The sequence below is a fragment of the Pinus tabuliformis genome, chromosome 8, assembly GCF_031772625.1.
Source record: "Pinus tabuliformis cultivar Carrire ecotype Pingquan chromosome 8, CPIR1, whole genome shotgun sequence".
NCBI lineage: Eukaryota > Viridiplantae > Streptophyta > Pinopsida > Pinales > Pinaceae > Pinus > Pinus tabuliformis.
Window position 1 is genome coordinate 1,553,232,917 of NC_142294.1, and position 72,089 is coordinate 1,553,305,005.

At 34.9% G+C, this 72,089-nt stretch overlaps 1 protein-coding gene across 1 annotated transcript; it reads left to right on the forward strand.

Moving 5' to 3' along the window:
- Positions 1–21,736: 21,736 nt before the first annotated feature.
- LOC149241871 (homeobox-leucine zipper protein HAT22-like) lies at positions 21,737–43,473 on the forward strand. Its single transcript, XM_089370691.1, has 4 exons — positions 21,737–21,881; positions 42,775–42,905; positions 42,987–43,066; positions 43,281–43,473. Exons 1-4 carry the CDS (start codon positions 21,737–21,739, stop codon positions 43,471–43,473), a joined length of 549 nt encoding a protein of 182 aa, XP_089226817.1.
- Positions 43,474–72,089: the final 28,616 nt, after the last annotated feature.

Consider the following 72,089-nt stretch of genomic DNA (forward strand, 5'->3'; position numbering starts at 1 on the left):
CTCCCTTCTTTGATCTTGGTCACCAGCTAGTGCTATCTTCTTAAGTTCCTTATTTTCCTTTTCAAATTGTTAATCTCTTCCATGGAAGCCATAAGTTGAGCGAGGAGATATTCTACAAAATATTTTTCATTCTCTTCATCTTCTAGGTCCGCTTTAGCCTTGATGTCATCATTCTCATTTGCAGCTTCTATGATGGATTTTGGATTTCATTCTTGATTTTCATCATCTTCTTGACTGATGGCCATAGTCAATGCTCCTTTTGAGTGAAGGTCATGAAGTTTCTCCCATATACCATTTGCTCATGAATATTTTCCTAGATTGTTCATTATAGAATCAGGTAGTCCATTCAAGATTGCCTTCATTGCTTTTGCATTGTTCTCCTTGGATTCTCCATCCATCCTACTATCACCAATCACTGATTTCCATATTTCAATGCCTTGAGTCTGTATGAAATTCCTCATTCTTGCTTCCCATATATTAAAGTTCCCATTGAGCCTTGGAGCCTCCTCAAATTGATTATCTTCTATTTTAGTAGTAGAGGGAGAGACATCCTTATCAGGATTGGAGACTTTCTTCCCTGAATTCGCCATTTGTGTTCTAAAGTTCAACCTTCAAGCTGTTAGGTTTTGAATGAAGGTATTGGCTCTGATACCAATTGTTGGAAATACTGAGAGGGGGGGTGAATCAATATTTATTTTTCCGACTATTGTTTTGCCAGTTAAAACATTTATATTCAGAACACAAGATGAACAACAAGAATAAATTATTTTATTAATATAATCTTTGGAGTAAAACATATACAATATATAAATGATTTCAATCAGTTTCCAAGCACCAACTTGGACTTTTGTGAGGCTCCAACCTCTAGAGCTCCAACTCTATTTCACCAAGGCAACAATCTTGGACTTAGTAGCACCAACCGCCAATGACTTCTATCCTTTCCAGTTCCTGAGACACTAGTCCTAAAGACACCTATCCTTCCTACTTCTAAGGCATCAACCCCAACGACTCCAATCCTTATTACTTCTGAGGCACCAGCCCCAAAGACTCCAATCCTTCTTACTTCTAAGTCACTAGCCCCAAGGGTTCTAACCCAATCTTGTCAAGGCACGTTTGATAGTAATGTTCTACTCTCAGAACTCTTCATTAATGAGTTCTGTCTGTTTACAACTTCATTGTAGCCTCCATGCTACAACATCAATGACAACTAGTCTTCTCATGAAGAAGTCTTTACAACTCTTCATACTACCCACACAGAGTCTCCAATAGCCTTCATGACCTCTGATACTGTCTCCACACAACTTTAGTGAGTCCACTATTAGCTGCACTAAGCTCTACATAAGAACTAGCTTTCTGTTCAAGCATATGTTCTTATTGCCACAGTGAATGCTTCAGCATGACTATTGCACTACTGGCTACTTCTGCAATTTGAATATCTCATATCTTGTTGGTTCTTTAACCCTTTTTGTGTTCTACTAGACCCTCTTGCTGCCTCTATTTCCTCCAACTGTATCAACAGTGTTCAACACCACTCTGTTCTCTATTTTTCTTGTTTTATACATTTCTCATGCCTCTGTCTTTCGGTTTCCTCTTTTCGCTGGCTCTTTGGCTTCCTTCTCGATCTTTATAGTTTCCTTTGCATCACTTGATCATTCGGCTTCCCTCCTTGGTCGTTGTGGCTTGCTCTGTCTCTTCGTGCTCACCAACACTTCTGAGACACATTGATTCAATGGAAAGGACCGAATAATACACAGAGAACACATATTCCAAGTTAAAACTATAACAACGCTCCTTTTTTCAATCATCATAGATATACATAGGACTTTACAGTTTAAGAGAGATGCCACATCCCAATCGCAATCATAATTGCCATGATTCAACCTACTAAACTAGTATTCAGGCCTCGCGAACTATCAGGGGCGTTTCTTAATGCAGTTTTTCCTTCAAACACCACACAAGGAAAATATTGAAATACACAGGAAATATGAGAAAAAACTGGTGAAAAAGTTAAAGGGTGGACTTCAAATTTATTGCACCCTCATATATACCTGCATCGGGTCCATAGTGTAATCGCAATCGGTAGTTTCAACATATTGTGCTATCCCTTTATAACTTGCAATGGTCACTTCTGACATGGAAGACGTGATATAGCATTAAGTTAATGGTAATGTTGCATCGGGTCCACAACATTCATCGCAATATGTGCTTGCCCTTGGGGGAGGTCCGATGCGATATCGCTAATTGCTAACGGCAATTGCAATGGGGCGATTAACACTTTATAACTCCTGCTCCCGAAGTGTCTATGCGATATATGTCGGCAATCAAAAATCGCAAAGGTTCAGGTCTAGACATTAACGTAGACCACTCACTTATAGTGATGCGATAATATGTGTCGAACCCAATAAGGCTCAACACTCCCATGCATAAAATTTCAAGTCTGCTTTCCTGAATGCGCTAAGTGTTTAGCGTGATTTCTCTGTGTAAATTGCATTCAGAAATAAACATGTAAATACACAGGGGTGATGCTATATGAGTTATACGGACCCAATAGCGTTAAAACTTCTGCCTATCATAATTTCCAATACACCTACGATTTCTGCCTTCAATAGTGTAAATGCAATATAACTAAGTTGTCCACCTCCGATAGTGTATTTGCAATACAACCAAGTCTTCCACCTCCGATAGTGTAAATGCATGCATATATGCTCTCTGAGAGCTCTGTTTTGCTCTTTGCTCCTCCCATAGATACCAATAGCTCTGTTTTGCTCTCTCTTTCCTCCAATAGCTCTGTTTTCTCCTTTGTTTGACATGTTTGCTCCTCTGATATGTTCTTATTTGGCATGCATATATGACATATATATATATATATATATATATATATATATATATGGCTCCTCCTGTAGCTCTAATGGCTTTGTTTTGCCTCCTCTAGCATGTTGACTACTCTTTTGATGACTTCTTCCTCTTGATTTGTCTTGGGCATGTATTACATGCAATTCTCCTCTGATATGGCTCCTCTTGTTACAATGTCTTCCTTTGGCTTTGCAATGTCTTTCAATGACTTCCTCTTGATTCCTTCATACGTTGATGGCTTCTACCTTTTCCAACATGCCTCTCTTGCTCTGATATTTTGCAATATGCTTTGATATGCCTCCTTTGTTAACTCCTATGTTAACAGACTCTTGCTTATGGCTTCGCTATCCTAATGGCCTTGCTCCTGTCTCTTCATGGATCTGCTCTACTTCCGCTTGGCTTCATATCATCATCTAGTATCTAGAATATTTCCATGTTGACATCAATGACAACCTATGTCAATAGAGCCACAGGACCAAGGCACAAATGTAGAAGGTGATTGATGATTCACAATCGGTGAATTGACATGTCATTCACCACGATTACACCTCCTATTGGAAATCACCAATAGAGAGGGATACGATTTGGAGTTTCACTGATTTCCTCCCCACATAGATTAGGCCACGTCACTTGTCAGAGATCACAAGTTTTGGGACTGCAACCAAATTCTACATTGTGAAATCACTCATTGCAATTCCACGATATTATAAAGTCCCATGTACGTGTGATGTGGTCCCATGATTTACACATTGCAACAATTTGTAGCACAATATTCTAAAGAATCGACCCCCTATCCCAAGCTAAAGGTCTTAGCCCTGGAAGGCACCTCTCACTGGCTTGATGGCATAACGTCCTTTCCACAGTCATGATGTAACACTCTGCCATGTGTCTAGCACATAGTTATTTAGAGTCAAAGAACCTCAGGTAGAGAAAATTGTAGACCGGAGGCCCACAAATAATCACATCATAAAAATGGTATATGTTTTGAAGGCCAACGAATCTGCTACCCTATTGTGAGGAGGAATATCACAATAAAAATCCTATTGACTTAAATATTCATATTAGAGAATGGTCAAACTAACATTATAATATTTCATTCAATTATGAAAAAACACAAATCATCATCGCATTTTGTCGTTCTATCATAACAATAATGGTTTAAACAATATATTGGCATATATATTGGCATCCATATTGGTATATAAGGAAGATATTTGAAATCTTTTGATAATGCCCTTTTGAGTACAATTTTACTGTATATCGACAGAAGTATTTTTTCTATCAGCAGAAGTAATTTTTTTTTATAGAATGCATTCAATCATATCCATGGTGGGAATAGTTCTCACTGGCAAGGAGAACTATCCTGAATGGTCCTGGATGATAAAAACATGCCCTCATTTTCAATGAGTTGTGGAAAGGAGTGCGTGTTAGAGAAGGAGACAATGAACCAGTACAGCCTACCTCAGACAAAGAGCTCGTCATTTGGGAAAACAAGAACAACAAAGCTTATGCATTAATTGCAGCATCTGTAAATGAAGAGGTGAGTTGCCTTATTTCGTCATATTCAACTGCCTTTGAAGCCTTACAAAAGCTGAAAGAACTCTATGACTCACATTCTGCACTTGAAGTTGTTCAACTCATGATTAAACTCTTCACTCTTGAACTGCAAAATAATGATCCTATTGCTCTTGCATCTGAAGTAAAGTCTATAATGCATGATATCAAATCCACTAAGGTTGAATTGGATATTCCTCTTATTGCTTTTCTCAAGGCACTTTATCCTACTTACTCCAATTATCTTGAGTCATTGCAAGAAAATGGAAATCTCAAATATATAACCTTTGAATCTCTTGTGAAAAAGTTTGCTGAAAGAGAGAAAGCTTTTGGAATGAAGACAACCCTTGAATCTTTTGAAGAGGCTGTGTGCCTTGCTCATAAAGAAAAGCATCCTGGTCAAGATTCTACAAGAGGAAGAGGTGGTCAAAGAGGAATAGGAAGGTATTTCAGAGGCAGGGGGCAAACATTCTCAAGGACAAAAGGCAGATTTGCACTACATACACTACAAAAGAAATGGATCACATGATGCATCTACATGCAAGCTACCATGGGACAAAATTGAGCAGAAAAGAAACCAACAAAAAGGTAAAACTGATGATACAGACAAAGGTAAAGCACCTGAATCCGCTCACTATGTTGTGGCAAAATGTAACACTGGAATAAATGAAGATTTATTTAATGCTTCACTTTCTTCTTGGAAAAATGATTGGTTGTTTGATTTAGGAGCAACCTGCCACATGACTCATAGAAAATATTTTTTTGAAGATTTCACTAACAATGTTGATGGAGGAATATACTTTGCAGATCAATAAAAAATAAAGCCATCAGGGCTTGGCACAATCAGGCTTAAACTACCTGGTCTTCCAGAATTTCTTATGCATCATGTTCCATATCTCCCACATCTTAAAAGAAACTTGCTATCCTTGGTCCACATCCACCAGCAAGGTCACTCCATTCATATGTTTGATGGCAAGCTTGAGGTAAGAAAAGCATCTGACCACTCTTGTCATGAGGGGAATCGAAGAAGAAAGGCTTATCAAGCTGCAAGGAACCTCTACTCATGCACAAAATTTCTCATACAATTCTAATCATGAAGAAGGTACACTTCCATCAAGCTTATTATGGCATGGTAGATTTGTACATTTGAACTATGACAGTCTCCACATGTTGAAGAAAAATGGTGTTGCTGGTTTGCCTACAATTCCTAGGAAACTTAAGCAATGTGATGTTTGCATTCTAGGAAAGCATAGCGAACAATCTTCTCATGATTCACATTCAAGAGCACATAGGAAGCTTGAACTCATTCATTTAGATTTATGTGGTCCAATGCCTGTTCCTTCTGCAAATCGAAATAAATATATCATGACATTTATTGATGACTACACCAGAATGTGTTGGGTTTATTCACAAATTCCCTCTCCTTATCAGTCAAGCCTGCTTACGCATCCTTTCAGACGATTTCTGAGGTCTACGCTGGTACCCCAGCTTGGGTGTGTAAAGTCGCCGTAAAACGCACGCAAATGGCCTTTCAGACTATAATCCACATTACGTCATTTTAGTGACTCGACTGGTAAGAATGTGCAAGCAGGCTCGACTGTTAAGGCCGCCATCAAAATCTCATAAATGGATTGAAAATGATGCACAATCTCATATTGGGTCTATTCGCACTGATAATGGAAAAGAATACACATCAAATGAATTTGAAAACTATCTTCGCCAACATGGGATCAAACATCAAACAACTGTGCCTTATAATCCCCAATAGAATGGTGTAGCTGAAAGAATGAATAGGACAATCTTAAATATGGTACGATCTATGCTCTTCTTCAAGAATGTAAAGATAAGTTTTTGGGCTGATGCTGTTCTATGTGCTGCATATATAAAGAATAGATGATCATCTAATGCTATAAGAAACAAGACTCCTTATGAAATGTGGTATGGACATGTTCCTTCGGTAAAGCATCTCAGGGTCTTTGGTTCCACTTATTATGCCTTGATACCAAAGGTACATAGAAACAAACTTGGTGCTAGAAGTCGTAGGTGTATCTTTCTGGGGCGTTCAAACACCTCCAAAGCATACCACCTCTATGATGAAGTAAATAAGAAATTTGTTGTATCTAGAGATGTAATTTTCCTTGAATCATCCAAAACTGACGATGTTGTTGAGCGGCAACTTGATCGCTTGGATAGATTCCTAAAAGCAAAATCATTTCAAGAATTTGATAATCAAATTTCACATCTTGAATGGGGGATTCCTATACTAGATCAACATGTGGAATCTTCTTCTGAAGAACACTCTTCCCCGCATGAAACTCCAACAACGGATGATGCTTTAAGTGATGTGATTGACAGAATTGGGAGACTCAATCTTGATTCAATCCCAACTCAATCAATAGAGCAACTTGGACCATATAAAAAAGGTCCCCCAAAGTGGGTGACAAAGACACTTGAAAGTGTTCATCCTGATGAAGTTGGAAAGACAGGGACTAGAAATTCAAACTGGCAAAATGGAGGTGATGTAGATGACTCTAATTCACCTGTTGATATGGATGTTTCTTATGATTGTGAATTGAACTCGTCTACAAATTTTGAACCAACTTCCTTCAAAGAAGCTGCTTCTCATGATGAATGGAAAGAAGCGATGCAAAAGGAGTATGATGCCCTCATAAAGAATGGCACAAGGAAGCTGGTTGATCCTCCATTAGGAACCAAACCAATTGGCTGCAAGTGGGTCTACAAGAACAAGTATAAAGCTGATGGCTCACTTGACAAGCACAAATCTAGGCTTGTGGAAAAAGGTTTTGCACAGAAGGAAGGGGTCGATTATGAAGAGAATTTTGCCCCCACAGCAAAATGGGCTACCATCTGGACACTCTTTGCACTAGCAGCTTAGAACGGTTGGAAAGTCCATCAAATGGATGTAAAAACTGATTTCTTGAATGGAGATCTAAAAGAGAATGTTTCTATGTCCTAGCTTGAAGGATTTGCTGTGAAAGGACATGAACATAAAGTATGCAAACTTGTGAAGTCCTTGTATGGCCTCAAACAAGCACCGTAAGCCTGGTATCAAAAACTAACTGAGCATCTTCTGAAACTTAATTTCAAACATTTTGATCTTGATGATGCAAATTTATTTGTCAAGAAAGTTGGCAAAATAGTTGTATATCTTGTGGTATATGTAGATGATCTTTTGATGACAGGGAACAATGAAAGCTACATTGCATCCATAAAGAAGGAATTGGGGAAAAGTTTTGAAATCAATGATTTGGGCTATGTTCATTACTATCTTGGCATTGAAGTAACCCAACATCCAAAGTCCATATTTCTTTCTCAAAAGAAATACATTGGAGATCTGTTGAACAGGTTTGGCATGACAGAGTGCAATCCCCTTACTACTCCAATGGAACAAAAATTAAAGCTCACATCTATTGAAGGAAAAGAATTTGAGGATGCAACAAAGTATAGACAACTTGTAGGAAGTCTCAACTACCTAACTACTACCAGACCAGACATTTCATTTGTTGTTGGAATCCTCTCCAGGTTTATGCAAAAGCCTTGTGAGGGACATTTGTCTGTGGCAAAAAGAGTTCTAAGGTACTTGAAGGGAACTCAAGACTTTGGAATCAAGTATACACAGGTGGAAGACTTCAGCTTGATTGGATACTCTGATTCAGACTTCGATGGAGACAAAGAAACTGGGGTATCTACTTCAGGATATGCTATGAGTCTTGGCTTAGGAGCTGTCTCCTGGAGATCACGCAAACAATCAGTTCCAACAGATTCCACAATAGAAGCAGAATATGTGGAAGCAGCTGAAGCAACAAAAGAAATTGTGTGGCTTAGGAAAATTCTTGAAGATTTGTAGCTAAAACAAGTACAATCAACTCCACTCATTATTGACAATACCTCTGCAATAAAGTTGGCCAAGAACCCAAAGTTCCATGATCAAACAAAGCACATCAATACTAAATATCATCTGATTCGACATCATGTTGAGGCCAAAACAATCCATCTTCGTCATTGTTCCACAAATGAGAAAATTGCAGACATCTTCACCAAAGTGCTTGGAAGAGAAAAGCTTGAACGATTCAGAACGATGCTTGGACTCACCAACATCCCTTCAGATTAAGGGGGGAATGTTGACACCTAATCGTCATGATTGGGTGAATTTATGTAAATAATTAAATTAGAAATGTGAACAATCATCGGGAGATGAACTGAACAGTCTCTCCTTGTTGTATATAACAAAGATCTACCTAATAGAATAATACACGAATCAGTTTTTTCTTTGTGGAGTTACTGCCTAGCATGACAATATTCATAGTAATATGCACAAATTAAAGGTTGAGATTTATTTTCAAAATAGTTAGGGTTTTTTCCCCTTTTAATTCAATTGATTGATAAAAATAATGTCATATGCACAAGTATCATTTGAAGTGACTTACAATTTTTTGGGCATGATGTGTTAATAAGACATGGTATTGGTGAGTGGTAGTGTAGGAAAGTCTATTTACAGATTAATAATGTCCATGCTAAAGTGAGGCTAAATCTCCATGTTTAAGAATCTTGTTCCATTTTTTTTAAATCTACATATTTCTAACTTATATTTTAATTTTTTAAATTAATAAAAATACTAATAATATAGTTAGTTTTAATGCATTTTTAATTTTAGCAATGTGAGATGTGTAATTTAGTTAGTATTTTTATGCTTATAGTGGATTAGTCCTGTGATACTTGACCAACAATTTAATTTATATGAACTTTATGCTTTAATTATCAATAAGTATTTGAATGATGACAAGGATTTAACCTCCATAGAATATTTCTAGATTTTTCTTAGTACTTAGTAATAATCAGGGACTAAAGGATGTCTTTGGGGGTAAACTCAAATGGTAGCGATCATGTAAATTAGGTATTATGTATGGGGAGGTGTCACGTTCTAATTACTCCATTCACCTATGCGTGTGGAATGGGCATACTTACACACTTGGAGGTTATACTAGTAAATGTTGGAATCAACCCACCCATGTGGTGATGATAGTAAGGAACTAGCCATCTGCTCACGCATTCAGTGATGACAGTATGGGACTAGCCCAGTGGTTGATTCCACTAGATAGAATCAATAAATAAACAAAAGAAAATATAGTTATATGGTTTTTTCAATTTTGATGAAATTGATTAATTAAAATGAAATATGTTGTATGAACATGTGCAAGTATGGCAATGACCTAGTTGTTGATTCTTGTAGGTAAAGGAAAAAAAATCAAAACTTGAGATTTATATAAAATGTAGTTATGTCTTTTCTTGCCTTTTAATTTAATTGATTAATTAAGAAAATGTTATGTTGACTTGTGCTCTATGAACATGAGTTATAGTATTTTGGGCATGTAGTATTAGTAAAGCATGTTATTGGTCCATGATATTCTAACAAAGTCCATTTACAAATTAACTCTCTATGTTAAAGTGGAGATAATTTCAATATCTCAATATCTTATTAAATATTTTTATCTATAATATATATACTAATTTAAAAAAAAAAATTGTGATTTTTAAAATCTCAATAATGTAAAATATATTACAAAATAAGTATCTTTTAATATTTATTAATCATTTACTTTATATAAATAATTTAGTTAAAATAATTATAATAAAAAAATAAAATTATAATATATCTATCATTTATATTATAAAGGAGCAAAAAACAATAAAAAAAAAAGAAGGAGGAGGTTAATTAGGCATAAATTTATGAATATTAAAAATTATTTTTATCTATGAGGATTAGTAAGTCATTAAGGGGTGATGGTATTACATTTAATTATGTTAACACGCGCGAATAACAAATTGTTAAGCTGGTCATAATTTTTTATCCTTATTTGTAAAGAAATTAACAAATCTTTGAAAGAGGAAATTCAATTCAAATTTATATATATATGTTTGCTTGTTTGTTTGACTATGGTTAAAAAAAAAATTGACGAAATGATGCTTTCCCATAAAACTTCGTGAACATTCGATTTACGTGTCAACCATTTTGAATAATTAAAAATTTGTATATTTTTGAATGAGTTATAATATCTCTTATATATAAAAAAATAATAAAAACTGAACTTAATTTTAATTTTTGATATTTTATAATACGTAAATTTTTCTATTTCACTTTTCAATTATAAATTGGTTAATATATTTTAAAATTAAATTGAATTTATAATTCATCACTTTATTTTAAGAAATTTAATATTAGAGAAAAAATAATGTAATAATAAAGATAATTTGTTTATTAAATTTGTAAAAGAAATTGATGTATTATTTATAATTACTTTTTGAAATAGAATAGGAAAATGTTATTTTTAAAGAATGGTAATAATAAGGTTATATGAAATTATTGTCTTAAGTTAAAAAATAAAAAGGATAGTTGAAAGACATTCACTCTAATGTTAGATTCAAGCCAAGATTTTCCTTATTTACTATGTTCTTTTAGTATATACATCTAGAAGTTAGAGGTTGTGTGAAAGATAATTTTATTCTTGCATAAATTTAACTAAGTAGTCATAATTCCTTTAGTTTCTTCACATAATATATTATATTGTTATTATTATGGGGAAGTGTGCCTATGATCATGACAAAAACTAAGAATTCTAATATGACCCTTTACTATAAGTATGGTTTTTGCATTGGTAATAAATGTTAAAATTAAAAAATCCATAAAGTTAATATTCACTTTTAAATGGACACTGAAGTTTGGAGGAAAACATAAGATTAATATGAACTTCAAAAAAATATGGATAAACTAATGGAAAAAGGTTTATTCGACATTGGAAAAAATTAAAATGATGTAAACTATTGACTCTGGGATAAAAGGAAAATTCTCTTTGTAACTCATTATTCTTACTATTTTATATATTTATGAAATTTGGGGATGCAACATCTCTAAATATTTTTTTGAGAAATATCAAGAAAATTGAAAAACTTTTAATAACTTATATAATTTTAAAATTAAAGTAAACACTACATTAAGAACATGACTAAGTATCTAATGTACAAAACCAACATGAAAGAGGCGGGGTTACCTCAAACTCAAATCAAAACACCTTGTGCCTCAAATTAGTTTGGCATAAAGATATCTTACCTTAACTAAATCATTGAAAAGTCACTCCTTAAAATATTAATAATATTTTTAATATTTTCAATATAAATTTAAAAATAAAATATAGTGCTATAAGAAATTAAAAAATAATATTACATTGAAATATTACAATAAAAAAGCTAATACTAATTTAAATAATTAAAATGTGTTTTTGAATTAAATTAAAATAAATTAGAAGAAATAACATTTAATCTTAATTTCAAATTCTATTAAAATAGTAACTTAATCTTAATAATTATTTATTTTAAAATTATTTAAAAAAAAATTAATAGAGGGTGGGAAAATCTATTATAACTCAGTTTTCCAACAAGCAATGAAGACAACTACCACTCATTCCGCCAATGAAGCCGGACTCATCACCCTTATTCAAAGAAAGTCGAATAACCCCTTAGTGGTGCGTAAGGGGGCATACTTTCACCCTTGTGGTCTTGGGCAGTTAACTTGTTTCCTTACCGCAAGTTGTCTATCGGTCTTAGGTTGTTAACTTGTTTCCTTACTCTCAGTCTTGAGTCGGTAACTTGTTTCCTTGGGTCCCATGAAAACCAGCCCTTTAGGAAAACAAAAATAATTTTAAAATTATAAATTAATAAAATATTAAGTTAATATATTAAATTTTATAATATTATTATATATTTTGAAGTTAAAATTTATTTTATTGAATAGATTTATCTGATCTTCCTCATTTTGAACAAGAAATTCCTTAACATCAAACATTTTCATCAAATAATAATGTGTGCTGTGTCTTCGTTGGCCAAACAGAAGGGTCAATGAGATATGATGTTAGGCGGTCAACACCCTGAATTGCGAAGGACCAACGACATTGTGTTTGTCCATGAACCTTTTATCGTTATAACCGTCAATAATTATAATTCTAATTATTGTTAAAGATTCAGGGGTCAGGCCGGACTCTGGATCTATTGGCATTCTCTAATTATTGTTAAAGATTGAGGGGTCAGGCCGGACTCTGGATCTATTGCCATTCTCTCCTCCTATATATCGCCTTTCTATTTTATACCTTCTTCAATCATTCGTACTCCATCGAAACCTTAGCCCAGAAAAGGGGTATACCAGGATTGCAGTGCAGGCTCTTCTTTAGGTTTCGGTATAGGTGATCGGACAATCACTGATGAGATGTACGTCTCGCAAAGAAATGTGAGTGGGTCTCCCGTGCAGTTACATCTGTTTCCGTCAGCCCCTGACTCGGGCCGAGGCACTTTGCCCTGGGAGAAGACCTCACCATCGATTGGTATGTTCTAGCCCTCTATAACACATGTTAAAAGTTAAAATACATTTAACAGAATGAATTTTATTTTAATGGCGTTTTGATTGATATGTCTGTTGTTTTAATGGGTTTTTTGAATAATAATAAGGATAATCGTAATGTGCAGGAAGCATTGGTGTTGGTGGCGAGGGATCCGGTAGCTGTGACATGGTTGATGGCCATCAATGTGTCGTCGTCCAACAGCAGCACGCTGCATTCCAACGCCACCAACACGGGGAACGGGTATACCGAGATCAAGCGGAAACGGTGCTATGGGGAGGAGAATGACCGTGGATTCCAACGCGAGTAACCCTTGGAACGGGTATGCCCAGATCAAGCGAAAACAGGGTGATGGCGAGGAGTTGGAGAATGACCGAGTTTGGTCGAGGGTACTCGGCGATGTAGAAGAAAAGGGCTCTTCCACGAAGAAGCTTAGACTGTCCAGAGAGCAGTGTGCTCTTCTGGATGAAAGCTTCAAAAAGAACAGGGCACCTGAACCTGTAAATCTCTATTCACAGTATCTATTTATCCGATGGATCCTATTGTGTTCGACAGTTTTATTGATCGATTTTGTTATGGATTTGTTATGGACGTGGACTGCGAGGTTATGAGGATATATAACGAGGCACTTGCAGACCCGAACAAAAAACTTCAAATAGAGCCACCTTTGAGGCCCTCGTCAACCCTTAGGATGTGCCCCTCCTCTGAAAGAGTTTCAGTAGCTAAAAATAGCAGCGACTTGGCTTTGGGGAAATCTCGGTCCATATATTTTTAGGAAGCGCTTTCTTACTGAATTAATGTACTCCATCGTTCACATTGTTAAACATTTTTGTGTCTTTATTTACTTTATATTTTGGTTTATTAATTGTATTTTGGTTAATGAAAGCTATTAATCCTTTATTAATTTATTCAATTATTAACTGTCTGTTAATTTATTTAATTAGATATGGCATAATGAAAAAATACATAACTCACCTCGCCATCTAAGTAACCCACCAGCTTAAGCCAGGAGCTAGCAACATTGCTTCTACCAATCCCAACATCATAGGTTAACCTGTAGGTGGTATAATTTGTAATACCTAAGGTAAGTTACGGGCATTGAGCATTTAGGAAAGCATTTTATTGAAATAATCGTTAATAAACTGTACATCTTCTTCTGTCAAATTAGTTGTAGGCATCATCATGCATCTGAACGTCCCTCAACCAGTGGCGACCCTGCATTACAAGAAAACAAACATACGCTTAATTATAACATATGCTCTCATTATATTAGAAGTGTTCTCTAGATTTTTCATGTGAAATAATTTGAAGGAATTACAGCAAGGCGAGTTCAGAGCACGGTGCAGCGTTGAGGTTCTTCTTTGGCAACGCATATTATTATTTTATTTTACGACATGTATTGATCAGTTTCCGATATGTTTTGTTCATTTTTGGCAAATTGTGATCCATTTTTTTCCTTTGTGATATCTGGGGCTGCTGTTGGCGTTTTCTCTCTTATTATATTTTCAAATGTCAATTTTTGCATTTTGATATAATTTTTTAGCATGCAAATCGTGAAAAATATCTAGATCGTTTACGCTTCTAAATGTTATCCAAGTTTGCTTAGGAATTTTGCGATTATGATGTATCCATTGACTTCCTTGAGTTTTCATGGCTTATGATACTTAGCTTTGCTGGAGTGCACTAGGCAGACTCTCATTTCATATTGTATTAATGTACCTTTTGAAGCCTCATTGGCCATTTCTGACCACCAGTGGACATCAATATAAAAAAAAAAAAAAAAAAAAAATCGAATTAAATTAAATTTGCATATGCTTCCATGAAATTAGGATTTTGTAGACCAATTCCTGGTTCTCCAGATCCCATCAGTTTGTCTGCGATGCTGGTTTCGGTTGTGTTGTTTTTGGTCGAGCTGCGGTGTCTACACGGGAAATTAATTATGTAGCCTTTGGTTCATAGACGCCGTTTACCTGCAATCTGGGGCTGTTGCTATAACTCTTAACACTACCTTATTTTGCCAAGGATGTCTTCATTAAGGAACACTAAAATTTATTGACTCAAATAATCAAATACCATAATAATCTCAACCAGATTGGACATATTCACCGATGACATTGATTTGCACGCTGTATTATTCCAAGAACAGGTTTTTAACCCATCTGGACCAAACTGCCTGTCACTCACTGGTGCAAAGTTAATGTCGATTTATTGTTTGGCACACCATTCAAGATTTCCTACAAGATTAGAATCTCCCTCTCGGCATAGCAAGTTCCCCTTTCTTACAGTTCAATTAGTGGTCGATGGATGACAATTTGTTGTTTTTAATGTATAAATCATTATAAAATTGCCATACTTTAAATAACAAACCTGTGTGTTCAGAAGCATGACATTACTTTGAAGCTACAAGCTCGGTTGAATCTCACACTGTTTAGGCAAGGCCTTGTAGATGCCGAGTTGTCTTTTTAAGGATCATGATATACCATATCATGCATTTGTAGAGGGAGTTAAGAAAGGTTATTGATATGAGTCATGTTAAAGGAAATAGTTTATGCATTCTTAAATATTTCAATATTTCGATATTTGAAATGGTTTAGTCTTTTATTTTGAATATTTTAAATTTGCAGTTTTTGTTTGCAAATTGTTTAGAGCCCATTTTGTAATTAATTTAAGAATTAGTCTTAAATAAATTATGGGACAGTTAGACTAAGGAATGTAAATTTGATTTTAATTTTATCATGTGACCAAAATAGCTTGTTTGCTGGTCAATTTTTGTTGTTTTATAAACTTAAGGACGGAGCCTGAAGTCAAGCCAGCTAGCCTTCGAACTGCATTTGCTATGCAAGTGCAAAGTAGATCAACGCTACTTCAGTCAATCTCCGGGTTAAGTTTATAAATTGAACAATCAAATTTGTAGTTATTTTCGGTAATGCTGACTGCTTTAACCTTGATTTTGATTTTGCTGGAAAATTATTACAGTTATATGGAGTTTATGTCATTTTGACTTACTCCTTTCAGTAAACATTATTTTTCTCTCTGGTTAAGTTTTGTTTATGCAGCAAAATAATGTCTAGTGATCCATATAATTTTAATTAATTAGAGAATAGCCACAACATCTTTAATTAAATAAAATTATATATTTTGTTTGATAAGATCACATAAAGTTTATTTAGACATTAAATTGTAATTAATTACACTGAATATAATGAATTTTATCCCACAGGAATCTTTATTATATTTATGTAATTAATTAGGATAAAATTTCATAACCTACCCACAGGAGTTATGAATTAATAAGTTTTATCATAAAGTTTTATTGAATCTGTTTGAATTAAAAATTTAGCCCACATGAAATTTTTATGTCATTTGATTCAATTCTTTTTTAGCATGATTTACACTGAATATAATGAATTTTATCCCACAGGAATCTTTATTATATTTATGTAATTAATTAGGATAAAATTTCATAACCTACCCACAGGAGTTATGAATTAATAATTTTTATCATAAAGTTTTATTAAATCTGTTTGAATTAAAAATTTAGCCCACAGGCAATTATTATGTCATTTGATTCAATTCTTTCTAGCATGATTTACATTGGTATAAGCCTCAATTTTAACATAAGCATGTGATTCTTTATTTTGATGCAGTAGTACAACCTGCAAATTTCTCTGAAATTCGTTGTGACATTCCCAAACTTAAGGGAGATAACTACAAGATTTGGAAGGAGAGGATTCTCCTTCATTTAGGGTTGATGGACATAGATTATGCTATCAAGAAAGATGAACCATCGGCACTCACTAATACCAGCACTGCAGCAGACATCGCGCTTTATGAACGATGGGAGCGATCCAATCGTCTAAGCATGATGTTCATTAAGACTAAAATTTCAGCTGGTATTCGAGGTTCCGTTGATCAGCATGACAAGGTCCGAGACTTGTTGAAGGCCATTGATGAACAATTCGTCTCTTCAGACAAGGCACTAGCAAGCACCCTAATCATGAAGTTCTCATCCCTAAGGCTCACCAGTGTGAAAGGTGTGCGCGAGCACATCATGCAGATGAGGGACACTGTGGCTCAATTGAAGAAACTCGAGGTTGAAATATCGGAGCCCTTCCTAGTGCACTACATCCTGAACACCCTTCCGCACCAATATGGACCTTTCAAAATCTCATACAACACACATAAGGATAAATGGTCAATTAATGAACTCATGACCATGTGTGTTCAAGAGGAAGAAAGACTGGTGATGGAACTGGGAGAGAGTGCAATGCTCGCAACGCGTGGAAAGGGAAAATCTCAAGCCAATCGGAAAGGAAAGGTAAAGTACCTCCCCAAGCCGATATCAAGAAGGTTTCCAATTGTTTTTTCTGTAAGAAGAAGGGACGCATGAAGAAGGAATGCGCCAAATTTCAGAAATGGCTTGCAGACAAAGGGTTTGTGAAACCTAAGGAAGCCTATGGGAAGTGAGCAAAGCATCTTATCAGGAAACAAGATGGGCTCGCATGTGGAAGCTATAAGAACATGTTATTTAACCTTAAGTAGTGGCTTTGTTTTGGAGTTAGAAAAGACCTTTTATGTTTCAAGTTTTTCTAGAAACTTGATCTCAGTTTCAAGGCTTGTACCTTTTTTGGATATTCCTTAAACTTTTCAGAAAAATCTTTCAGTCTATTCTATAAATCTGATTATGTTGGGAATGGTATTTTGTCTAATGGTCTTTACTGCATTAATTTACAAAACAATGTCACATATGATTCAATGCATGTTCACATTGGCACTAAAAGATGATGGTTATTAACACTTCTTCATTAATAACACTTCTTCATTAATGATTAATAACACATCTTCATTGATTCCCCTCTAGTGATGGTGAGCAATTGGTTTGCAAGCTCAAGAAGTCATTATATGGTTTAAAACAAGCATCCCGCCAATGGTATTTGGAATTCCATAATGTAATTTCTTCTTTTGGTTTTGTAGAAAACATTATGGGTCAATGTATATACCTGAAGGTTAGTGGGAGTAATTTTTTTTTTCTTGTTTTATATGTGGATGATCTTTTGCTAGCAACCAATGATAAGTGTTTTCTACATGAGGTGAAACAATTCCTCTCTAAAATTTTTGATATGAAGGATATGGGTGAGGCATCTTATGTCATTGGCATTAAGATCCATAGAGACATATTTCGAGGCATCTTGGGTCTGTCCCAGGAAACCTATATTAATAAAATTTTAGAGAGATTTTGGATGAAGGATTGTTCACCAAGTGTAGCTCCCATTGTGAAGGGTGATAGGTTAAATTTGAACCAATGCCCGAAGAACAACCTTGAAAGGGAACAAATGAAGAACATTCCATATGCTTTTGCTGTCGGAAGCCTAATGTATGCTCAAGTCTGCACAAGACCTGAGATTGCATTTGTGTAGGAATGTTGGGACGATATCCGAGTGATCCAGGTTTAGACCACTGGAGAGCTGCAAACAAAGTTATGAGGTACCTTCAAGGAACCAAAGACTACATGCTTATGTATAGACGGACGGACAACTTGGAAGTGATTGGCTACTCAGATTCTGACTTCGCTGGATGTGTTGATTCACGCAAATCAACATCATGATACATTTTTATGATGGCCGGTGGAGCTGTATCATGGAGGAGTGCGAAGCAGACCTTGATTGCGACTTCCACTATGGAAACCGAGTTCGTCTCCTGTTTTGAGGCTACTTTACATGGTGTATGGGTTAGGAATTTCATTTCTGGGCTTAGAATTATGGATTCTATATCTAAGCCATTGAGAATATATTGTGATAATTCAGCTGTTGTTTTTATGGCTAAAAAAGTGGGAGTCGAAATAAACACATCGACATTAAGTATTTAGCTATAAGGGAACGTGTTAAAGAAAAGAAAGTGGTCATTGAGCACGTTAGCACTGAGTTAATGATCGTTGATCCCTTGACTAAGGGCATGCCACCGTTTAAATTCAAGGATCATGTATTGAATATGGGACTTGGTTCCATTATGAAGTTTTTCATTGTATGGACAATGTTATTTTGATGAAATTCTTAATTATTGTGATGTTTTTTCTCATATTTATGTGCACCTTAAGTTGATTTGAGAAAATTCATTTAAGAAGGACCAAGAATAAACATAAGGTTTATTCATTAAGAAATTGTTGCCACATAAATTATAATAAGAATAAATACATAGTAATACATGGAAGATAATACTCGTCATTAGAGGACTTATCGCCATGATTCATGTATCTATTACTTAATAAAGATTATCAATGGTTTTTGAGACATTAAGTTTGGAAGTATGGACCAAGTGGGAGAATGTTAGCTCCATTAAGTTTTGCACAAATTGCTGCCTACAATTATGGAGTTGCAGTCTTTCCTTAACTTATGGAAACCAACTGCAGTAGTTTCCTTAAGTTAAGAAAAGGCAACTGCAATTACTAAATTTATTATTAGGAGCTACTATAGTGGTCCATCTCTTTGATTCGAGTTCTCTGCCTTGATTTGTGGGACATCTAACACATAGCTATTAGAAGCTTGATGGAAGCTTAGCTATATGTACATCTATTTGGTCCCCAAGCTCATCTCTCAACCCCCTTCAGTTTTACACCATCTAGCTGAGATAACAGAGCTTGGAAGTGCCTTCAGAATTATTTTGTTCTTTTTCTTTTGCTTGGATTGTAGCTGGAGTGCTGAAGAAGAAGCAAGTAAGTGGACTGTGGCCTTCATCAAAACATCACAAATGGCTGGAGGTAACTCGTATCCCTGGGCATTAAGATTTAATGATTCTTTGAGTTTATTCCGCATGAAGAATCGTTGTTGAAACTGTAGAACATCTAACAGCTTATGCTCGTAACGCAACTTCTATGGTCAGAGAAAAGGTAAGCTTAAGAAAGGTTTGGAGACTATGTTCGTAAACCAACTTCTATGGTCATAAGAAAGGTGACCATAAGAAGGTTTGAAAATTTCATTGAATGACTTACACGCAAAAGCAATGAATAGTTCTTGTTTTTGGTGGGAAAATAAATAATAGGAAAGAAATTGTAATTTTATTTATTTTATATATGGTAAGAGAAATATTTATGATGTATGTAGTTACTTATTATTCTATCGTCATAAGAAGGGCGAGCATAAGAAGGTTTAGAGGTGTAAGCTGAAAATCTCATTGAATGACTTGCATGTAGAAGCAATGAATAGTTTTTGTTTTTGTTTTTGTTGGGAAAATAAATAATATGAAGGAAATTGTAATTTTATTTATTTTATATATGGTAACAGAAATATTTATGTTGTATGTAATTACTTATTATTTATATTATTAGTGAATAATAAATTTAAAAAATATATATAGTTTATGTATAATATTAGAATGATATAATTACTAGTATAAATTTATCTTAATCATGGAATTAAAAAGGTAAACTTTTTTTAGAGTGGAAAAATTGAAAAAAAATTGAACCATAAAACATTTGATGCATTTAGGTTTTTAATAGATTAATGCTTAACATGGATATGTCCTAATCTTATATATTGCACTCTTTAATACATAAATATTAGACTCAAAATCTTAAAAACATCAAGGTTATTTGGATTGTGTAGATTAGATAGCTTATACTTGTAATTCTAATTCTAAGAAATCTTTGTTGGATTTCCAAACAAAATTGATAAAACGACATGGTCATAGTGTAGAATAGTAAAACTACATGAAATGTATTAACAATAAGATCCTTGGCCTTAACTCTGGGGTTATTGTCATGTTGAGATATGAATGGACATGGCATATTTCCTTTCAATTGCTTTATATAGCTGAGGCCAAGGATCTTATTGCTAATGCATTTCATGTAGTTTATATATATATATATATATATATATATATATATAGATATATATATATATATATATATATTCATCACATGAGATATATACATGATTTTTATTTTGATCATATATAATGTATACATAATTGACATTGGAATATTCACTTAGCATAGGAATTGAGATATTTTATTTATGAGCCTCACTTTTATGGATATTTGTTGTAGTTGGCTAAGGAATGCTAGGATGATCACAATACAATCATTGGATTTATTAATGAACTCCTGTGTAATCATTGGCATATGATGGATTTGTTTGTCTCCCTTGAGAGGTCACAAGGGGCTTAAAGAGTGTTTGACAACCTTGAAGAGAGAATGGCACATATTGAGGAACATGTACATGAAACCTTACTCAAGCTATGTGGAATTTGCCCGAATGACCCGACTCCAGGTAATATGGATGTTAAGTGTTGTGTGTGGGTTGTGTTTTGATACTTGAGCGGTTTTGGTCATTTTGGGCAAGTCGTATATGGTCCTCAAGCATTCTCTTTTTATTGTTAGTGTATTTTCACCATTACCTGATCTGAATTGGATCCATGAAGGATAATCAAAAGAACTATGGTTGTAATAGGTCAGGACAAACTTCAAAGAATTCAAAACAGCGATAAAAAAAAACCTCTGAACTAGTGGAAGTGGCAGCCAGCGTGGAACGACCAGGACCTCAGTCAAAGCGCGCTGACTGAGGCCCAAGGAGACTGTGTGGGAGGTGAAATTAGCCCTTGGGAGGCGTAGATCGAGAAACAGAGGAGGTTTTTCATGCGCGATTAGCACTCATCGCTGGGCGAAAGCCCTCAAAATGGGGAAACCTTGAGTGCTTGGTTGCATTGAGAGTTGGAGAACTGACAGACAAAAGGCGAAAAGGCTAAAAGCTAAAAGGCGGGACCCGCTCCGAAACTAGCAGTATTGATCAGGGGCTCCTTGGGCAGTAAGTAGTTTTGGTGAAATCAGAGCGATTCCACTCAACGATCGATGCGTGGCAAGCAGAGGAGAGAGAAAACCACCACTCATCACGCGCTAACGCTCAAGCAAGTCAACCGTGTGAAATGAGCGGATGGCGTTGGATTTGGGGGATCCAAATCGGATGATTGATATTGCGCCCGCTGACCAGGCCAGATTTAACAAGGGAATAAGTCGCGATCTAGAAGAATTTGAGGTCCTCTTTGACCACCATGGTGGAGGAAGACTCATTCCACAACGTAACCGAATAATTGAACCGACGAAGCAGGCTGGCATAGTCTACAGGAGGACATGTGGCCGCTCCCTGTGAGCCTGATGATGAAGCCGAATAGGGAACTCCAAGCATAGCTATAGAATGGAATCCGACGGAGGTGGAAGAGGAACTGAACCGCTATGAGCTCGAATGGCTTTAAAGCCATGAACAGAGAACATAAGACACATAGAAGAAAAACACAGGAGATAGAGAAGCAAAGAAGACAGTGAAGCAAAGAAAGAAAGAAGACAAAGGGCCGAAGCTGACCAGAGGCAGCATCGAGCACCAGAGAACTTAAGAGATTCAAGCCATCCCTGAGAGGATTTGTCAGACCAGAGAGGTCAAAGAGCTGGTAGGCAAAAGAGTCTATGCATTCCAGTGGCTTGGGGAATCCAAGAACCACCCTGTCAAGCAAATCTATTCTAGGGGACTCATATTGAGCTCCTGCAATGTAATTCTCTGCTTAAGACATAATAAAATAAGGCCACAACTGAGAACTGGATCGGTGATGTAGCCCTAGAGGATAGGGTGAACTCCATATTAATTTCTTGTGTTCTTGTATTTGCTTATTGTATTTCTTTGATGTCTTTCCATTTCAAGTGTCTGTGTATTTGCAATCAGATCAATCCGTTGCCTAAATAACATAGACACACACACCATCATATGAGGCTGTAATACCTTTATTTAATAAATCATTAACTGAGGTTACTCATAAGGTGATTATCAGATCAAGTGGTATCAAAGCTTTAGGGTTGTAAGGTTAGATAAACTTGTATTGGTTTAGCTATTGAATGCTCACTAGATCAAATCTCAAATTAGGAGAAGGAGAGTTGGTCGAAACTAATCCTAAAATTGGGATAGTCTATCCTTGGAAGACAATGTCAAAAGAAGGTTCTATAGGGCCAGACCGTTAATTCATAGAAAGTTTCCTAGCTATAAAGTCTATGGTAGAAGAAATGTATAGGGACTTTAGAAAGCATAAGGATGAGGATTCATCAAGTTCTAAACAAGATAAAGAAGAAGATGAGTCTCACTTCCATGACTACTCCAAAGGAAAAGGGAAAGATGAAAGCTTTCTCACACCTCCTAATAGCCCTGTGCATAATAAGAAAGCATCTTTGATCAAGCTAGATGTTAAATTTGACTTGCCTATATATGATGGAGAGCTAAATGTTAAAAAGTTGGACAATTTGATTAAACAAGTTGATGTGTATTGCAAAGTTTAGAACATAGACTCAGACAAGAGCAAGATTCAGCTAGCAAGCCTATGCCTAGGAGGCACTACCTTGGTTTGGTGGGAAGGCAGAACCCAAGCTGATATGAAAAAACATGGTAAGACTATATTTGTCTGGAGTGACTTTGTTTCTACAATCAAGAAGAAATTCTATCCATTGGCCTTCATGCAACAAGCCATGATGAGTTGGCAAACTATTCGACAGTTGAAATGGAAAAGTGTGCAAGGGTACACTCAAGATTTTAGAAAGAGAGCATTGATTCTAGGGATCTCATTAGACTCACCAGAGACTCTTTTGAAGTACATTGGTGGTATACACAGCTACATGAGGCATACCATCCGCGTGTTCAATCCCACTATTATAGATGAGGTATCTGTATAAGCTACTCATCTAGAAGCTAGAGGAAAGAATGGAAATCTAGAAGTTAGGGGACCATCCCAACCCACTGCAAGCAAGAGCAAGGAGAAAAGAAAGCAGAAGTGGAAAGCAAGGAAGGCTAACACTGCAAAGAAAAGAAAAGCTTCATGCACTCACTGTAAAAAGGATTGGCATGATGATGAGCATTGTTGGATTCTGCATCTAGAGCTGAGACCTAAGAAGTCTGAGGGCAAGAAGAAGAAGACTGCTACAACTCTTCAGAAAGATTTGGGGTCAGACTCGGGAGATGAAACAAATATAGCAACCATAGGTATAAAAGGTAAGAATTATTAAGCATCTACTACTAATTCTTCTCAATCTATTATTGGTGAAGAAAATGAGAGAAGAAGACATGAGCTTTTCCATATTCGAGTTGTTTCCAAAAATCAAAAGATTGATACTTTGTTTGATAGAGTCTCACAAGTAAATTTAATGTCTAAAGAAATTGTAAAGAAATTGGGATTAGCAACCACACCTCACAAGAAACCATACCCATTAGTATGGTTGAGCGATAAAGCACAACTACAAGTGACTAGACAGTGCAAACTCAAGTTTTCTTTTGGGTCAGCATTTGTAGATGAGGTGGAGTTAGACATAATTCCTTTGGATATATGTGGAATTGTTTTAGGAAGCCCTTATTGGTATGATAGGAAGGCTATTTTTTATAGATCTGAGAACAAGTATCTACTTGTTAAAGATGGAATCGAATACTATGTAAGAGCTCACAAGCTCAAGAATGATTATACTCTCATAAACTCAGGGCAGATGAAAAGAATGATAAATTCATGTAAACAATTCTTACTAATGGTTGTAAAGGAAAAGAAGCGTGATAAAACCAACGTATTTGAGGGATGTAATGCTGAACAGAAGGCTGATATAGAAAATTTTGTTTCAGTTTAGAATGTTTTATTTCAAGAACCTAAAGGTCCGCCACCCAAAAAGGGAATAATACATGATATTATTTTGTAGCAAGATGTTCCATTACCTAACATTGGAATGTACAGGTTGTCTACTTTAGAGAATGCTGAAATCAAGAAGCAGGTGCAGGAGTTGCTCGAGAAGAGATTCATCAAGCCTAGCACATCACCATGTGGGTCACCAATTGTTTTGGTGAGAAATAAAGATGGCTCGCGGAGCATGTGCATTGATTATCGAGCACTGAATGAGATAACAATAAAAAATGATTACCCCTTCCTCGCATAGATGATCTTTTAGATCAATTTAAGGAAGTTGTTTATTTAACCAAGCTAGATTGCACACTATTTGTCGAACAGAGTTTGCAGTGTAGTCATCAATGGATAGCCACAACTTATTTTAAGTGAACGTTTTAACGTTATTTGATTGTTGGTCAATATCATCACGGTTAGAAAATGAAGAGCCACAATTAATTTGAAGTGAATAATTTAACTTAATTCTATTTAACAAAAGAAATATAAAAGATATTTTATCGCGAAATATGTTAAAAATCTCATAAACAACAAAAATATTAATCACAAATTAAAAATAAAATAAAATAAATAGAAATAACCCATGTAAATACATTTCATCAAAATCTCTCCACATCAATTATTATAACAACTTGTCCTGACGATGAACCACACTGGTTGGTTCGAAACGCGTCGACAAAAGATTGATTATGTGATTTTGCCGAAGATTATCTAAACAATCTATGATGGTAATAAAATATTTATAGTCATGCCCAAAATCAATATATTTCATAAAAGCATCTCTACAAGAATCATAATGCTTGTAATAAAATATGTTACCATATTTACATATGTCAATACATTTCATGAAATCATCTCCACAAGAATCATAATGCTTATGCTCGTAACGTAACTTCTATCGTCACAGTAAAGCTAAGCATGAAAAGGTTTGGAGACTATGGTCGTAAACCAACTTCTATGGTCATAAGAAAGGTGAGACATAAGGAGGTTTACGTCGAAAATCTCATTGAATGACTTGCACGCGGAAGCAATGAATAGTTTTTTTTGGTTGGGGAAATAAATAATAGGAAGGAAATTGTAATGTTATTTATTTTATATGTGGTAAGAGAAATATTTATGATGTATGTAATTACTTATTATTTATATTATTAATGATTAATAAATGTTGAAAATAGATATATTTTATTTATAATATTAGAATGATATAATTGTTAGTATAAATTTATCTTAATCATGGAATTAAAAAGGTAAACTTTTTTTAGAGTGGAAAATTTGAAAGAAAGTGAACCATAAAAGTTTGATGCATTTAGGATTTTGATAGATTAATGGTTAACATGGATATGTCCTAATTTTGTATATTGCACTTTTTCATACATAAATATTAGACTCAAAATCTTAAAAACATTAAGGTTACTTGGATTGTGTAGATTAGATAACTTATACTTGTAATTCTAATTCTAAGAAATCTGTGTTGGATTTCCAAACAAAATTGATAAAACTACATGGTCATAGTGTAGAATTGTAAAACTACATGAAATGTATTAACAATAAGATCCTTGGCCTTAAGTCTGGGGTTATTGACATGTTGAGATATGAATGGACATGACATATTTCTTTTCAATTCTTTTATATAGCTAGGCCAAGGATCTTATTGCTAACATATTTCATGTAGTTTATATCTATATATTTATATATCTATATATCTATATTCACCGCATGAGATATATACATGATTTTTATTTTCACGATATATAATGTATACATTATTGACATTGGAATATTCACTTAGCATTGGAATTGAGATATTTTATTTATGAGCCTCACTTTTATAGATATTTGTTATTGTTGGCTGAGGAATGCTAGGATGATCACAATGCGATCATTGGATTTATTAATGAACTTTTGTGTAATCATTGGCATATGATATATTCTTTTGTCTCCCTTGAGAGGTCACAAGGGGCTTAAAGAGCACTTGGCAATCTTGAAGGGAGAATGGCACATATTGAGGAACATGTACATGAATCCTTACTTGAGCTATGTGGAAATTTCCCGGATGACCCGACTTTAGGTAATATGGATGTTAAATATTGTGTGTGGGTTGTGTTTTTATACTTTAGTAGTTTTGGTCATTTTGGGCAAGTCGTATATGGTCCTCAAGCATTATCTTTTTATTGTTAGTGTATTTTCGCCATTACCATATGGCCAATATGTTTAGTAGGAATGAGGCCAACAGTGTTTTGAAACTATGCTCCTCCCAAAGTAACTTTTTCTTGAATTAATAGAATATTTTGAATTACATATATATAAACTTGTCATGTGAGTGTAACATGGCTAGTATGGAGGAGTAGCTCTTATACTTCTCACTTACCTTCCAATTTGATTGGGATTAACAAGAGTGGGACACGGGTGGTACAAAAGAGTAGTTTTCATCGGCTCACTATTATAGTCCCACCAAGATTGACACAAGTGGGAAATAGGTGGGATTTCCATTGATGTAGCTAGTATCCATATTTGATACAATAAACCACAAGAATAAAATTAAAATTAAATATAGATTAATATTAATTAATCTTATATATTAAAATTTTTTATTTATGATTTATATTGTATGTTTTATTATTCATATTTTTGAAATGTGAAATAATAATTCTAATTTAAGGTGAATGAGTTACTCAATCTTCTTATTTTCTTATTACAAAGTAATTATTTTTCTTTTTTAGTTTCAATTACATGTTCTTTTTAATAGTTGAATGTGAGATTATTTTTTTTACCAAATCTCCTTGATGCTAAGTTATATGGTCTTACAGCCCATGGGGCTTTGGATTGACAGTGAATAAGTGCACTGTTATAGGTTTCAAATCCCCTGTGGGTTCTTAGCTACCTAAAAAAAAGGTTATATGGTTTTATAATGATTTAATTAAAACTAGAAATATATGTATATTCATATTTTGCTTTTTATAATAGCATATATTGTGTTTTCATTTATAACATATTTCATTTTTCTTTAAAGAGACATGTGTTAACTTGAAATTGAGCACCAAAGGAATTACACATCTCTTTGTAGAACGAGTCTCGAAACACAATAAGGAAAAAATAATATTTTAATTAAAATTATTTGAATAAGCCATTTATTAGTTATAAGAATTAAATATTATTAATAGTTTCCAAGATATTTAGGAGGACATAATTTTTATAACATACATCAAAATTTATGCAACTTAAACAACAAAATTTACACCATGAAAAAAAATACTATAATCTTTCATCAACGCAATATTGCTCTTTCTCCAGTACAACAATAATGGCTACCTCATTTATATTTTCTAATAATTCATGACATCATTTATGAAATTCATGACTTTTATTTGTAAAATTCTTCCATTTAGATAAAGTTCTTTTTTTTTATTTTTTTCTATAATTAATCTTCCCACATTCCCTTATAATGTTTATTCAATTCATACTTGTTGGTTTATTTTCCATGGTAACATTAATAATTACCTTAGTTTATGAGAACATCATATGGTCTAGCTTTTCCATGTACACATATACAATCTTGGTGTTAACAATTCTTGATCCATTTGGTTATTATGTGACATCCTAGGCATATGGTTAGGAAGGTGTGTAGGTTGTTGATGTGTCGTGTCCTTTATGAATTTGTTGAATGACTCCATTTGCTAATGTTAAGCCCAATCTCTGGGATATGCATAGTGAGGCGTGAATGTTATTATAACTCCTTCTTATTAATTGGATGTGTGTTGTAACTTTAACCTTGTTGTTTATAACTCTGTATTTGGGAAGAGTATGGTCATATAAAAAAAGGTAGCTCCCCCTTCTAGATAATCATTTAACTTTAATTCAATTTACCTATCTTGCTATTGTAATGTCGTATATTGGACTGGATTCTCACATCAAATGTTCTTTGTCATCTAGGAAAATCCCATGTGATTTTCACATGGCCTATGGTAATCTCCACCTTGTGACAGTTGGATTTGATGTCCTCTCATTTGACGGATACTATGGTTTCTTCTTCTCTCACCCTAGTGATATGGTTTGTAACATGCCTCATTCGAGATCCTTCCTATCTCACTCTGTGTGTTGGCTCCCGTAACAACGTCATGATGAAGAAGGAGAGACCCACAACTGTGTTTTTGGTCAAGGTATTATGACATCCCCTAGAGCTTTGACACCTCAAGTTCCCATTGAATCAGGTAAACTTTTCAAATAATATTGGTTTCAAACTTATTTCAATGCACCGGTTTGCTTTCTTTGTAAAAATCTCACTAGTTTTTGTTTTCTCCATGTTGATGTCCAAGCCTGAACACAAATGAGCCTTCACTGTCATTTCCCTAATTCAGCCAGGATTGGATTAAATTTTCCTTCCAGTTTTAACTTTGTAAGTTGTTCATTTTATTCCTCATTCAGCTAATAAATATCCCTGCAGTGATTTATTAAGTTTTTTTTAGGGTTACTTTTACAATCTATAGTCTTTTATAAATTTGAGAAATATACCACTAAGTATCATTATGCACGAATAGTGAAACCCTTCTGGGTGTGCTTCCTAGTGTTGGATCAATAGGGTATCGGTGCTCTCCTTTAAGTAAGTGTATAATTTTTAGTTTAAATATGAAATTTATTGTAGTTTTCCTTCAATGTTATATAGAGTTATTTTATTCGAGGTAACCCTTTTCATTTTTTCCCATCCTATGCTGCACATTTCAGGACAATAATAGCTCACGACAGGAGACTATCCTTCATCATGTAAACAACCTTTTTTAGAAGGGTTTTGTTTCCCATTTTCTACATATTTATTGTATCATTTTTCTCCAATAGGGTTAACACCAATCCCTCGATTCTTTTTCTACAGGTACCTCCAACCCCTTCTTACTTAAGGGTTTTTCCTCTATATGGTCCCAACATGGGTTCAAATGTTGTTTTTCATTTGCTGACTACTCCTAGTCATGTCAAGTCAGTTATTTCACATCACCCTTTTCTTCTCAATGGAGTGTTTCATGCATATTAGGGACAATGGTGCTTTATCTCCTATACAATGAAGTTTCTTCTCTGCCAGGATCGTTCTTGGTTCCCTTTGGTTCTTTTCGGTCTAAGCACATAATTATGAGGTGAAACCCTTATTTGTTATGGGGTTAACTTTTATCCTCTTCCTGTATGTAGATATTTAAGAGGGAATTTACACCTTTGTCTAGAACAACACCCATACTTTCACTGGAATGTTTGGGGCGATAATATTTTAAGAGCCGTACTCTCAGTTTTCCTTCCTAATTTCAATGAGTATGAATCCTCAATTTATGTATTATGAAATATTAATGTCTTTATACTCTTGTCATGTGATTTCATTGTTCTTTCTCTATATCTAGTTTTGTTTGGATAACATTTCCAGTGATGGGTTATGGTGAAAATTCTATAATTTCTGAATTGAATCTAGAAGTAATGTTTACGACTACAATGATGAAATCTATCATTTTAATATCGTCCATGTATGCATGTACAAATAGTAAATCCCACAGCTCCATTTGATTATATTGATTAAGGAAATGTTCATTTTGGCTTCCAGGTAACTATATTCGATAATAAATTGAAGGATTTTATTTTTTAAGTATTTCTTTTATGAAACTCTTCAACTAGGCAGTGCAGTTTCACTAGTTTTTAGCTCCTTCAATTTGTACGAGGTTTTCATGATTTTGATTGTATATTATTACCGTTCACTACCTCGTATGGGGTTGATGTTAACACTATATCAAATAAAATCACCTGCATGGATCAGACCCTTATATCATTTCTTTCTCCCTATGGAGGAAATAATTCAACAGTAACCCATATGAATTGGTATCAAAACGTTTTCCCAACCCTCTTGATCTCTCTCAGATGCTTGCAAGAAATTACTCCTCTTCCATTTTTTCAAATATATCTTTCTCGTCGAATTATTTATCTAGTTTATTATTTTTTATGTTAAGCAATATGTTTTATTAATATATGTCTTCCTCTACTTTCTATCACGGGATATTACTAGCTTAGTTCAATTGGGTGTACTGCTACGGTTAACTTAGGAAAATTCCTCTTCTCAAGTGAGCATCAGAAACAAGTCTACTAGCAATGTTACCAGGTGTAACCTTCAAGTTGTAGAGAATTAAGGATTCTAAAAAAATCTATAAGGATTTAGATCACCTTGTAACTTGAAGGCAAGGATTGAGTTAGCCACTATATCTAATTTATTTAAAGCTGTGATTTTCCTCTGGAGGTTTTATATTTTTTTTTTCATTTTTTTTATAGTCTAAATGTATAGTAGTGAATGAACAAATAGCCAAAGAGAATTCTTTGATCATAAATTCAAAATTGAAGGATGTTTTTTATAACTCCTAAGTTATTACTTCGCTTATAATTATGCATGATTTGAGTAATTTCTCCACTCGTTTATTAACTACTATTGTTCCCAGAGAGGAAAATTAGGTGAACTGGGCTATATCGCCAATTTGATGTGTGTGTACAAAGCATCTAGAAATTGAGTAGAACTTAATGGAAATTCATGAAACTACTAATATCAAAATAATCTTCTCTAAAATAATAATTCATGTGTAAGCACTCCCAATCAATCATGTACTCATAATTTTTTACAGAAAATATTAATTTTCTATATACATACAATTTCCCAATATTATAGAGCTACTTCCCTCTACCCATATTCAATAATTTCTGTAACCCATATGATAAATATTATCAATATTCTGAAGCAGTTACTCACAATATAATTCCTATTTCATTCTTTGAAAATAAACTAAATCTTAAGAATTTTCAGCAAATCATCAATTAATAACTCTATAGAAATTATAACCAGATTTTTACCCAAAACTGCTCTTGGTCAAAACACCTTCCTCCCAAACATGAACTAATCCTCCAATTCCCCTGTAGCAGAGATCTGTTCCGAAAGGAATCAACCCCCCTTGTCATTCTAGATAAGTGATTCTATTCCTTACTTCCCTAGAAGATCTTTCCTTAGCAGTGTCCTTCTTTCCAGGATCTACCACCAAAGTAGCCTAGGCTTTCTTTTAAAAAAATAAAAGAAAGAAAAAAGTATGTTCTCCTTTTTCTTTAAAGCCCACATTTTTCTCTTGCAGTGATTTGTTCACCCTTACTCGTTGTTATTCTCTACAACAAGTGATTTAATAGATTTTCTCTCCAATCATATTAAATCTTATTAATCAACCCCTGGGGATTTTTAGGAAAGACTTAAGGGAATGTTGTATTGATATTATCTATCAACATTGGTTTCCAGATCTTGGCAATAATCTCTTGAATTCAATTGTTTCTTTCCCAAGTAATCTATAGTTTTCCATTTCAGTAATAAAATTTATTTAATACATCATCATACTTTATTGTTAATTTTAAGTTGATTTTACCATGGCTTTCTAGCCATGACACCTAAAATTAATTCAATCATTCACATAAAAACAAATTGGTATTACATCTTCCCCTAGTTATAAATTAACACTATCATCGATACTTATTGTTCATTTTCTTCATTCTTGAACGATGTTGGATAAGCTTATTTCATCATTTCCTCCCACTCCCAAGTAGCCTCCTCGGATGTAAAGTGCCTCCACTGCACTTTAACCTGAGTGATGACTCTGTTCGAGAAAAACATTTCTTTCTGATCTAATGTACAGTGGCTCTAGTAGGAAATCTCCTTCATTTCCACGTGTATCGGATTCCAATCAATACCGAGAGAATCATCATGAACATATTTCTTTAGTAAAGACACATGAAAGACATTGTGAACTTTAATATGGCTAGGAAAAGCGAGTTGATACGCTATTGGACCAATTTTGTCCAAGATTTCAAAAGCCCATAAGAAACATCGAGCCAATTTTTCAGAGACCATAGTTCTTAAGGTACTTTTTCTTGATTTTATTCTTAATTAAACATGGTCTCCAATATTAAATTCTTTATGAGTTCTTTTCTTGTCTGCATACCCTTTTTTCATGTGTTGTGCAGCTTTGATGTTTTGTCTAATCTTTTGTACCACATGTTCTATTGCCTTCAAAGCATACAGTCCTAATATTAATCGATCTTTCGGTTGACTCCAACTAAGTAGTGTATGACATTTTGTGCCATATAAAGCTTCAAAAGGACTCATTTTTATTGAATTTTGATAGCTATTGTTATATGTAAATTCTTATAAATAAATAAAATTCTCCTACTTAGTAGGCCTATCCATGACATACATTCACAACATATCTTCCAAGATCTTATTAGTCCTTTCTATCTTTCCATCTATTTGAGGATGATATGCAAAGTCAAAATCTAATTAAGTTCCCATGAACCCAAAAGAATCTTTCCCAAACTTGCAGGTAAATTTAAGATCTATGTCTAACACTACCATCTTCGGTACTCCCAAACTTGCAGTCGGAAAATTTCCTTCATGAACATATTAGCAATCTATGCGGTTCTAAAAGTAAATTGTGCTAGTATAAAATATGTTGCTTTAGTGAAAGTGTCCACTACCACCATGATGGACTCATGTTATCATTTTGTCCTTGGTAATCCTATACTAAAATCCAGTGAAATCACTTCCCACTTCCAATTGGGAATGTGCAGCGGGTTTAGTAATCCAGTAGGGTCTTGATGTTCCACCTTTACTTATTGACATTCTATACATTTTTCTAAGTATTTTTCCACCTCCTTCTTCATCCCTAGCTGAAATAATTTTTCCTTAGTGTTGTTATGATATTTTGGTATCCAGGATGGCTTTCATATGGTTTCTTGTGATATTCATCCAATATCATTTATTTTATCACACTCATATTTCCAATATTCAATCTATTTTAGTAGGTTAGCAATTTTTTAGAATTTTCAAGATATGCTCTGACTTCCATTTTCTGTAATTTTTGTTGAATTTCTAGATATTTATGATATTTTGCATTGAAATTTTACTTTTTTCACAAAATATGTATGGATACTACTAATCGATACTTCCACTAAAGAATGAGTGTTTCTACTTAAATAATCAACTATTTTGTTTTCTTTTCCTTTTATGTGTTTAATATGGAATTCAAACTCACTGAGTAAAGATAGCCACCTTCCTTATCTAGAATTTAGATAAGGTTGGATAAAAAAATAATTTAGGCTGATGTGATTCATTACCAAGGTAAATTTGCATCCTAAAAAATATTGTCTCCATAGTTCTAGAGCATCTATCACTACTATTAGCTTTAGATGATACACAAAATAATTCCTTTTGTGTGGTTTCAACTTCCTAGAGTCATAGAATACTAATGCATTTTCTTGCATCAACACTCCCTGAAGGCCTTCCAAACATGCATTAGTGCTAACAGTGAATTCCTTGTTTGGGTCTACAATTTTTAATATAGGAGCTAGTGTCAGAAGTTGTTTTAACTTGTCAAAATCCCTTTATGAATATCTAATAATATCCTTTGATCCCCATAAATGAGCAAACTACCCAGATATCATTAGGTATGGGCCAGGTCATAATAGCCCTAATCTTTATAGGATCAAGAGGAAACGTACAAACCTAAATACTATATTATGTATTTGTAAAACTCACGTTTGCTATTTTTTTCATATATGTAATGTTCTGTTAAAGTTTGTAACACCAATTTCCAATGTTCTTTGTGTTCCTCTTCATTTTTGAAATGCACTAAAATGTCATCTATGAATACTAGCAAAAACCTATCAAGAAATTTTTGGAGTATATTGTTCATTAAACACATGAAGGTTGCTAGTGCGTTATTGAGACCAAAGGGTAACACTACGAACTCATAGTGACTGTATCCAGTTCTAAAAGTTGTCTTATGAATATATTTATCTTTTATCTAGAGTTTGTGATAGTCGTTCTTTAAATCAATATTTTAAAATCTAGTTGCTCCCATCACTTCATCGAAAATGTCATCAACTCAAAGTAACGACTCTTTATTCTTGGAAATTAACTTATTTAATTGATGATAATCGAAGCAAATTATAAATGTGCCATCCTTTTTCTTCAAAAATAGTACTAGGCCCCTCATGGTGAGACATTCGGCCTAATGTAACCTTTGTCTAGTAGTTCATGTCACTACATTTTTAGTTCTACTAACTTTGGTATGCTCATTCGGTAAGGAGATATAGAAAAGGGGGTTGCACCTCATGCTAAATGGATGGAGAAATATATGTCTTTATTAGGGTGTAAACCTAGAATTTCCTCTGAAAAACATCATGGAATTCAATTATGAATGGAAAGGTCTCTAAATTTCCCTTTTATGTTTATTGTTTATTTGTTTCCACTTGTACCCTTGTAAAAATCTTGTGGATAGCACAATAATAACTGGAAAGTATGAACAATCCTTTTTCTTTGACGTCCATGAGTTTAGTTGCAACATTATCAAGTCTGATGACATTTTCTAGTATTTCTATGTGGTCATGCATTTCAAACTTCAGCACATACCAATAGTCACATTCCAGGAAGGCCCCACCACATTTTGTGTAGTGCCACATTTCATTTTAGTGGTTGAGAACCCTTTTCATGCATTGCATGCCATCATATGAGAAAGGGCATGCAAGGAAGTAGAAATATTACATGTTAATAGCGGTGATGGTTCCATGAACAAAGAACCATGTTGGTTTTCTGGCGGGATGCGAGTCTATGAGGTTGACAATTGTATGTTGTGGTTGGTCCCGCATGGAAGGCCCCGAGCATTTTCTACTTAACGATGGTGAAGAGGCCAGGCAGTCTCTTTGATGAAACCATGATTTCAAGCACAGTTGAAGCACCAAAAGAGGTAATTTCAATGAGTTTCTTACCCAAGGTGTGGCAATTCTCCTTCCATAGGGTGATTTTGATACTATAGACATACATGCCTTCCAAGACGAGAGTTTTTATAGGTGTTTGAGAGCCATCTCTGTGGAAGTTGGAGAAGTGAACCTAAAAATGACAATGATATCGATAATTGAGTCGAGGTTTGCAAATATGATTTCATGTATATATTTAAAATGGAAACGGTTGAAAGGAATTGTTAGAACATCATCTAAGGAAGGTTCAATAGTACAAGTTGTAGAGAGGGAGACTTCCCATTTTCTATCTAAATTGTTTTAATTTGTGTTTGTTAGTTTAAAAATGCCATTTGAAACCATGAAAAGCTTCCCAATTTGGACAAGGTCATGTAAGGAATCTGCCATATCACCAAGGGCATAGAGATGGATTGTATCATTAGCATAATCAATTACGACAAATCCAAAGACCTTTTCGAAGCCTAGATCATTATTGTAGGAGCGAGCGAATTTTTTTCCAAGCACCGTACATTGGATTGACCATTGCTTACGATAGGGGCTTAACGCCATGAATGGAATGGTAGTAGGTGGAATAAAGGACAATTGAGCTGATGTTGATGCACAATCTTTTGTCTAAGAAGAAATAGATGAGGTGAGGGCATGTGACATTGAAGAACCAGATTCATATGATGACATTTGTGAAATTTGAAGAAGGTTCAGGTTCCCAATCAATGTTTCATGTTGTTTGAGAACTTCTAGTTCAATAATTTGCAGAGTCCTTAAAGAAGAAAAGAAACAGAAAAGAAACATTGTATTAGTCAGAGTGATAGTGGCGGAGTGAGGGAAGGAATTAAAAAACATCAAGAATATGTTGAAGAGTGAACATATGCATAGTTTTGTAAAAACATTCAACTGACTTATTTGAGAAAGATAATGAAGGCCAACTAGAGGGCACTAGAGATGACATGGCCATTGTAAGTGGCCAGAAGCAAAGTTCTATCTTGAGAGGTACGTTGGATCGGGATATGCACTAGCATTGGGAGGATGCCTTTGTGGAAGAAAGAAGGTCGAGTTCAACAACTTGGAGTGATGGTTGGATCACTTTAGAGTTAGCGAGCAACAAAGTCATGGAATTCATTGTCTAGGTAGCTTCCATGATGATGAGGAAAGGAGGTTTCCTCAAAGGTCAAAGCCCATAAAATGTTGTCAACATTGGAAGAGAAGCAAAACTAAAACAACGAGTGTGGTTGTTCACAGGATTGGCATACTTGGAGCCAAATGGAAGAAGAAAGATTTATAATTTAAATTTTTTCCAATAGTCAAAGTTAAGGGGAAAGGAAAATTGAAATGTTTAAGCATAGAAATTTGGTTTTCTATATATGGAATTTGAGAAATTTAAGTTACAATCATTAAAAATATGTGGCATATTGATTAAATATATATTTGATTTTTTGGGCATTGAAACCTTGACACTAGAAGAAATATTTTGGAAATTTGTGGAAAAAAATGGCCAATCGATCATATTAATTTACCTCTATACAAGGACGTAAAACATGCAATATTCATACAAGGGAGAATAAAATGATAGTAAATGCACAGAGTCAGTTAAACAATGGTAATTAATGAATAAATTAGATAGCGAGAGCAAGATATATGCATGGATAGTGGATCTTATTGGAGGTCGTATTCCAAAACCTATGATAAGGGAAAACTGCGATTTCACATTTAAGTTTGGTATGATAAAATAATCAGGGTTGCATATTACTGTTTGGAGGTCTATAGCACAGTTCAATGATTTGGAATTTAGATATTTTTTAATTATTATACACTACCAATGCTACATGTATTAGAAATTTCAAAAGGAATTTCCACAATGTTATTAGTTTGATATAACTATATGATAAAGAGGTTCGTTCAACCAATAGACCAACAGGAATGTCCTCCAGGTTCAAGGTGTTATTGCATTATCTGTTTAAGATATCTAGCGATCCTTGTCGGCCTCCAAATGCCCTGCTTTTTCAAGTTTTGACTTCCGACTTTGGATATTTCTATCCTTCTTGATATGTGGACCCTCGAGAGGTATGAAAAATAATTCAATAGAACATCAAATCTATTATCAAGGGGAAATTTCCAAGAATGGGCCACATCTTAAATGTGTTGATATTCTGAGTTGCGATATGTGAGTTATGATATGGAGAAAACTACCCGTAATGAGCTACTAGTGTTAAAGTGTTGGGATGGATGATAACAAATTAACAAAGGATTTTTCTACAAACCAAAGGAGCTCAAGCATTTTATTCCTCCTCCAAAAGGGATGCGTAGCAGCAAAAATATTGGCTCCGGTAAGAGACACATGGAAAACAACGACTCAATGCATTAAGGGATGCGTTGAAGCCAGTAATTCGTTGAACCAAGTGACATGGGGAGGTTGACATCATGATGATGTGCCAATAGGGTTGAAACATAGCACACGAGTTTGATAGTTTCAAGGCTCATAATAAGCCAAAAATGGGTGGCATGTGGCATTATGAAAATGGTGACATGTGGTAGATACGTGGCAATGATGGCATCATGTATGGGAGATCAATGATCATAGGTTGAGCTATATTGTGCATCGAAGTGAAACCCTTGATTGATAACCTTTGATTGAAAGGCTCTGATATAGGGGCTAGACTACTATCACGTGAAGAGCTTAAGGACTAAGGCCCAAATGCAGAAGGTGATCAGTGATAGGAAATTGATGAATTGACATGTTGTGTAGTAAGGTTGCACCTCCAATTGGAAATCATTGATAGAGAGGGCTCTGATTTTGGGGCTACCACCCCAATCACAAAGAGTTTAATGGAATCAAGGGTGGCACGTGTCATTCTTTAAAATGTGACACGTGGTAGATATGTGGTAGTGATGGAGTGATGTATGGGAGATCAACGATCACAAGTTGAACTATATTGTGCATCGAAGTAGAACCTTTGATTGATAACCTCTAATTGAAGGGCTTTGATACAGGGGCTCGACTATAGTAACATGAAAATCCACACGACCAAGTCCCAAACATAGAAGGTGATCAACGATCGACAATTGGTGATTCGACATGCCGTGAACCAAGGCTACACCTCTGATTAGAAATCGTTGAGACATAAGGCTATGATTTGGGGCTTCAATTCTCTATGCTTCATGTAGATCACGCAACTTCACTCATCGTAGAACACAAGTTTTTGGACTGCAACCAAATGTTACATAGTGAAATTGCCGATTGTGATTCTGCGATATTATAAAGGCTGAGGTGCATTTGATGTGGCCCCATGCATTACACATCGGAATAATTTGTAGAATAGTATTCTAAAGAATTGCCCCCCTGTCCTAATCTAAAGGGCTTAACCCCACAAGGCTCTGCTCACTGGCTTTATGACGTAACATCCTTTCCATACTTATGATGTCACACTCTGCCATGTGGTTGGCATGCAATTATTAAGAGTCAAAGGACCTCATATGGAGAATATTATAGATTGGAGGTCCATGGTCAATCACATTGTAGAAATGGTATATTTATTGAAGGCTAATGAATCTGCTATAGTGTTGTGAGGAGGAACCTCACCATAAAAATCCTATCATCTTAAATATGCATATTAGAAAAAGGTCAAACTAACATTATAATATTTCATTCAATAAAGAAAAAACACAAATCATCATTGCATTTTGTTGTTCGATCATTAACAATAATTGTTTTAGCAATATATGAATTCTAATGACATTGGTACACCCAAATAACAATAAATATAATTACATAAGATATATTTAAGTAATACGAATGACTAAAGTGATAGGTTTCTCTATTTTCAAATAAGATTTATAAATTGTTAATTACACTCATAATTATTAGAGATTAGTGTTTTTTTTGAAATAGAGATTCTAAAATTTTAATTTAGTTTCTAATATTTATTAGATGAGTGATAGAGAGGTAATATCAAATGATATTATAGAATATTCATATTAGTATACACAAATTAAAGGTTCAGATTTATTTCCATAGTAGTTAGGTTTATTTCACGTTTAATTCAATTGGTTGATAAAAAAAATGTCATATGCACAAGTATCATTTCAAGTGACTTATAATTTTTTGGGCATGATGTGTTAATAAGCCATGGTATTGGTGAGTGGTAGTGTAAGAAAGTATATTTACAAATTAATAATGTGTATGCTAAAGTGGGGCTAAATCTCCATGTTTAAAAATCTTGTTCCATGTCTTTTAAATGTACATATTTTTAACTTATATTTTATTTTTTAAAATTAATAATAATAATAATAATATAGTTAGTCTTAATGCATTTTTAGTTTTGGCAATTGTGAGATGTATCATGTAGTTAGTATTTTCATGCTTACGGTGGATTATTCCTATCAATATTGACAAACCATTTAATTTATATGAATTTGATACTTTAATTATCAATAAGTATTTGAATGATGACAAGGATTTAACCTCCATAGAATATTTCTAGAATTTCCTTAGTACTTAGTAATAATCAGACCGAAGGAAGTCTTTGGGGGAAACTCAAATAGTGATGACTATAGAAATTAAGTATTATGTATGGGTGGGTGTCATGTTTTATTTACTCCATTCAATGATGCATCTAGAAGGGGCATACTTACACACCTAGAGGTTATACTAGTAAATGTTGGAATAGACCCAACCATGTGGTAATGAGAGTATGAGATTGGCCACCTACCCATGCATGTGGTGATGCGAGTATGAGACTAGCTCAGTCTAGATAAAATAAATAAATAAACGAAAGGAAATATACTTATATGGTCTTTTCAATTTTGATTAAATTGATTAATTAAAATCAAATATGTTGTATGAACATGTGCAAGTATGGCAATGACCTAGTTGCTGGTCGTCTAGGTAAAGAAAAAAATGAAAAGTTGAGATTCATATAAAATGTAGTTATGTCTTTTCTTTCCTTTTAATTTAATTGATTAATTAAAAAAATGTCAATGAACATTTGCTCTATGAACATGAGTTATGGAATTTTGGGCATGTATTATTAGTAAGGCATTTTATTGGTCCATGATATTCTAATAGAGCCCATTTACAAGTTAACTCTCTATGTGAGAGTGAAGATAATCTCTCTCTCTCTCTCTCTCTCTATATATATATATATATAATTAAAAAACAATTAAATTTAATTAATTTTTAGGATTTTTAAAATCTATAGTGAAATATATTATAAAATAAATATTTTGTTTTCTTTTGATATTTATCAATCATTTAATTTATATAAATACTTTTCTAAAAATAATTATAATAAAAAATAATTCATAATAAGAAAATTAAATTATAATATTTATATATCATTTAAATTATATAAATAATTTATTTAAAAAAATTATAATATATATCATTTAAATTAGAAAGGAACGAAATACACCTCAATAAAATTATTTGGACATAAATTTATTGATATTAAAAATCAATTATGTATATAACGAGTTATGATTTTTTTTTTATTATTTTTATGAGTGGGATTAGTAAATGATTAAGGAGTGATGGGTAATACATTTAATTATGTTAACATGGGTGAGTAACAAAAATTTAACTTAATAGTGGTCTATTATCCTTATTGGTAAGGAAATTAACAAATATTTGAATAAAGAAATTCAATTATAATTTAATTATTTTTTATATAATGCTAATATGGGATGGATTTTGATATTTGACAATGGCTAATAAAATAAAAAGTTGACTTAATGATGATTTCTCATACCTACTGATGAGGTCTTTAACAAATTATTGATAAGGAATTCAACAAATCATGGAATGAGAACATTCTATTTAAATTTTAATCATTTTTAGTAGTTAAAAAATTATATATATTTTTAATTAGTTATAATATTTATTGTATATAAAAAATAAATTTAATCTTAATTTATCATATTTTATAATAATTAGGTTTGTATATTTCACTTTTAAATTATAAATTAGTCAAAATATTTTAAAATCAAATTAAATTTATAAACTAACACTTTATTTTAAGTAAGTTAATATTATCATGAAAAATAATGCAATAATAAAGATAACTTGTTTATTGAATTTGTAAAAAGAATGGATGTATCATTTATAATTAGTTTTTGAAATAGAGTAGAAAAAAATCAGTTAGTATGAAGATGCAAAACCTTAACTAAATCATTGAAAAGTCAAAAGAAAAATTAGTACATAAAATATCAATAATATTAAAAACATATTTAATATAAATCTAAAAATAAAATATAGTGCAATAAAAATTCAAAAGATAATATAGCATTGAAATATTACAGTAAAAAAATTAATACTAATTTAAAAAATTAAAATGTTTTTTGAATTAAATTAATATAAAGTAGAAAATTAACATTAAATCTTAATTTCAAATTGTGTTAAAATATAACTTGTCAATATATTATAAATTTTTAAAAACATATTTTTTTATAGCTAAACATTAATCTTATTTAAAATTAATAACAACAATCATTATATTAATAATAATTTATTTTAAAATTATAAGTTTTTTTTAATAGAGGGTAGGAAAACCTATAATAACTCAAACTAGTAGTGAAGACAACTATTTCTAGGTGTTATTTACCAATGCACCGTGACTTATCACTCTTATTAAAGGAAAACCAAGGTTGGCATATCACCCTTATTCAAGAAAAACGAGGCCATCTCGAATTACCCGTTAGTATTCCGTAAGGGACAGAGTTTCACTCCAGCCACATGCCTCTAAATCTTAGGGCATTAACTTATTTCCTTACCTCCTACGAAAACCAACTCTTTAAGAAACAAAAACAATTTTAAAATTATAAATTAATAAAATATTAAATTAATATATTATATTTTATAATATTGTTATATTTTTAAAACTAAAATTTATTTATTGAATAAATTTATGGATCTTCCTCCGTTTTGAACAAGAAATTCCTTTGATTCAAAAATCGAATATTTAATTTAAATCATCATTATCATCTCACCTGGTGAACTTGATAAATGTTGGTGTGGGAAATTGGAGAAATTATGAAAAAAATCGAAAAATGATGTGATATAAACTTTGTTTTATACAGCCATTCGTTTTTTTTCCAAATAATAATGTATGCCCTCTCTTCGTTGGCCAACTAGACGGGTCAAAGAGATAGGATGTTAGGCTGTCAACACACTAAATTGTCAAGGACCAACGACATTGTGTTTGACGGTGAACCTTTATCGTTTTAACAGTAAATAATTATTACTATAATTATTGTTAACGATTGAGGGGTCATGCCGGACTCTGGATCTATCGCCATTCTCTCCTCCTATATATCTCCTTACTATTTTATACCTTCTTCAATCATTCCCACTCTATCGAAACCTTAGACCAAAAAAAGGGGTATGGATCAGGATTGCAATGCAGGCCTTTGTTTAGGTTTGGGTATAGGTGATGGGACAATCACTGAGGGGATGTACGTTTCGCAAAGAAATGTGAGTGGGCCTCCCGTGCAGTTACATCTGTTTGGTTGAGGGTACTCAACGATGTGGAAGAAGAGAGCTCTTCCAGAAAGAAGCTTAGATTGTCCAGAGAACAGTGTGCTCTCCTGGAAGAAAGCTTCAAAAAGAACAGGGCACCAGAACATGTAAATCTCTATTCACAAGAGTTATTTATCATTTGGGTTTGGTCATCATTTCGGCTGTTGTAACTTCTTCTTCGTCGGCAGAAGCAAAAGCAAGAGTTGGCGTTACAGTTGAATCTCCGTCGTCGACAAGTTGAAGTGTGGTTCCAAAATAGACGAGCAAGGTTAGCTAGTCTCCTTTATTCATTCATTGTATATTCATTAGATTTTGCATGGAAACTTAAAATTCCAGCAAATTTATAAATGGAAAAGTTTTGATCCGATGGATCCTATTGTGTTGAAAGTTTTATTGATCGATTTCTGTTATAAGTTTTGATCCGATGGAGATGCTATTGCTATTGGGTTGACAGTTTCATTGATCCGATGAATTTGTTTCAGGACGAAGCTGAAGCAAATCGAAATGGACTACGAGGTTATGAAGAGATATAATGAGGCACTTACAGACGAGAACAGAAAACTTCACATGGAGCTGGAAAAACTGAAAGCTCTCAAAATGTCAACGCCACCTCTGAGGCCCGCGTCAACCCTTACGATGTGCCCCTCGTGTGAAAGAGTTTCAGCAGCGACTTGACTTTGGGGAAATCTCCGTATATATTTATAGGAAGTGCTTTCCCGCCATGAATGGTCCGGTAATCATGAGAGTTTTTTCCTACACTAATGTGCTTCATCCATGGCATGTGTAATGTCTTCCAAATTCAATTCACGGCAGGACATTGTTAAACATTAAAGGTTTTTCGTTAAAAGTTTAATTTGTGAAACATTTTTGTGTTTCTCTATTTACTTTATTAATGGTATTTTAGTTTATTAGTTACTTTTAATTTGTGAAACATTTTTGTGTTTCTCTATTTACTTTATTAATGGTATTTTAGTTTATTAGTTGTATTTTGGTGGATGACAGCGATTAAGTCTTTGTCAGTTTATTCAATATTTACTTTATTAATGGTATTTTAGTTTATTAGTTGTATTTTGGTGTATGACAGCGATTAAGTCTTTGTGAGCTTATTCCACTGTTACCGGTCTCTTAATTTATTTATTTAGATATGGCATAATGGAAAAATACAAAGCATATTGATTGGGAGCCTATCAAATAAACATTTTCTTATAAAAAATTGATGGATTTGGATTTTTGATAGATTAGTGGTTAACATGGATATGTTCCAATTTTATATATTGTATTTTTTAATATATAAATAGACTCAAAGTCTTAAAAACTTCATGGTTACTTGGACTGTGTAGACTACATAGCTTAAACTTGTAATTTTAATTCCAATTTTTTTATTGGATTTTCAAACAAAATTGATTAAGAAGGGGCATAGTGTAGAATAATAAAACTACGTGAAGTATATTAACAATAAGATCCTTAGCCTTAGCTAAGGGGTTATTCTCATGTTGAGATATGTATGAGCATGTGCATGGCTAGGTGGTACCCCTATTAAAGCCTCTTTTCTTTTTAATTGCTTTATATAAAGGGTACCACCTAGCCATGCTCGTGCATATCTTAGCAAGAGAGTAACCGTGAGATGAGGCCAATGATCTTATTGTTAATACATTTCATGTAGTTTATATATATATACACACACACACACACACATCGTTTTTATTTTCACCATATATAATCTATACATAATTGACATTGGAATATTGACTTAGCATAGGAATTGAGATATTTTATTTATGAGCCTCACTTTTATAAATTTTTGTTGTAGTTGGCTCAGTAATGTTAGGATGATAACAACAAGATCACTATATTTATGAATGACCTCCAACATAATCATTAGCATATGATGGATCTGTTTGTCTCCTTTCAGAGGTCACAAAGGGCTTCAGGAGCAGCTGAACAATCTTGAAGGGACAATGTCAAATATGGAGGAACATATCCATGAAGCCTTAGTCCAGCCATGTGGCAATGGCATGAATGAACTAACTCCAAGTAATATGAATGTTAAATGTTTAGTGTGGGTTTGGTATCGATACTTGAGCAATTTTGGTTAAGTTGTATATGGTCCTCAAGTTTTCTCTTGTTATTGTCATTGGTTTTTTGTCATTACCATATGGTCAATAAGTCTGGTAGGAATGAGGCCAATGGTGTTTTCAAACTATGCTCCTCTCATTGTAACGTTTTCTTGAATTAATAGAATACTTTGACTTACATACATACAAAATTGTTATGTGAGTGTAACAAGAGTGGTAGGGAGGAGTAGCTCTTACACTGCTCACTTAGGTTCCAATCCCATCGAGATTGACATGAGTGGGAAATGGGTGGTACGAAAGAGTACTTTTCATCCTACTCACTATTCCAGTCCCACCAAGATTGACACAAATGAGAATATTTTTTTTCCAAATCCCTTTGATGCTAAGTTATAGGGTTTTTTAATGACTTCATTAAATTAGAACAATATGTATTTTTGTTTTTTGTTTTTTATAATAGCATATATTATCTTTTCATTTATAACATATTTCATTTTTCTTTAAAGAGACATGTGTTAACTAGAGATTGACCATGTGTTACAGTGCTCACTATATTAACTTTAACCTTGGTGTTTCTAACTGTGTATTGGGGAAGAGTATGGTCATATAAACTGAAATAACCCCCCCTTCTAACTTATCACATAACTTTATTTCAATTTACCTGTCTTGCTAGTGTAATGTCATATATTGGACTTGATTCTCACGTCGAATGGTCTTGCGTCACCTAGGCTAGGCCCAAGTAATTTTCACATGGCCTAAGGTACTCTCCACGCTTCGATGGTTGGATTTGATGTCCTCTCATCCCACAACTACTATGGTTTATTTTTCTCTTACCCTTGCGATATGGTTTGTAACATGCCTTATTCAAGAACCTTCCTATCTTACTCTTTGTGTTGGCTCCTGTAACAACGTCACAATGAGAAAGGAGACACACACATCTTGGTTCTTGGTCAAGGTATTTTGGTATCCCCTAGAGCTTTGATGCCTCCATTGCGCATTGAATGACATAAAATTTTCAATGAAGATGAGTTTCAAAATTATTTAAATTCCTTGGTTTGTTTTATGTCTAAAAGGCTCCTTGGTTTTTGTTTTCTCCTTGTTGATGTCCAAATCGGAACAAAAATGGGTCTTCACTATCATTTCACTAATTCAGCTAAGATTGGCTAACTTTTCCTTTCAGTATTAACTTGGTAAGTCATTCATTTTTTTCCTCGCTCGGATAATAAAGATCCCCATAGTAATTTATTAAGTTTTCTTCAAGGTTACTTCTATAGTATGTGGTCTTTTATAAATTTCACAAATTGACCCTTAATTATCATTATGCAGAAAGAGGGAAACCCTTCTGGGAGGGCTTCCTAGTGTTGGATCAGCGGGATACCAAGACTCTACTTTAAGTAAGTGTATTCTCCTTAGTTTCAATATGCAATTTATTTTAGTGTTCCTCCAGTATTATAGAGTTTTTGTACTCGAAGCAACCCTTTTAATTTTTTCTCTTGCATGTCCCAACATGGGTTCAAATGTTGTCATTAATTTGTTGACTACTCTTAGTCATGTCAAGTCGGTTATTTCACATCGCCTTTGATTCTCAATGGAGTGCTTCACGTGTATTAGGGAAACTGGTGCTCTGTCCTATATGGTGTAGTTTGTTCTCTGCTAGGATCATTATTGGTTCCCTTTGGTTCTTTCTAGCTATTGTAGCGAATACAACCACCCTCCAAAATTTTGGCCTGCACCCAATTTCGGAGCCTCCCTTGAGAGTTTCAGTTGATGATTGCACACACTTGTGTTCACTCCATGAGCTCGTGTAAGTCTTTGCATCCACCCTTCTTGTTCATTTCACCTAATTTTTTTCATGTTGATGTTAAATTCATGCTTGCGACCATGTTCTAGTCATGCTCAAAGTCTCCACTTCCTGTGTACTTGTTGTGTTCTCTATGAAAACTTCTATCGCACTCACACACAAAGTCACATTCACTGTCACACAAGAGTTGTCATAGTCAACCAACGATCAATCATAAGTATCACGCTTATCTCTTACACTGTCAGTCAGTCATGTTGAACATGTGTTTCTAGATGGTTTGAGTCATCTCGTCATTGAGTCATGTAAGTGTGTGTTTGCAAGATCGCATATGCATCTTTCACTTATTCAGACACTTAGTCACTTTTGTTGAAGTTATAATGACCAGACTTCCCTCTAATAGTTGAACCATCACCCCTCCATTGACTCGATCGACTGTCACCCAGCTTAGCACAGAAGCACCAAGAAATCCATTTCAAGCAATGCTGCCCACAAGAAAATCAATCAGCATTCATGCTGGTCAACCAGAGAGTTTGATCAGGCAGCCATCCCAGGATTCACTCCCCTCAAAAATTGCATTGAGGATGCAGACCTTGCCCACTCTGTTATCTGAGAATATTACGTAGACAAGAAGGACAGACACTCAATGCCTGTCTGTATCTCTCCTAGAAAATTGCATAATTTTCGAGCCAGCCCTCTTGACAATCAACCAGATACGCATCCAGAAAATTTTGCACTTTGAATGAGCAGGTCCTCCATTGCCCAATAGTTCACTCAACTCAGAAATTACTTAGAGATGATAAAAAAGCTGACCTCCAGGCATCAGTGCAGTTTCTCTCACTAGCAGCTCCCAGCACTAGAATGTCAGTTCCCTCCAGGAATTGTACAGTTTTTGCTGCCAAGCTCCCAGTAGCTGACTACAAGTTCCCTCCAGGAATTGCACAGATTTTGTTGCCAGTGACTCAGTAGATAGTTTCCAGTTCCCTCCAAGAATTGTGTAGTTTTGGCTACCAAGCTCCCGACCCATTCATCGAAAAAACTGCGAAAATCCTGTCTGCCAATCCTCCCAGCAGCTCAACCTATTCCTCCAAGAAATTGAACAAATTTTGTTGTCAAGCCCCCCTGCTACCCTCTCATTTCGAAAAATACGCAGATTTTGTCTACCCAGCCTTCCCGCAGCTGAACCTGTTCCTCCCAAATATTGCACAGTTTTGTCCTCCGGCTGAGCCAGGTCTCGCAGAAATTCACTATCGATCCGGATTTCCCATCCTCGTCACCCAGTGACTCTTGCACAGTTTTTATCAGCAGTGCCCAGAGCCTGCATCCCACCTCGCAACCTTGTTACCTCTCTCGGTCACCTACATCCGAAATGATCATGCATCATGGTAGACTAGGAAGTTTTTGGACTTGATGTCGTTTGTTCATGGGTGACTATAGGTATAGGTACAAAAACAAACATGGCACAAAGACGAATGGTATGAACGAAGGGAGCACATGCAGAAGGACAAGCTCACCAACGGATGAACGAATGCTGCATGCGAAGAGATGTGCTCGCGAATGGATGATCATACAAACATGTGTTCATAAACGGAAAGAAGAGAAAACATGGAAGATGTGCTGACAGACAGACGAACGGAAGAACATGCACCTTTCACAAATAGATGAGCCTGTCAAGCCTTCCAACATATGAAAAAGAATCAATGTAGCAAAGAAACATCAAGCAAACCAATGACCATCGAAGGCTCTGCGCACTTTTCCATGCAGAGGAGAAGTTGTGACACAACATAAAGACATTCTTCACTCAGTGGCACTACAGCTCGACATGCACTCTAGTAGCAGCACAAATGTACTAGCATTGTCATGTCGAGTCATGTCCTGAGTCATGTCATCGACATCTCTACTGTGGGCCATGTGTCAATCAATGTAATGTAACATGGAAGTCCAAGAGACCCACTTATTTTACAAAGAGTCATGTAAGGTCGAAAAGTCATGGAAGTCAAAGAGTCATGAGGGTAGTCGAATAGCCATAAGGGTGAATTTCACCCTTGGCTATAAATACCCCCTCATTTGTACATGAAAGGGACCTTTTCACCTCAACTCCTCCCACATAGCCAAGAGATTATGTAATCTTTTCTTTGAGGAGTAAGTAGTGGCTCTAACGCCCATCACATAGGGTTAATGATGTATACTGTAATGATGTGTCTTGGAACTTTCACTTAATTCAGAAGCTTGCTAACAGACCAACACATTTTCACACATGTATTGTAACTATTATAAGACTAATCTTGAACACTTGTAATGCATGTTGCTTTAATTTGTGTTGAACACTTGAATTTATTTCACTTGTTGCAATACATAATCTTTCAATGGAAATGTGTTTTATATGTTGTTAACGTTATCTCCCCCATGGTGGCTACATCCCTAGACATTAGACAAACCTTTCACATAAAACTTATTGTAACAATTGTTGCACTTGAGTGGACTCATACACTGAGTGTTGTACATGTTATCTTCCCTTGTGTGTTGTGACTTCCACATCCATGTGGATTACTCCTTCGAAAGATGTGCACGTCCTGTTATATTCTGTGTTCCTAGAAGAGTTGGAGATTCCTCCCAATCGACTTTGGACTCACTCTCACCCTCTCCCTCTACAGTGAAGGAACCTTGACATAAGTAACAATAGAAATCACCTGCACATGAACCTCACTTCTCGAAGACAAAGCAGACCACTCTCCTTTGCTGACAAGAAAGAGTTGAGGAAAATATTTAAGACAATGGCAATCGAGCCATAATATCGGATGGGACTCCCACGCCAAGTGATGTGAGGTCTAGTTGGGACTTCATACTGGGGCGATCCCCTGAATGTTGGTGGGTCCAACACTGTCAACATTTCTGGCTCTAGAAGGAGGGCATCCAGTTGTATATGGTTGAACATCATCTCACACTCATTCATCAACCATTTGGTCAAGGCAGTAACTCGCATTCCCACTCACCTACACGCGACTTTGCAGTTAGTTACCCCTCACCTCCTAGGATTGACACAAGATTCTATATCATCAACTTTGCTCCCTCCATCCCATCACTTGCGAGTTTGTGAATGCAGTCAGAATGATCCCAAGCATACAACATCTTCCATATGCATCAAGAAAGCCAAAAGCCACTCCTATAGGAGTTGTATCATCAGTGGAAGAAGCAGTCCTTGCCACACTTGAAGGCCTGGTAGAAGCTATTGAAGACAGAGAGGAACGTCTGGTCTTCCGCCAAGGTGAACAAGACACTCTTGTGATATTCAAATCATGCTCCAGTATAGGAGGTAGAGGGAAAGGAAGTGGAGGAGGCGGAGGCAGAGACAAACCAATGGATTTAGATCCGCAACCATCGGATTTTGAAAGAGTGGAGGAGGACGAAGAAGAAGAAGAAATGGCTGACCCAAATCTATAATTGATGACTTAGGGACCATTTGTTCTACCGGTTGTTTTGCACAAGATGCTTAGGTGAGAGGAGAGAATAAAAATCAAGTTCAACCCTGACAACATCGTGAAGATAGAATACCATTTGGATAATTTCTACCTACAGTTGCAGATCCTTGAGGTGTGGTATGATGATGTAGCATGTAGATTATTCCCATGTACCTTTGGCGGTCACATAGCTACATGGTATCACAACCTTACATTGAACTCTATACAAAACTGGGGTACATTCAAAATCATGTTCCTTGGAAAGTTTGCTGATGACAAGAACCCAGCCATGCTATTCAAAGAATTGGGAAGCCTGAAGATGGAGGGAAAAGAAAAGGTAGAAGACTTCAATCAGAGGTTTACACACATATTGAACAAGTTTGCAGTGAACACTAAACCTCGTGACTCCATCATTATTGATTACTACATGTTTGCACTGCCGACCAGCATCATGTAGTTTGTCAAGGGAGCTATGAAACCAACACTCTTAGAACTATCGTTCAGGCCTCGAGAACTATTAGGGGCGTTTCTTAATGCATTTTTGCCTTCAAACACTGTGCAAGGTAAATATTCAAATACACAGGAAACATGATAAAAAACCGGCGAAAATGTTAAAGGGCGGACTTCAAATTTATTGCACCCTCATCTATACCTGCATTAGGTCCGCAGTGTAATCATAATCGACAGTCGCAGCATATCGTGCCATCCCTTTATAACTTGCAATGGTCACTTTGGACATGGCAGATGTGATATAGCATTAAGTCAATTGTAATGTTGCATTGGGTCTGCAACATTCATTGCAATCAGCGCTTGCCCTTGGCGAAGGTCCTATGCGATATCGCTAATCACTATCGACAATTTCAATGGGCCGCTTAATACTTTATAACTCCCGCTCCCAAATTTCCGATGCGATATATGTCAGCAATCATAAATCACAAAGGTTCAAGTCTAGACCTTAACGTAGACCACTCACTTATAGCGATGCGATAATATGTGCTGAACCCAATAAGACTCAACACTCCCATGCATAAAATTTCAAGTTCGCTTTCTCGAATCCACTAAGTGTTTAGCATGATTTCTCTGTGTAAATCGCATTTGGTGATAAACAGGTAAATACACAGGGGTGATGATATATGGGTTCTATGGACCCGATAGCATTAAAACTTCCGCCTATAATCATTTCCAATACACCTATGATTTCTGCCTCTGATAGTGTAAATACAATATAACGAAGTTGTTCACCTATGATAGTTTATTTGAATACAACCATGTCTTCTACCTACGCTAGTCTAAATGCATGCATATATGCTCTCTGATAGCTCTGTTTTACTCTTTGCTCCTTCGGTAGCTCTCGATAGCTCTATTTTTCTCTCTGCTTGCTCTGATAGATTTGTTTGCTCCGTTTTCAACTCTGTTTGACCTGTTTGCTCCTCCATTATGTTCTTCTTTGGAATATACATATGACATATACATATGGCTCCTCCTGTAGCTCCGATAGCTCTGTTTTGCCTCCTCTGACATGTTGACTACTCTTCTGATGACTTCTTCCTCTTGATTATTCTTAGGCATGTATTACATGCAATGCTCCTCCAAATATGGCTCCTCTTGCTCCAATGTGGCTCCTCTTGTTCCAATGTCTTCCTTTGGCTTTTCAATTTCTTTCAATGACCTCCTCTTGATACCTTCATACCTTGATGCCTTCTACCCTTCTCGACATGCCTCTCTTTCTTTGATATTCTGCAATATACCTCTCTTTCTCTGATATTCTGCAATATGCTTTGATATGCCTCCTTTGTTAACTTATTCTTTAATAGACTCTTTCTTATGTCTTGGCTATCTTGATGGCCTTGCTCTTGTCTCTTCATGGATCTTCTCTAATTCCCCTTGGCTTCATATCATCATCGAGTATCTAAAATATTGCCATATTGACATCAATGACAACCTAGGTCAAAAATCTCCCCCTTTGTTATTGATGGCAATATTCATCTTCTCTCCCCCTTTGACATCAATGGCAAAGTAGTCCTCACGGACTCCCCCTATCAAACTGCTTTTGTTCTTCATTAATGGTAGATTTTCATGGGTCTAGGACTCCCCCTGTCATAAATCTCTTCTTTTTACTCAAGATAGAAGGGTTGATGCTTTATCATCAATTAGCACATTATTCCATCTTCATGTCTCAGAACTACATTATCATGGCTTCAACAATGCTTAAAAAAATCCCTACTTCAATGCTTTGAATCAGATTTCAAATAGCCATACACCAAGTGTCCAAGTCCAGGTTTTTATGCTTCAATCCATGTTGTTATCTCCATAGTTAGAATTGAGAGGCCTTCATAGTACTAATTAATATAACATGCCACGGAAATTTTCTTTCTTGTTATCTTTCTTCATATCTGAGTTCCTTTCTATCTCTGTGCTTCTCCTTGAGTCACTGCCATCCAGTATTCAACATCACTGCATTTGGATGAAATGGTGAGAGGTTGTGCCTTAGCGTTGCTATATTTTCTCAGTGACTAGTCCTAGTATAAGTTACATTTGACTGCACCACATTATCCTTTCTATGAGCCATCTTTTCCTTGTGTTCTTATACATATCTCAACAATTTATTTTCCCTAGCAGATTTGGATATCCAATCTGTGACTGTCTTTTAAAAATCATTCTGCTGATTTGCATCTTTATACAATGCTTCAGTTTTTTATATGCTACCAGCTGCTCTTACTCCAAACTCCATTCCAGATGTATCTGTTTGATTGAAGATTGCCTCTATTAGTTTCCATAATTTATATATTCTCACATTGAAACCCTGAGTCAAGACATTTAGCATCTGTAATGTCAGCACCATAGTTATTTGCCCTATTTCTCTAGCATGAGATGACTTTCTCTATTGCTCCAAATACTACTTAGTGATTAATTGGACAGCATCTTTAACAACAATCCAAAGAATGGTTACATGATCATGTTCTTCAATGGAGTACCCCTGAGAAATTATCTTTATCAAGGAATGATTATTAATATAGCTCAACAAGGATTTCATAGGGACCCTTTCACTAATAGCTTCTGCAATAATGATCAAGACTCACATGCTCCCCCTAATTGGATGCATCATCTCTTTTGGCAAAGTCTTCCCATCAAATTCTTAGATTGTCAAAATTGAGGCCAATGACATATGTTGTTGGCCAGAGAGCTCAAGGGACTTTTGGATTGTATTTGCTTCCTTCTCCATACTTTTGTAACTTTCTTCTTTTGCATGGTTCTAGCTTGTGTAAGAGCCCATTTTAAGTTACAATCACGTGCCATATGACCATTGCTATGACACTTGAAGCATTCTACATTATTCATGATTTCATCTTGCAAAATTATTTCTTGGAGATTGTTGGGGTCTATAATATCTATCTCTATGAGATGGTTAGGGACCATAACATCTATCTTTATGATATTCTTTACAGTATTTTTCCATGTGACCAGAGTTTGTACAAGAATAACAATAACCAAAAAATGAACTTTGGTACCTGGGAGATGGAGATTCCCTTGATGTATTTCTGAAGCTTTTCTGCCTTGAGATCCTTTGATGGTAACCATTGCCTCACACATGTTTGACATAATCTTCATTTCTTCTTGGAGCAAGATTTCTTCTATTGTAGCCTTGATTTTCCTCCTTGCCTTTGCTGGAACTGGGAGCATCACCATTTCTTTCTGGCTTCTTCACACTGCTTTTGTTTGAAGCATTTTCATTCTTGTTTGAGGATTCACCTGCATACCCAAGACCTGATTTATCAAATGGACATCTGTGATAGCTGAGCATGTCATCCAAGACTTGAGAGCTCTTCAAAATTTTGTTCATCCCTTCAACCTTTATTCTGAGGAAGACAATCTCTTCTTCCAATATTTCATACTCATGTTTCTTCTTAGAAAGTTGTTTCTCAGTTTCTTCCTTGATACCAGTAGCTTCATCTGCTTCTCTTTTAAGGAATATCATGTTTGACTTCATTTTGAAGATTTCTTCATCCGTCGGTTTTAGTTGACATATCATGGTGTTTCTTTCCTTTCTTGCTTCATCAACTTGTCCTTCTATGACTTCCAATGCTTCCATTGTCTTCTCAGCTCCTTGTGCTTGTTTCCTGGCTTCTTCTAGTTGAGATTTGAGAGAGGAGACCTCTACCTTGTACTGACCAATCTCTTATTCAAGTTCGCTCAAGCTCATGTGCCTTTGCTCAAATTTACTTGACAAGCTATTTTCCTATTTCTTTGCTTTATCCAATTGATTTTTCATGGATATGACTTCTTCATAATGCTTTCTTTTGCTTTGATGAAATTCCTTCTTAAGCTTAGAAAACTCTTCATCCCTTTCTTGTACTTGAAGCTTGAGAAGGTCAACTTTCTCCCTTGTTTGATCCTGGTCACCAGCTAGTGCTATCTTCTTAAGTTCCTTATTTTCCTTTTTCAAATTGTTAATCTCTTCCATGGAAGCCATAAGTTGAGCGAGGAGATCTTCTACAAAATATGTTTTATTCTCTTCATCTTCTAGGTCTGATTCAGCCTTGATGTCATCATTCTCATTTTCAGATTCTATGATGGGTTCTAGATTTCCTTCTTGATTTCCATCATCTTCTGGACTGATGGCCATGGTCAATGCTCCTTTTGAGTGAAGGTCATGAAGTTTGTCCCATATACCCTTTTCTCATGAATATTTTCCTAGATTGTTCATTATAGAATCAGGTAGTCCATTCATGATTGCCTTCATTGCTTTTGCATTGTTCTCTTTGGATTCTCCATCCATCCTTCTATCACCAATCACTCATTTCCATATTTCAATGCCTTGAGTTTGTAAGAAATTCCTCATTCTTGCTTCCCATATATTAAAGTTCCCATTGAGCCTTGGATCCTCCTCAAATTGATTGTCTTCTATTTTAGTAGTAGAGGAAGAAATATCCTTAGGAGGATTGGAGACCTTCTTCCTTGAATTCACCATTTGTGTTCTAAAGATCAACCTTCAAGATGTTAGGCTTTGAATGAAGGTACTGGCTCTGATACCAATTGTTGGAAATACTGGGGGGGGGGGGGGTGAATCAGTATTTCTTTTTCTGACTATTGTTTTGCCAGTTAAAACATTTATATTCAAAACACAAGATGAAAAACAAGAATAAATGCTTTTATTAATATAATATTTGCAATAAAACATATACAATATATAAGTGGCTGCAATCAGTTTCCAAGCACCAACTTGGAGTTTTGTGAAGCTCCAACCTCTAGAGGTCCAAGTCTATTTCACCAAGGCAACAATTTTGGTCTTAGTAGCACAAATCCCCAATGACTTCAATCCTTTCCAGTTCTTGAGACACCAATCCCAAAGACACATATCCTTCCTACTTCTAAGGCATCAACCCCAAGGACTCCAATCCTTCTTACTTCTGAGGCACCAACCCCAAGGACTCCAATCCTTCTTGCTTCTAAGTCACTAGCCCCAAGGGTTCTGACCCAATCTTGTCAAGGCACATTTTACAGTAATGTTCTGCTCTCAGAACTCTTCATTACTGAGTTCTATCTGTTTACAACTTCATTGTAGTCTCCATGCTACAACATCAATGACAACTAGTCTTCTCATGAAGGAGTCTTTACAACTTTTTATACTGCCCACACAGAGTCTCCAATAGCCTTCATGACCTTTGATAACATCTCCACACAGCTTTAGTGAGTCCACTGTTAGCTGCACTAAGCTCTGCATAAGAACCAGCTTTCTGTTCAAGCATATGTTCTTATTGTCATAGTGAATGCTTCAGCATGACTGTTTCTCTACTGGCTACTTCGGCCATCTGAATATCTCCTATCTTGTGGGTCCTTCAACCCTTTTTCTATTTCGCTGGACCCTATCGTTGCCTTTGTTTCCTCCAACTGTATCAACAGTGTTCAAAACCACTTTGTTCTCTGTTTTTCCTGTTTTATATATTTCTCATGCCTCTGTCTATCGGTTTCCTCTTTTCGCTGGCTCTTTGGCTTCCTCCTTGGTGTTTATAGTTTCCTCTACATCGCTTGATCCTTCAACTTCCCTCCTTGGTCATTTTGGCTTCCTCTATCTCTTCGTGGTCACCAACACTCCTGAGACACGTTGATTGAACGACAAGGACCAAATAATACACAGAGAACACATATTCCAAGTTAAAACTATAACAATGCTCCTTTTTTCAAACATCGTAGATATACACAGGACTTTACAGCTTAATGAAGATGCCACGTCCCAATCGCAATCATAATTGCCGTGATTCAGCCTACTGAACTATCGTTCAGGCCTCCTAAACTATTGGAGGCGTTTCTTAAGGCATTTTTTTCCTTCAAACGCCATGCAAGGAAAATATTCAAATACACAGGAAATATGAGAAAAAACTGGCGAAAAAGTTAAAGGGCGGACTTCAAATTTATTGCACCCTCATCTATACCTGCATCGGGTCCACAATGTAATCACAATCGACAGTTCTAGCATATCGCACCATCCCTTTATAACATGCAATGGTCACTTCTGAAATGGCAGATGCGATATAACATTAAGTCAATTGTAATGTTGCATCGGGTCCGCAACATTCATCGCAATCGGCACTTGTCCTTGGTGGAGGTCCAATGCGATATCGCTAATATCTATCGGCGATTACAATGGGCCGCTTAACACTTTATAACTCCCGCTCCTGAAGTGCTGATGCGATATATGTCGGCAATCACAAATCGCAAAGGTTCAGGGCTAGACCTTCACGTATACCTCTCACTTATAGCGATGCGATAATATGTGCTGGACCCGATAAGACTCAACACTCCCATGCATAAAATTTCAAGTCTGCTTTCTTGAATCTGCTAAGTGTTTAGCGTGATTTGTCTGTGTAAATGACATTCAACGATAAACAAGTAAATACACAAGGATGATGCTATATGGGTTCTATGGACCCAATAGCATTAAAACTTCTGCCTATAATAATTTCCAATACACCTATGATTTCTTCCTCTGATACTGTAAATGAAATATAACTAAGTTTTCTGCCTCCGATATTGTATTTGCAATACAACCAAGTCTTCCACCTTCGATAGCGTAAATACATGCATATATGCTCTTCGATAGATCTGTTTTGCTCTTTTCTCCTCCCATATCTCCCAATAGCTCTATTTTTCTCTCTGCTTCCTCTGATAGCTCTGTTTGCTCTATTTCCTCCTTTGTTTGACCTGTTTTCTCCTCTGTTTGACCTGTTTGCTCCTCTGATATGTTCTTATTTCGCATATATATATGACATATATATATATATGGCTCCTCCTGTAGCTCTGATAGCTCTATTTTGCCTCCTTTGGCATGTTGACTCCTCTTTTGATGACTTCTTTCTCTTGATTCGTCTTGGGCATGTATTACATGCAATGCTCCTCCAATATGGCTCCTTTTGCTCCAATGTGGCTCCTCTTGTTACAATGTCTTCCTTTGGCTTTGTAATGTATTTCAATGACCTCCTCTTGATACCTTCATACGTTGATGACTTCTGCCTTCTTTGGCATGCCTCTCTTGCTCTAATATTCTACAATAAAGCTCTCTTGCTCTGATATTCTGCAATATGCTTTGATATGCCCCCTTTGTTAACTCCTCTATTAACAGACTCTTGGTTATGGCGTGGCTATCTCAATGGCCTTGCTCCTGTCTCCTCATGGATCTGCTCTACTTCCCCTTGGGTTCATATCATCATCTAGTATCTAGAATATTTCCATATTGACATCAATGACAACCTAGGTCAATAGGGACACAGGACCAAGGCCCAAATGCAGAAGGTTATTGGCGATTGACAATTAGTGAATTGACATGTCATGCACCAAGGTTACACCTCCGATTGGAAATCACCAATAGAGAGGGCTACAATTTGGGGCTTCACTGATTTCCTCTCCACATAGATTAGGCCACGTCACTCATCGAAGATCGCAAGTTTTAGGACTGCAACCAAATGCTACATTGTGAAATCACTGATTTCAATTCCACGATATTATAAAGTCCCATGCACGTGTGATCTGGTCCCATGCTTTACACATTGGAACAATTTGTAGCACAATATTCTAAAGAATCGACCCCCTGTCCCAAGCTAAAGGTCTTAGCCCTGGAAGGCACCTCTCACTGTCTTGATGGCATAACGTCCTTTCCACAGTCATGATGTCACACTCTACCATGTGTCTAGCACATAGTTATTTAGAGTCAAAGAACCTTGGGCAAAGAAAATCGCAGATCGAAGGCTCACAAATAATCACATCGTAAAAATGGTATATGTTTTGAAGGCCAACGAATCTGCTACAGTGTCGTGAGGAGGAATCTCACAATAAAAATCATATTGACTTAAATATTCATATTAGAGAAAGGTCAAACTAACAATATAATATTTCTTTCAATTATGAAAAAACAAAAATCATCATCGCATTTTGTCATTCGATCATAACAATAATGGTTTTAAAAATATATGAATTCTAATGACAATGGTACACCCTAATAACAAGAAATATAATTATATGAGATATAGTTAAGTAATATGAACAACCAAAATGATAGGTTTCCCTATATTCAAATAAGATTTCTAAACTATTAATTACACTCATAATTATTAGAGATTAGTTTTTATTTTGAAATAAAGATTCTAAAATTTGAATTTAGTTTCTAATAATTATTAGATGAATGGTAGAGAGTTAATATCAAAGGATATTATAGAATATTCATAGTAATATACACAAATTAAAGGTTGAGATTTATTTTCAAATTAGTTAGGGTTTTTTCCCCTTTTAATTCGATTGATTGATAAAAACAATGTCATATGCATGAGTATCATTTGAGATGACTTACAATTTTTTGGGCATGATGTGTTAATAAGACATTTTATTGGTGAGTGGTAGTGTAGGAAAGTCTATTTACAGATTAAGAATGTCCATGCTAAAGTGGGGCTAAATCTCCATGTTTAAGAATGTTGTTCCATTTTTTTTAAATGTACATACTTTTAACTTATATTTTAATTTTTTAAATTAATAAAAATAATAATAATATAGTTAGTTTTAATGCATTTTAAAATTTAGCAATGTGAGCTGTATAATGTAGTTAGTATTTTCATGCTTATAGTGGACTATTCCTATGAAACTTGACCAACAATTTAATTTATATGAATTTTATGCTTTAATTATCAATAAGTATTTGAATGATGACAAGGATTTAACCTCCATAGAATATTTCTAGATTTTTCTTATTACTTAATGATAATAGGAAGTCTTTGGGGGTAAACTGAAATGGTGGCGACCATGTAAATTAAGTATTATGTATGAGGAGGTGTCATGTTCTAATTACTCCATTCACCTATGCATTTGGAATGGGCATACTTACACACCTAGAGGTTATACTAGTAAATGTTGGAATCCACCCACCCATGTGGTGATGATAGTATGGGACTGGCCCTCTACTCACACATTCAGTGATGACAGTATGAGACTAGCCCAGTGGTTGATTCCACTAGATAGAATCAATAAATAAACAAAAGAAAATATAGTTATATGGTTTTTTCAATTTTGATGAAATTGATTAGTTAAAGTGAAATATGTTGTATGAACATGTGCAAGTATGGCAATGACCTAGTTGTTGATTCATATAGGTAAAGGAAAAAAAAATCAAAACTTGAGATTTATATAAAATGTAGTTATGCCTTTTCTTTCCTTTTAATTTAATTGATTAATTAAGAAAATGGTATGTTGACTTTTGCTCTATGAACATGAGTTATGGCATTTTGGGCATGTAGTATTAGTAAAGCATGTTATTGGTCCATGATATTCTAACAAAATCTATTTACAAATTAACTCTCTATATTAAAGTGAAGATAATCTCAATATCTTAATATCTTGTTAAATATTTTTATCTATAATATAAATAATAATTAAAAAAAAAAAAATTTTTATGATTTTTAAAATCTCAAAAATGTGAAATATATTACAAAATGAGTATCTTTTAATATTTATTAATCATTTACATTATATAAGTACTTTAGTTAAAATAATTATAATTAAAAAATAAAATTGTAATATATCTATCATTTATATTATAAAGGAGCAAAATACACCCAAAAAAGGTTAATTAGACCTAAATTTATGAATATTAAAAATTAATTACGTATATAACCAAATATGATTTCTATTTATTATTTTATCTATGAAAATTAGTAAGTGATTAAGGGGTGATGGGTACTACATTTAATTAGGTGAACACGCGCGAATAACAAAAAGTTAACCTATTCGTGATTTTTTAGGCTTATTTGTAAAGAAATTAACAAATCTTGGAATGAGGAAATTCAATTCAAATTTATATATATGTTTGTTTGAATATGGTTAAAAAAATAAAACGTCGACGAAATGATGATTTCTCATAAAACTTCATCAACATTCGATTTAGATGTCAATCATTTTGAATAATTAAAAGTTTGTATATTTTTTAATGAGTTATAATATCTATTATATATATAAAAAATTGATAAAAACTAAATTTAATTTTAATTTTTGATATTTTATAATATTTAAATTTAGTTATTTCACTTTTAAATTATAAATTAGTCAATATATTTTAAACTTAATTTAAATTTATAATTCATCACTTTATTTTAGGAAACTTAATATTATGGAAAAAATAATGTAATAATAAAGATAATTTGTTTATTAAATTTGTCAAAGAAATTGATGTATTATTTATAATTAGTTTTTGAAATAGAATAGAAAAATGTTATTTTTAAAGAATGGTAATAATAAGGTTATATGAGATTATTATCGTCAAGTTAAAAAAATAAAGAGGGATAGTTGCAAGACATTCACTTTAATATTGGATTCAAGTCAAGATTTTCCTTATTTACCATGTTTTTTAGCACATATATCTAGAAGTTAGAGGTTGTGTGAAAGATAATCTTATTCTTACATAAATTTAACTAAGTAGTCATAATTCTTTTGGTTTCTTGACATAATATATTGTTATCATTATGGGGAAGTGTGCCCATGACCATGACAAAAACTAAGAATTCTAATATGACATTTTACTATAAGTATGATTTTTGCATTGGTAATAAATGTTAAAATTAAAAAATCCATAAAGTTAATATTCACTTTTTAAATGGAAACTGAACTTTGGAGGAAGTAACATCTGAAAATTAATGTACAACATACTATTAGTATGAACTTCAATAAAATATGGATAAACTAATGGAAAAAGGTTTATTCAACATTGAAAAAAATTAAAATGATGTAAACTATTGACTGTGGGATAAAAGGAAAATTTTCTTTGTAACTCATCAATCTTACTATTTTATATATTTATGAAATTTGGGGATGCAACATTTCTAAATACTTTTTTGAGAAATATCAAGCAAAATGGAAATCTTTCCATAACTTGTATAATTTTAAAATTAAAGGAAATGCTACATTAAGAACATGACTAAGTATCTAATGTACAAAACCAACATGAAAGAGGTGGGGTTACCTCAAACTCAAATCAAAACACCTTGTGCCTCAAATTAGTTTGGCACGAAGATATCCTACCTTAACTAAATCATTGAAAAGTCAAAAGAAAAGTCACTCCGTAAAATATTAATAATATTAAAAATATTGTTAATATAAATTTAAAAAGAAAATATAGTGCTATAAGAAATTAAAAAATAATATTACATTGAAATATTACAATAAAAAAGTTAATACTAATTTAAATAATTAAAATGTGTTTTTGAATTAAAATAAATAAATTAGAAAAAATAACATTTAATCTTAATTTCAAATTGTGTTAAAATAGTAACTTAATTTTAATAACAATTTATTTAAAAAAAAATTAATAGAGGGTGGGAAAATCTATTATAACTAAGTTGTCCAACGAGCGATGAAGACAACTATTTCTAATTCCTATTCGCCAATGACGCTGGACTCATCACCCTTATTCAAAGAAAGCCACCCCCTCGAATAACCCCTTAGTGGTGCGTAAGGGGACTTTCATCCTCATGGTCTTGGGCCGTTAACTTGTTTCCTTACGGCGAGTTGTCTCTCGGTCTTAGGTTGTTAACTTGTTTCCTTACTCTCGGTCTTAAGTCGTTAACTTGTTTCCTTAGGTCCCATGAAAACCAGCTCTTTATGAAAACAAAAATAATTTTAAAATTATAAATTAATAAAATATTAAGTTAATATATTAAATTTTATAATATTATTATGTATTTTGAAGTTAAAATTTATTTTATTGAATATATTTATCTGATCTTCCTCATTTTGAACCAGAAATTCCTTAGCTTCAAACATTTTTATCAAATAATAATATATGCTCTGTCTTCGTTGGCCAAATAGACGGGTCAATGAGATACGATGTTAGGCGGTAAACACTAGGCGGTCAACACCCTGAATTGTGAAGGACCAACGACATTGTGTTTGTCCGTGAACTTTTATTGTTTTAACCGTCAATAATTATAATTCGTTTGTACAGTGATGTGTGGTTTGATGGTAAGTCACATGGGTTATGTCCATGTAGACGAAGTTCAAATCTCATTAAGTACATTGACCTGTTGTGGTGGCGGCTAGAGAGGAGAGGAGGATTCCCCTTTCCCGTAAAATCATAGAGACTTAGTATGGATTCCCTTTTCCAAATCATAGAACTTAGTATACCCCACTTGCATGTGGTTGGTTATGCTGCAATTACCAGCTGCTCTTGCTAAAATCATAGAGACTTAGTATACCCGACTTGCAGGTGGTTGGTTATGAGGCAATTACCGATTCACCATGTTGTAAAAAAAATAATTATAATTCTAATTATTGTTAAAAATTCAGGGGTTACTCTTGCTAAAATCATAGAGACTTAGTATACCGGACTTGCAGGTGGTTGGTTGATTCACCATGTTGTAAAAAAAATAATTATAATTCTAATTATTGTTAAAGATTCAGGGGTCAGGCCGGAATCTGGATCTATTGCCATTCTCTAATTATTGTTAATGATTGAGGGGTCAGGCCGGACTATGGATCCATTGCCATTCTCTCCTCCTATATATCGCCTTTCTATTTTATACCTTCTTCAATCATTCGCACTCCATCGAAACCTTAGCCAAAAAAAAGGGGTATGGATCAGGATTGCAGTGCAGACCTTTCTTTAGGTTTGGGTATAGGTGATCGGACAATCACTGATGAGATGTACGTTCAGCAAATAAATGTGAGTGGGTCTGCCGTGCAGTTACATCTGTTTCCGTCAGCCCCTGACTCGGGCCGAGGCACTTTGCCCTGGGAGAAGACCTCACCATCGATTAAATGTGAGTGGGTCTGCCGTGCAGTTACATCTGTTTCCATCAGCCCCTGACTCGGGCCGAGGCACTTTGCCCTGGGAGAAGACCTCACCATCGATTGGTATGTTCTAGCCCTCTATAACACATGTTAAAAGTTAAAATATATTTAAGAACAGAATGAATTTTATTTTAATGGCATTTTGATTGATATGTCTGTTGTTTTAATGGCGTTTTTGAATAATAATAAGGATAATCGTAATGTGCAGAAACCATTGGTGTTGGTGGCGAGGGATCTGGTAGCTGTGACATGGTTCATGGCCATCAATGTGTCGTAGTCCAACAGCAGCACCGTGCATTCCAACGCCTCCAACACGGGGAACGGGTATACCGAGATCAAGCGAAAACGGGGCTATGGCGAGGAGTTGGAGAATGACCGAATTTGGTCGAGGGTACTCAACGATGCGGAAGAAGAAGAAGGCTCTTTCGGGAAGAAGCTTAGACTGTCGAGAGAGCAGTGTGCTCTTCTGGATCCTATTGTGTTGACAATTTTATTGATCGATTTTGTTATGGATTTGTTATCGATGTTGACAATTTTATTGATCGATTTTGTTATGGATTTGTTATCGAAGTGGACTGCGAGGTTATGAAGAGATATAACGAGGCACTTGCAGACTACAACAAAAAACTTCAAATAGAGCCACCTCTTAGGCCCTCGTCAACCCTTGGGATGTGCCCCTCCTGTGAAAGAGTTTCAGTAGCTAAAAATAGCAGCGACTTGGCTTTGGCGAAATCTCGGTCTATATATTTTTAGGAAGCGCTTTCCTACTTAATTAATGTACTCCATCGTTCACATTGTTAAACATTTTTGTGTTTCTCTATTTACTTTATATTTTGGTTTATGAATTGTATTTTGGTTGATGAAAGCTATTAATTCTTTATTAATTTATTCAAGTATTAACTGTCTGTTAATTTATTTAATTAGATATGGCATAATGAAAAAATAGATAACTCACTGATTATGAGCCTGTGAAATAAACATTTTCTTATAAAATAGTTCTCCTATAAAATAGAAAATGTTTATGTGAGCATCTCTTTATGTTACTTCTCGTCTTTATGTATTTTGTTTGAGTGTCCATCTAAAAATATTAAATAATTATTTTAAATTATTAATTTTTTCCTTTATCTTACTTCTTGTCTTTATGTATTTTGTTGGGTGTCAATCTAAAAATATTAAATAATTACTTTAAATTAATATTTTATTTTATTTTTTATTTTTTTTAAAATAGAGCCTACAATTTCTCATCTTATAATAAAAATAGTCGATCTCTCTAACAACCGTACTTATTAATTAGTTTAACAATAGATGCATTGATCCGGATTTGATAACATGAACAGGTAGAACAAGTGTTATCCGAATATTTTTATTGTAAAATAGTTCAACAAATTAAAGTGGTTTTTTTAACAATGGTAATTTTATTGTTTTATAAAAAAATATAAAAATTATTTCAGTTTATTATTAGTAATTATTTTTTTAAACACTATAAAATTAAAAAAATATTTAGATTAATCAAATTTAATATATAGTTAAAATATATTTTCCTAATTTTAAATATAAAAAATTAACTAAAAACTCAAAAATTTAAATTAATTAAAAGATAAATTTTGTTTGAAAAAATTTACATAAACTTAATAATATAATATAGGATAGAAATATTTTAGGTGATAGAAGAAAAATGATACAGCTATGAAATGCCCACATTTATACTTATTACCACTCTATCTATTTTATTTGAAATTGATTATTAATTTTCATATTTCTTTGTACTAGACGTTGAAAAACAACCTAGTTTAAAAATACGATCAAAACTTCAAGTCTTTCGAAATGATTAAATAAAACTAGTCATTTCGTTTAAACATCTTACTATTCTATTTAGCCTTCCGTTTGGGCACACTGATTATGAGAAACAACGGGGTTGCTGATATTTACAGCTATTAATTAGCAATGCTAATTCATATTCATCAGATTTCAACGTATGCTCGTATTGGTTTTTGTGACACTTCTCAACTTATTTGTTTAAATAGACGGGCTACGTACACCCAATGCTTGTTTTGTCGAAGACTGTGCAATGCTTGGCACACACCATTTGTCGAATAGAGTTTGCAGTGCAACTATTTGTCGAACAGAGTTTGCAATGCAATGATCGGATACCATCAGCGTTACAAAATGAAGAGCCACAACTTATTTTAAGCGAATATTTAACGTTATTTGATTGTTGGTCAATATCACGAGGGTTAGAAAATGAAGAGCCACAATTAATTTGAAGTGAATATTTTAACTTAATTCTATTTAACGAAAAAAGATGGAAGTCATAAAAGTTATTTCATCCCGAAGTGTGTTAAAAATATCATAAACATCAAAAATCTCAGTCACAAATCTTAAAAAATTTAAATAGACATAACAAATGTAAATATAATTCATCGAAACATCTCCACATAAATTATAATCTATATTTACATGATCATATCCAACTTTAATATATTTCATAGAAACTTTAAATTTTAGACAATGCGATTTAAGACAAATCCATTTGAGACAATTAATGATTAAGACAAAAACATATCAATTTAAGAATTGATGATGATATTTTTGCTATTCTAGCAAGGTACTCATCCATTAGATCAGTTCTTGCTTTGGCTACGCGGATGGGATGGAAGATCCACGAGATGAATGTAAAAACAACATTTCTCAATGGCGTTATTGGGGAGGAGGTTTACATTGAGCAAACAAAAGTTTTTGATACATTTGAACGATAGGCTCATGTGTGTAGACTCAAGCGAGTGTTGTATGGTCTCAAACAATCACCACGTGCTTGGTACATCAGGATCGATAGTTATCCCACCAGTTTGGTTTTCACCATAAGTGAAGTGGATGCAAACCTCAATCGCATCTTGGTAGAAGGTAAATTGCTTATTATTGTCTTACATGTTGATGATTTGATTTTTAACTAATGATGAACATCTTATGAGATCCTGCAAGGAGGACCTTGCAAAGGAATTTAAAATGAAGGACATGGGTCTCATGCACTACTTCCTCTTGTTGGAAGTATGGCAAGATGATGGGGGACTGTTTTTCTCTAGGCAAGTATCCAAATGAGATACTATAGAGATTCTACATGGAGAGTTGTAAACCCATGGAGACACCTCTAGTAAACAATTGGAGGAAGAAGGATACGACTCTAGGTGAAGAAGTGGATGCTACCATTTATCGACAGTTAGTAGGTTCACTCGTATATATTGTGAACACATGACCATATAATGTGCTATGCAGTCAACTAGCTAAGAAAATCTATAGTTAGGCCAACCAAATTATTTTGGAAGGTGGTTAAGCATGTTTTACGGTACCTCAGAGGCACTACCCAGTTTGGACTATGGTACAAATGGGTAGAGGGAGTGAAGTTGTGTGGCTTCATAGATGCAAATTAGGCGCAAAGTCCATCGAACTGAAAGACTACATCAGGTGGAATTTTTAGTATTGGGTATGCAATTTTTTCTTGGTACAACAGAAAAAAAAGATATGTGGTGCTTAGCTCGACATAATTAAAATACATGGCTGCAAGTCAAGCAACATGTGAGGCGATATGGATGATAAAGATACTTGTTGGACTGTTTGGTCACATAATGGATGCAACTGTGATCTACTATGATAATCAGAGTTGAATAAAACTCTCTGAGAATCTTGTATTTCATGATTGATCCGAGCATGTAGACATATGATATCGCCATTGAGAGGACTATGTGCATAGGTGGATAATGCTACACTACGTTTAGATAGAGGAACAAGATGTTGACATTTTGAAAAAATATTTGTTAAGAGGGAAGTTCCAGTTCCACATGTGTATGATAGGGGTGGTTCATATTCCCTTTCTTGCTGAGAGGGAGTGTTGAATAATGGAGCAAGAAATTCTCAATTTGATTTGCCTTGATTAAATTGATAAAATTTGAATTTCTACATCAACAGACAACTTGGATGCAGCTAACTTCTGTGACATGACTTGTGTCATCCGGTTTACTCTATAAATTTGAATTGGAGGAGATAGAGTTTAGTTAAACATGTGTGATTGCTAATTTGTAGCAATTGTGTTGGGTTGTGTTATATTCTTTCCACGACTAGCCCACATAGTTAACCGGGGGTGCTAGAGGGGGGGCAGAGCACCTCCCTTCATTGTATCGATTGTGTAGCAAGGGGGGGTCACTGGGGTTTTGAGGTGTACCCATAACCCCACTTTATGGGGTTCGGGGTAGCGCATAAGAAAATTTTGGTTTTGGACCCTATGTTAGGATGAGCGGACCCACCTATAGTTTTGTGCATGATTTTCGCACGTTTTTTTGAACACGATGGTTTTCGGTCCATGGTATTGGACGCGATGGTTTTTCGGTCCATGGTATTGGATGCTTCGGCATGTATAAATATGTATTATAACATTGAAAGGAACATAATGAAAAATCAAGCTAGTAGTCTCGTTTTTGGGATCCAGGGGAAAATCTCTATGTATATGTGTTTTATGTGTTATGCTCTCGCATTGTTTATTGTATGTGTTTTAGAATTCCTATGTAGATAATTTCTGTACGGGGTTAAAACCTACATTTGGTGTCGGAGCAGATTTGGCTTCAAGGGGATGCCTTTGTTGCTGAGGGGTTTCGCTCGGGCCTGTGGTAGACCCTGTTCAGTGAGAGATTTGTGAGATCGATTCTTGTGGTGAAAGAAGATGGTGAGCAGTGGAAAGATAGAGATAGATAAATTTAATGGTTAGAGTTTTGAGTTGTGGAAACTCAAGATGGAGGATCTGTTGGTGGATAAAGATCAGTGGATCACGGTAGATTCAGGTACTAAACCAATGGGAGTGTCCGATGAAGAATGAAAGAATTTGGATTGGAAGGCAAATAGCACAATATGATTATGTGTCTCAGATTCAGTATTGCTGAATGTATCAGGGGAAGCTACGACAAAGGCTTTGTGGGACAAGTTAGGGACTTTGTACCAATGTAAGTCTCTGGTGAATAAACAGTTCCTGTGGAAAAAATTGTATAGCCTGAGGATGAAAGATGGAGACTCGGTGACAGAGCATCTGAACACATTTAATACTGTGGTAAGTCAGTTAGCATCTGTTGATATTAAAATTTTAGATGAAGATAAGTGCATCAGTTTGTTGTGTTCTCTACCAGATTCGTGGAATAGTTTGGTTATTGCAATAGGTAGCAATGTAATTGCCTTGTAGTTTGATGAAATAGTCTTAGCCTTGTTGACGGAGGAGATGAGATCGGAAAATATGGAGAGAAAAAATGGTGATGCCTTGTCTGTACGAGGACGGTCCCAGAATAGAAGCAAAAATAAGTCATCGAGTGGGAGATCTAAATCTAGAGGGAGATATAAATATCTAGGAAAACTTGTAAAGGTGGTGTGCTGGAAATGTGGAAAGGAAGGGCACTACAAAAGGGACTGTAAATCTAAAGCTCCTGACAAAGGAAATGGATCTGATGAGGCTCCTTCTACAGAGGCGAAAACCACCTCAGATGAAGGTGGGGATGTGTACTTTGCTTCTTCAAGTACACATGTAGATCATGAGGCATGGTTGATTGACTCAGGTGCATCCTTTCACTTCACTCCCCATAGAGAGTGGTTCTGTGAGTATGAGAAATATGATGGTGGTGATATCTTCTTGGGGGATGACAGGAAGGCTAGAATCATTGGTTGTGTAAAAGTAAAGTTGAAGTTGAAAGGTGGAAGGGTTACAACACTTCCCGGTGTTTTGCATATTCCTGCATTAGCCAGAAATCTGATTTCTGTTAGCAAGTTAGATGATGCAGGTGTAAAAACAGTGTTTGAGAAGGATACCTACAAGATGGTTCGAGGAACACTGGTATTGATGTGGGGAGTTCGGATTGGTACAAGTTGCAAGGTAGCACTATTGTTGATGGGTGCAACAACTTTGTGGTTCCTGAAAGTGGAGCAGAAAATCTAGTGGTCTCTCGAGAGAAGACCTTGCTGTGGCATCAAAGGCCTGAACATATTGGAGAGTAGGGCCTTCGAATACTTCATGATAACGGTATGGTAGAAGGTATGAGTAATAGCTCTCTAGATTTTGATTTCTATATAAATTGTGTATATGGGAAGCAGAATCAGGTGAGTTTCCCCTCTGGTGGTAGGAGGGCGAAACAAATATTAGAGCTTCAGCACAGTGATGTGTTCGGACCTGTGAAGGTTCCATCACTAGGTAAGTCTGTGTATTATGTATCATTTATAGGTGACTTCTCAAGGAATACATGGATTTATTTCCTTAAGAAGAAATCTGAAGTCTTTAACAGGTTTAAAGAATTAAAGGCTCTGGTGGAAAACCAGACAGAGAAGAAGATAAAGGTGCTGAGGACAAATAACGGTGGAGAGTTTTGCAGTAATGAATTTGAAGAATTATGTAAGAAGTGTGGTATATCACGGCAGAAGACTAGTCCATATACACCTCAGCAAAACAGAGTTGCAAAAAGAATGAACAAGACATTGATGGAAAGGGCAAGAAGCATGCTCAGCGGTGTCGGGTTAGGACAGGAATTCTGGGTGGAGGCAGTGGAGATAGCATGTTACCTGGTCAATAGATCACCTTCACCAGCGTTAGAGGATAAGACTCCACAAGAGGTATGGACTGGTAAGAAACCCTCTCTTTCACATCTAAGGGTATTTGGATGTGATACATATGTACATGTTCCATAGGAGAAATGAACCAAGTTGGATAGTAAATATGAAAATTTCATCTTTATTGGGTATAAAAATGGTTTAAAGGGTTATAAGCTTTGGAACCCAGTAACAAGGAAGGTTGTGTACAGCTGAGATGTGGTGTTCAGAGAGGTGAAAGATGTTATTAAACATGAAGTCCAACCAAAGGAGCTTGAGAAGATAGAGTTTGAGCTAAAAGAGGAAGAATTAGACTCTACAGTAGAGGAGGAATCAAAAGATGAAGAGCCACAAACTCCGGTTGTGAGAAGATCAGTCCGAGAAATAAGGCAACCATAAAGGTATAGTCCATCTGCTTTCTGTTCAAATTTTTCTTTGTCTGTTACTTATGATGATCCCAGAACAGTGAAGGAAGCAGTGGATTCAGAGGATGGAAAAGTCTGGAAAGAGGCCATGGTTGATGAAATGGCATCTTTGCACAAAAATGAGGCTTGAGATCTGGTGGAGTTGTTGGCTGGAAGGAAGCCTATTGACAACAAATGGGTGTTCAAGAACAAGACAAATGCAAAAGGAAATGTGGAGAAATACAAAGCTCGGTTGATAGCAAAAGGTTATTCCCAGGTTCCAGGAATTGATTTTGGTGATATTTTTTCTCCTGTTGCCAAGGTAACTTCTATTAGATTACTCTTATCTGCTACTGTTGCTTTTGATTTTGAGGTAGAACAGATGGATGTGAAGACAACATTTCTTCACGGGGATCTAGAAGAGGAGATCTACATGAAGCAACCTGAAGGCTTTGCAGTGAAGGGTAAGAAAGAACTGTTGTGTAAGTTAGAGAAGTCTCTGTATGGGTTAAAATAGTCACCAATGATGTGGTATCAGAAATTTGATACATTTATATGGGGACTAGGCTTCGCCATAAGCAAAGAAGATAACTGTGTGTATTTTAAATTAATTGGTGACAGTGTTATTTATCTGGTGTTGTATGTGGATGATATGTTTCTGGTTGGAAATGACAAAGAAATTATCCAGGATTTGAAGACTCAATTGTCCTCCAAATTCGACATGAAAGATCTTGGTGCTGCAAACTATATTTTGGGCATGGAAATTAAAAGAGATTGTACAAAGAGGAAGCTCTGGTTAAACCAGAGGAAGTATGTCGAGACAATACTCCAGAGGTTTAATATGCAGGATAGTAAACCAGTGAAGGTTCCTATTCCTGTAGGTGTGAGGTTATCTATTGAACAGTGTCCCAAGACACAAGAAGAGGAAGAGGACATGTCCCATGTTCCATATGCAAGTGCAGTCGATAGCCTGATGTATGCAATGGTCTGTACTAGACCAGACATTGCACATGTAGTGGGAGTATTGAGCAGGTTTATGTCAAAACCAGGGAAGGAGCATTGGACAATAGTGAAGTGGGTTTTCAGGTATTTGCATGGCACTAGTGATTATGGTTTGTGCTACCAAGGAAGACTAGGATTGGACAGAGTGTTGGATATTCATGGCTTTGTTGCTGCAGATTGGGCTGGAGATCTGGATTAGAGAAGATCTACAAGTGGGTATGTGTTTAACATATTTGGAGGTGCAGTCAGTTGGATGAGTAAGAAACAATCTATAGTGGCACTATCAACTACAGAGGCAGAATACATGGCAGCCACTCATGCAAGCAAGGAATCAGTTTGGTTGCAGAGATTTTGTTCAAGTATGGGGTTAGTACAGGAAGCTATAAGGATAGACTGTGACAGCCAAAGTGCAATTTTCTAGGCAAAGAACCCGCATATCATTCAAAGACAAAGCACATTGATGTTCCATATCACTTTGTGAGGGATATGATAGAAGACAAAAAGTTGTTTCTGGTAAAGGTGGACACTTTGAAATATACTGCAGATGCATTGACAAAATCTATGAGCTCTGAGAAGTTCTCTTGGTGTAGAGAAACAACGAGCATTTTAGGGCTGGAAAAATAACTAAGCT

Excerpts from the sequence above, each read along its gene's own strand:
- LOC149241871 (XM_089370691.1), top strand. The coding sequence starts at position 21,737 with ATGGCGTTGGATTTGGGGGATCCAAATCGGATGATTGATATTGCGCCC. Across the intron at positions 21,882-42,774 it reads AGGAAGACTCATTCCACAAC|TTACATCTGTTTGGTTGAGG; the intron begins GTAACCGAATAA and ends CCTCCCGTGCAG. Across the intron at positions 43,067-43,280 it reads TTCCAAAATAGACGAGCAAG|GACGAAGCTGAAGCAAATCG; the intron begins GTTAGCTAGTCT and ends AATTTGTTTCAG.